Source organism: Castor canadensis, chromosome 9 (assembly GCF_047511655.1).
Source record: "Castor canadensis chromosome 9, mCasCan1.hap1v2, whole genome shotgun sequence".
In the NCBI taxonomy this organism is placed as follows: domain Eukaryota; kingdom Metazoa; phylum Chordata; class Mammalia; order Rodentia; family Castoridae; genus Castor; species Castor canadensis.
This window is the reverse complement of record NC_133394.1, coordinates 145899121-145969234: the sequence shown is the minus strand read 5'-3', so window position 1 is coordinate 145969234 and position 70114 is coordinate 145899121. Positions and strand designations below refer to the sequence as shown.

The following is a 70114-nucleotide window of genomic DNA, read 5'->3' as shown; positions in this document are numbered from 1 at the left end:
AAAAAAGGGATGGAAACAAAGATAAATGACACCAAGGAACCCAAAGATGCCCACAAAAACAACCTCAAAGAAGAAATTCTGCAAGTAATCACTGATAATTTCATGGAGATGTTACTAGACATGGTTAACCAAAATGTATAAGAGGCACTCAAGAAATTTCAAGACACCAAAAATAAAGAATATGAGAAAACACAGAAACAAATAAATGAGCTCATAGGAGCCCTAAATAAACACCAAAGTGAAACAGAGACACTATAAATAGAGAGACAAATGAATTAAAGGTGAAAACAGACAATATTAAAGAGGAAATGATCCATGGTATGGAAAAATCTCAGAAAAAAGAATGAAACAGAAATACAAAACCCAATGGAAGGCCAATCCAGCAGACTAGACAAGCAGAAGAAAGAATCTCAGAACTTGAAGATGAAATGGAAATTAAAGGAGAAACTGAAGAGCTATTAGTCAGACAACTCAAGACCTGCAAAAGGAATATGCAAGAAATCACCAACTCCATCAAAAGACAAAATCTGAGAATCATGGGCATTGAAGAAGGAGAAGAGGTACAAGCAAAAGGGATTCATAATATATTCAAGAAAATAATAACAGAAAATTTCCCAAACCTAGAGAAAACTATGCCCACTCAGGTACAAGAAGCCTCCAGGAAACTAAACAGATTTGACCAAAATAGAACTACGCCATGATATATTATCATTAAAACAACAAGCACAGAGAATAGAGAAAGAATATTGAAGGCTGTAAGAGAGAAAAAACAAATAACATACAAAGGTAAACCCATCAAAGTCACAGCAGACTTCTCAACAGAAACATTAAAAGCAAGAAGAGCATGGAGTGAGGTCTTCCGGGCACTGAAAGAAAATAACTTCAACTCTAGGATACTCTACCCAGCAAAACTCATTCAGAATAGAGGGAGAAATAAAAGTCTTCTATGATAAGCAGAAACTAAAACAATATATGACCACAAAGCCACCACTACAAAAGATTCTTCAAGGGATTCTGCACACAGAAAGTGAAACCCAACATAACCATGAATGGGCAGGCAGTACCAAACTACAGGAGAAGAAAAGGCAAGAAAGTAGAGAGTAACATCGATTTAGCTACACACAATCAAACCTTCAAACAACTAAGACAACAAAATGACAGGAATCACCACATACGTATCAGTACTAACACTTAATGTTAATGGACTTAATTCACCCATCAAAAGATGCCATTTGGCATACTGGATTAAAATGAAAATCCAACAATCTGCTGCCTGCAGGAGACCCATCTCATTGACAGAAATAAGCACTGGCTGAGAATGAAAGGCTGGAAGATTTACCAAGCCAATGGCCCCCGAAAACAGGCAGGATTAGCAATACTTATCTCGGTCAAAGTAGACTTCAAACTTACATTGATCAACTGAGATAAAGGACACTCCATACTAATAAAAGGGGATATACACCAAAAGGAAATAACAATTATCAACTTATATGCACCCAACGTCAATGCACCCAGTTTCATCAAACATACTCTGAAGGACCTAAAAACATATATAGACTCCAACACAGTGATAGTGAGAGACTTTAATACCCCACTATCACCAATAGATAGGTCATCCAAACAAAAAAAAATCAATAAAGAAATTCTAGAACTAAATCATATCATAGATCAAATAGACCTAGCTGATGTCTACAGAATAGTTCATCCAACTTCTGCACAATATACATTCTTCTCAGCAGCTCATGGAACCTTCCCCTAAATTGATCATATCTTAGGGCACAAAGCAAGCCTCAGCAAATATAAGAAAATAGAAATAATCCCATGCATTCTATCTGATCACAATACATTAAAACTAGAAATCAACAAAAAAAAACCAGTAAAAAACATGCAAACAATTGGAAGCTGAACAACACATTGCTCAATGATCAATGGGTCATTGATGAAATAAAAGAGGAAATTAAAAGGTTCCTGGAAGTTAATGAAAATGAAAACATGACCTACTGGAACCTATGGGACACAGCAAAGGCAGTCCTAAGAGGAAAGTTTATAGCCATGAGTGCATATATTAAAAGGTCAGAAAGATCTCAAATCAATGATGTAATGCTACACCTCAAACTCCTAGAAAAACAAGAACAAGCAAAACCCAAAACAAGAGGACAGAAATAATAAAAATAAGGCCCCAAATTAATGAAATAGAAACAAACAAACAAACAAAAACACACAAAGACCCAACGAAACAAAAAGCTGTTTCTTTGAAAAAAAAATAAACAAGATTGACAGACCCCTGGCAAACCTGACTAAAATGAGGAGAGAAAAAACCCAAATCAGTAATATAAGAAATGCAAAAGGGGAGATAACAACAAACACCATGAGAATTCAGGGAATCATCAGAGACTACTTTGAGAACCTATATTCCAATAAATTTGAAAATCTTGAGGAAATGGACAAATTTCTAAATACTTATGATCACCCAAAATTGAACCAAGAGGATATTAATCACTTGAATAGATCTAAAACACAAAATGAAATTGAAGCAGCAGTAAAGAGTCCCCCAAAAAAGAAAAGTCCAGGACCTGATGGATTCTCAGTTGAGTTCTAGCTGACCTTTAATGAAGAACCAATACCAATTCTCCTTAAACTTTTCCATGAAAAAGAAAGGGAAGGAACACTGCCTAACTCATTTTATGAAGCCAGAATTATACTCATCACAAAACCAGACAAAGACACCTCCAAAAAGAAGAACTAGGGCAATCTCTTTAATGAACATTGATGCAAAAATCCTCAATAAAACAATGGCAAACCAAATCCAACAACATATCAGAAAGATCGTCCACCATGACCAAGTTGGCTTCATCCCAGGGATGCAGGGTGGTTCAACATATGCAAATCTATAAATGTAATACCACACATTAATAGAAGCAAAGACAAAAACCACTTGATTATCTCAATAGATGCAGAAAAAGCCTTTGATAAGATCTAACACCACTTCATGATAAAAGCTCTAAGAAAACTAGGAATAGAAGGAATGTACCTCAACATTGTAAAGGCTTTATGTGACAAACATACAGACAACATCATACTTAATGGTGAAAAACTGAAACCATTTCCCCTAAAATCAGGAATCCGACAAGGGTACCCACTCTCCCCACTCTTATTCAACATAGTCCTGGAATTCCTAGCCAGAGCAATTAGGCAAGAAGAAGAAATAAAAGGAATACAAATAGTAAAGAAACTGTCAAAATATCCCTATTTGCAGATAACATGATCCTATATCTTAAAGACCCAAAAATCTCTACCCCAAAACTCCTAGACACCATAAACAGGTATAGCAAGGTGGCAGGATACAAAATCAACTTACTAAAATCATTAGTTTTTCTGTATACCAACAATGAACAAATTGAGAAAGAATATATGGAAAGAATTCCATTTACAATAACCTCAAGAAAAAAAAATCAAATCTCTAGGAGTAAACTTAACAAAGGATGCGAATGACCTCTACAAGAATTACAAACCCCCGAAGAAAGAGATCGAGGAAGATGACAGAAGGTGGAAAGATCTCCCATGCTTATGGATTGGTAGAATCAACATAGCAAAAATGGCTATACTACCAAAAGCAATCTACGTATTTAATACAATTCCCATCAAAATCCAAATGACATTCATCACAGAGATTGAAAAATCTACCTTAAAGTTCATTTGGAAACACAAGCGACCATGAATAGCCAAGGCAATACTCAGCAAAAAGAGAAATGCTGGAGATATCACAATACCCGACTTCAAACTACATTACAAAGCAATAGCAATAGAAACAGCAGGGTATTGGCACAAAAACAGATATAATGACCAGAGGAACAGAATAGAGGACCTGGATATGAACGCACACAGGTATCCCCACTTTATTTTTGACAAAGGGGCCAAAGACATACAATGGAGAAAAGACAGCCTCTTCAACAAATGTTGCTGGGAAAAGTGGTTATCTGCCTGCAAAAAACTGAAACTAGATCCATGTTTATCACCCTGTACTAGTATCAACTCTAAATGGATCAAGGATCTTAATATCAGACCACAAATTCTGAAGTTAGTACAGGAAAGAGCAGGGAACACTCTGGAAATGATAGGTATAGGCAAGAACTTCCTCAATAGAACCCCAGCAGCTCAGCAACTAAGAGAAAGGATGGAAAAATGGGACTTCATAAAATTAAAAAGCTTCTGCACAACAAAAAAAATGGTCTGTAAACTGAAGAGACCACTCACAGAGTGGGAGAAAACATTTGCCAGCTATACATCAGACAAAGGACCGATAACCATAATATACAGGGAGCTCAAAAAACTAAACTTCCCAAAAATCAATGAACCAGTAAAGAAATGGGCAACTGAACTAAACAGAACTCTTTCAAAAGAAGAAATTAACATGGCCAAAAAACATGAAAAAATGCTTACCATCTCTAGCCATAAAGGAAATGCAAATCAAAACTACACTAAGATTCCACCTCACCCGTTAGAATAGTCATCATTAAAAACACCACCACCAACAGGTGTTGGCAAGGATGTGGGGAAAAAGGAACCCTCGTACATTGCTGGTGGGAATGTAAGCTAGTGCAACCAGTCTGGAAAACAATATGGAGGCTCCTTAAAAAACTAAACATAAATCTGCCATATGATCCAGCAATCCCACTCCTTGGGATATACACAAAGGAATGCAACTCAGGTTACTCCAGAGGCACCTGCACACCCATGTTTATTGCAGTGCTATTCACAATAGCCAAGTTACGGAAACAGCCAAGATGTCCCACTACTGAGGAATGGATTAAGAAAATGTGGTATTTATACACAAAGGAATTTTACTCAGTCATGAAGAAGAATGAAATCTCATCATTCACAAGTAAATGGATGAAACTGGAGAACATCATCCTGAGCGAGGTTAGCCAGGCTCAGAAAGCCAAAAATTGTATATTCTTCCTCATAGGCAGACTTTAGATCTAGGGCAAAGGCAGTAATGTTGTTTGACTTGGGTCACACGGTAAGGGGAGAGCACATACAGGAGGCATGGGGATAGGTAGGAAACTCAAAACTTGAAAGTTTTTGATGTGTCCACTGCAGAGGAGCTAATACAGTAACCTTAAAGCGACAGAGGTCAATAGGGGAAGGTGACCAGGAAATAGTGAAGAGGTCAGGTAGAGATGAACCAATTCGGCTTGTAATAATACACTTGTGAATGGAAGCAATACTAGGAATCTCTCTGTATAGCTACCTTTATCTCAACTAGCAAAAACGCTTTGTCTTTTTTATTACTGATTATGTCTTCTCTTCAACAAAATTGGAGAAAAGGGCAGAACAGGTTCTGCCTGGAAGCGAGGGGGGTGGGGGACAGAGGGAAGGGGCGCCGGGCAGGGGGGAGAAATGACCCAAGCAAGGTATGCACATATGAATACGTGAATAAAGGAAAAAAAATCAACTCCAAGTTGATCAAAGACCTTAATGTAAGACCTGAAACTTCGATAAGGGAAAAAGAAAAACTCTGGAAGATCTAGGCCTCAGTAATTGTTTTCTGAATATAACACCAATTAACCAGAAAACAAGGGCAAGAACTGACAAATGGGACTGCATCAAATTGAAAATCTTGTTCACATTCAAGGAAATTGTTACCAGAATCAAGAGACACCCCACAGGATGGGAGAAAATCTTCATCAGCTATTTGCCATATAAAGGATCAATATCCAGAATATACAAAAGCTCAAAAAAAGAAACAGTAAAAAAACCCCAAATAATCTAATTAACAAATGGGCAAATGAACTGGATAGACAATTCTCAGAAGGAACTCATATCACTAATAAACACATGAAGAAATGTTCAATATCCTTATTCATAAAGGAAATGCAAATCAAAACTACACTAAGATTATATCTCATCCTAGTCAGATTGGTAATCATCAAGAAAACAAACAACAAATGCTGGCAGGGATGCAAGGAAAAAGGAACCGTCTTATACTGCTGTTGGGAATGTAAACTTGTGCAATCACTATGAAAATAAATACAGAGGTTCCTCAAAAAACTAAAAATAGATGTGTTTATCACCCCACCATACCACTCTTGAGTATACACCCATAGGAGGATAAATCAATGTACAAGAGAGATTCCTGCATACCCATGTTTATTGCAGTTCTGTTCACAATAGCTACACTGTGGAATCAGTCAACAAGCTAAACAACCAATGAATGGGTAAAGAAAAAAATATTTACACATACATATATGCCATGGAATATTACTCAGCCATAAAGAAAAATGGAATCATGTCACTTGCAGGGGGAAAAGGATGGAACTGCATATCATCATGCTGAGTGAGACAGAAAAATAAAAACAGACAAATGGGATTATGTCAAATCAAGAAGCTTCTGTACAGTGAAAGAATCATCAATAGAGTGAAGAAACAGCTCACAGGAGAAAATATTTGCAAAGTATTCATCTGACAAAGGATTAATATCCAGAATATGTAAGAAACTCAAACAATTCAATAGAAAAACCCTTAAATGATCCAATTAAAAAATGGGCAAATGATCTGAAGACATTTCTCAAAGGAAGATATACAAAAAAACCCCCAAAATATGAAAAAAAGTTCAATATCTCTAATCAGCAGGAAAATATAAACACAATGAGATATCATCTTAACCTAGTTAGAATGATTATTATCAAAAAGACAAAAAAAATAACAAATGGTGGAAAGGATTTACTGTTGGCAGTATAAATTAGTCCACTATGGAAAACAGGAGATTCCTCAAAAAGATCCCAAAATTAGAATTACCATGTTATCCAAAAATTCCACTACTGAATATATGTTCAAAGGAAATGGAATCATTTTATCAGATACCTGTACTTTCATGAACCACTATTTACAACAGCCAAGATATAAAATCAACCAAGATGTACACTGACAGTTGAATGAGTATGTGTGTGTGTGTGTGTGTATTTACAATGGAATATTATTCTAGCACTAAAATGAATCAAATTTTGTCATTTCTGACATAGATGAAGCCAGGAAACATGGTAAGTGAAAAGAGACATAAAAAAACTGTCTCACTTCTGAGCGTTATCTAAATCAGGCTCGCAGAAGCAGAGTCTGTGTAAAGCAGACGCATAAGAGTAGGCATAGAATAGTGTTTTCCAGAGGCTTGAGGGTAGGGGAATGGAGAGACAAAGAGTAATGTGTGGAGAGTAATCTACAGCGCAGGGACTACAGTTAATGATACCATACTGTATGCTTGAAATTTGCTGAGAGGAGATCTAAAGTGTTCTCAACACACACACATGCAACTATGTGGGTGCTGTGTTAATTGCCTGACTGTGGTCACTTCACAAATGTGCACTGTATTAATCAGACTTTTCTAGTAGCTGTGACAAAGTGCCTGACACAAACAACTTAAAGGAGGAAGGATTTATGGTGCTCATGTTTTCAGAGGTTTTGTCCCTTGTGGCTGGGCAACTGGGGTAGAGCAGAACTGTTCGACTCATGGCAGTCAGGAAGCAGAGCAGACAGAGATTCTCTCCAGGAAGTTTCTGGAAGGTTGACTTGGTGGAAAAAATAGCACTCACTGTCTCCAGTCTTCCCTGTTTCTCAGCTTCCAAAATGCTCTTTTCTAGGTTCCAAACTTTGCTTGAAGCTCTATTGTGTACTTATCCCCAACCCATCCAACTCCTTCCGTCTGCTCCCTTTGCTTCTCCTCAAAAAGATGATCTTCTCTCCCTTGCTAACCTGTGAGCAGACATCTATCTGTGCAGCGTATCTGGAATGTTCATTTGGATGTAGTGAGGTGGTGGCAGCTGACAAGCGGCAAGACCAGGGAAATGACAAATTTGGAGACGGTCGGCGAATGTTTCTCAGTGGGTTAGCGGAGCTGGCTATCTTTCTGGATCGTATGTGCAAACGTGCAGTTTGCTTCACGTGGGTGTCACTCCTTGAGATGTGGGTTCATATTTGGGCCTCTAGTGTTGGGCATATGGTGGGAGCTCAGCAAAGGTGTATTTTCCAAGTACAACAGTCTCTAAGGGGGAAAAAGTACTGGCAGTAAAATGACTTTTTTCCTTAGGGAGTGTCTCTGTCAGTGTAGTATCAAAAATACCTGCTGTTGATATAATCATACAAAGATGGTTAAGCAGCCAAACTAAACTCAAAACAAACAGCAAGAAAACAAATTTTCAGCGCACTTCTTCCAGTTAGGACCATCTCCCTCTCAAATCCATTAGGTTCTGTCAGTTACAGACTCTTGGGGGAAAGCTCTGTTCCATCCCCATCTTAAGGGCTGTGACATCTGCGGAGGGAAAAAGTTCAGTGGCTCCCTCCCACAGGCAGTAGAAAGAGCCCTCTGGCCTGGGGGCTGGAGATGAGTTCTGTCTCCCTTTGCCACCACCTCACTGTGAGAAGTCCTTGGGAAGAGGAGTGTTACATGCTGGCCATTTTTACTTGGAGTGGATATGGCAAAATTCAGTAGGGTCTGGTATTAAAGTATAGGTGATGGGGAAAGAGGCCTGAAGTAGGAATGAAGGACTATGGTCATAGATTACCACAGTGAAGAGGAATTAGACATGCTTGGGTCACTTTGCCAGCAGTAATGGGCACAGCTACCCTTAGTGAGTCTCACTTGAGTATCTCAGCTTTGTCAAGGCTTTGTGACAGGGAAAGCAGATGGGCAAGGGTTCAGGTCAGTCACTGAGATGTAGTGAGTTGGTGACAAGTAGCAAGACCAGGGAAATGACAAATTTAGAGACAGTCAGCAAATGTTTCTTAGTGGGTTAGAGGGGCTGGCTCTTTTTCTGGATCGTAGGACTATCCTGTCAGGTAGGATGCTTCACATTCCAACTTCCCTCCCTCTATTAACTGTTAGTAGTATGAAACCATGACAACCAAGAACTGCTACTTTGGGGGTTGTATCTTTTTTCTGCTAGAGTTTCAGAATTATGGAAATTACTAAGTGGTAACTCCCACACCAGAAATTTCTTTATGCAGTTCCACTACTTAGTTCCAGTTTTATAAAGAGGCATTGTTTCCTTATAACCCCATTTTTCTCAGTCTCTCCAAGGTCATGCCCACTGCAGTGCCCTAAACTGACAGTATTGATTTCTCAATGCTGGGAGGGTTTCTAAACTCTTCCATTTTCAGGTGTGCACTGCTGGTTAACCAACCTAAAACTGACCAGTGCAAACACTGTTACTCAAGAAAACAGGAGCTTTGGAACCTAGTCTGGCTTTTACCATTGACTGACTTTAAGACAAACAGATTTTTGAGCTTTGGTTAAAATTCACTCATATAAATAAAAAGGAGAAACTCACACGGTCTTATTCCTAAGATCTCTTCTTGGATCTAGAGTTCAGTACCAAGTGAGAGGCAATTACTGACACATATTTGAATGTGAAAATGGAACAGTATATCTAAGACCAATTACTGGAGAAAAGAAATGGGTCCTAGATAAAAATTTAAAACATGGGGAAAAAAAAATCATACCACTCAAGTTTTAGGGAAACACTTTATAATTTATATATAAAATCTCAGTAAGAAACCATGTAAAATGACAGGAATATCACCTTACATTAAGAGTGAAAACAAAATAAAACAACCCCCCCTCAGAAAAAAAACAACAAAAACCCCACACACTGAATGTCAATTTTAATTATAAAACAAGAGTACAGAACAAAACATTTTAAAATAATCTCAATCATTTGGCAACTCATCACATCATCAGGAGACAAACTTGACCTTAAGAAAAGTTCAATTTTATGAAAAACTTAAGTTAGACAGTTTGTTCACATGGGAGTTAAAACATGTTTAAAAAAGAACCTGGTGATAAAACCAGTTTCTATCTTGAAATAACTGTATAAAACAACATAAAATCCTGAAGCTGAATAGATAGGAGTGACCTAATCTTCAATGCATTTCTCTTCACCAAAAAAGACAACATGGAAATCTTGGTGGAAGCTTCCGAATGGCACAGAGGAGAGGAATGAATGCCAACAGAGGAGCTCCGTTTGCAGGTGAATGGGTGTAACTTTACCTGAACCAGAATTTCTTACATCAGTGGGGCTAGTGGTAAAGTCACAGATGCAAGTATAATCTAAAAGCAGTTACATTCTTAGAAAACTGTCACAACTGTGAACAAAAAAGCAATGGAGACCCTTTCTTTAGCTAAACTACTTTACTTGGATACATGCGAGAGATTCTGTATTTCCTGCCAGATCATATTCAAATAGTTATAGGCAGGCAGAATTCTAAAAAATCTTCTACTTAATGACTGCATAGCATTTAAAATCCTTTTTTTATTAAAAAAAATAATAAAATAAAATAAACAGATATATAGTAAAGTTCACAGATAAGATTTCTCTGTAAAATAAATAAAGTGTTCATTGATTAGCATCATACATAGAGTAAAATACAACCTATTTTTACATGTTTATATACTTTACACAGATCACCAGGAGGCAGCCTGGTGTCTGATGGGCTGGAAGGTTTGCATTAGTGATGTGTCTCATTGGGAAATCCCAATTTTGAATGTTAAAATATACAACTACTTTGCTGAATTCAGATACAAAGTAAACTTATTTTTCTTTATCTGAAATAGATGTACATAATATCTTCTATGAACAAGTTTATAAAGCTGTTTAAAACACAACAAGAAAAAGCTTGCACCTAGGAACTTACAGCACATGCATACCCTTTTCTGGATTTTTTGTTTTGTTCTGTTTTAAAGCCTCTGGCTCCTGAGGCCTATCCCTTTTCTCTTCACCATGTTCCTCAGAAAGCCAGGGGCAGCGGCAGTCAGGATTATCGCTTCACCTTTTTCCCAGGGGCCTCCTCCACTCTCTGCTGACCTCTTGTTCGGGCCCCAGGAGGGCTGACTTCTCTCTTACGCTTGGTAGAAGGGGAGAGCTGTGTCTTTGATCTGCATTAAGCAAAATTGAGGCAATGGTGAGTTAAAAGCAGCTGCTTTAAATAATTTGGGAGTTCTTCTAAAAAAACTGGGAGAGTTTTTAACTTGACTACTATGAGAAAACCCCAGTAATACTTACACAGAAAAGAAGTTTGAGCTAACTGGTTATTTGCTGACACCCTGAACACAAGCACAGGTCCCAAGAGAAGAAGCACTAAACCCTGAGCTCTGATTTCTGCCCTACCACCTCCAGGTGTTTGGACTTTGGTGACATCAGCTTCCTTTTCTGGGCTCTCATTCCATCCACAAAACAAAGACATAATTGGGCACTATGGCTCACACCTGTAATCAGTTACTCAGGAGGCAGAGATCAGGATGATCAGGTTTGAGGCCAGCCTAGGCAAAAAGTTATTGAGATCCCATCTCAATCAATAAATCAGGCATGGTTGCGTTCGCCTGTCATCCCATCCTAGCTATGAGGAGGCAAAGGTAGGAGGATCATGGTCTGAGGCTGGCCCTGGACAAAGACTTGAGATCCTATCTGAAAAATAATTAAAGCAAAAAAAAGGCTGAGGGTATGGCTCAAGTTGGCAGAGCACCTGCCTAGTAAGTACAAGGCCCTGAATTTAAACCCCAGTATCACCATTACCAAAACCCTCCAAACAAAACAAAACCCACAATAACAACAACAAAGAAAATAACTCTATATACACACTGTCTCCAGTTGAAGCAACTAACAAGAACACAGCAGATTATAACCTGACCAAGTGTACGTTTCATAGTACATAATGTTAGAGAAGACAGCTGGCAGTGTTAGGAATTTAGAAGAACATTCTAACCAATGTCCCCATGTCACAATCCTATCTCTATTTTCTAGGCTGTCATCAGAACTACTGGCCAATCAATCATGTTACTGCTCTTAGAGAAATTAAAATCTTGCTGGCTTTCTGCAGGTTCCAGGATTAAGCAATCTAGAGCACAACACACAATGTCATTTGTATTACAAGCTCTACTGTTGCACGCAGCTGGACTATAGTATTGCCAAAGTGTTGCCACTTCCAAACAAATGCTGTCTGACATCTTCACATTTGACATGTGACTGTGTTTTTGTTTTTTTTTTTTTTTTGACTTTAAGAAAAAAACACCACCCAACTGACCAAATTATTTTTTTTGTGGTACTGGGGTTTGAACTCAGGGCCTCATGTTTATTTTTGTCTTTTTGGTGGTACTTGGGTGTGAACAGAGCCTTTGCAACTGCTAGGAAAGCACTCTACCATTTGAACCACACCTCCAGATCTTTTCTACTTTAGTTATTTTTCAGAAAGGATCCCAAGCATTTTTGCTCGGAGCTGGCCTTGGACCAGATGCTACTTATGTATCTTGAGTGGTTGGGTTGTAAGAGTGCACCACTACACCCAGTTTGTTTTTAGAGATGAGGTCTGGCTCACTTTTTGCCTGGGCTGGTCTTGAACTAAGGTCATCCAATCTCTGCCTCCTAAGTATCTGGGATTATAGGCGTGAGCCACAGCACCTGGCTCTTTCAAATTCTTTATTTTAAAACACTAATTCAAAAATCATTGCTCTGAGAAGCCATCTGCATCACAGAGCAAGCTGCTCCTTATGCAAATCCCATCGTACTTTGGACCGTCACCATAGCACTTACCACTGTAACTGATCTTTTGTGATTTCACACTGCAGGTTATAATCAGTATTTTAAAGGAACAATTAGAGCATGGGAATACCACTGTTACCACTCTTATCAAGTAGAGCTCATTAAAATTTTGCCTCAGTTACAGCAGCAGGAATGTGTTATATTGCTAAATATATGCCTATTGAGGGCTGCTGTAGAAAAAGTATGAAAGTCTTATCACATATATCTATCTCTCTCTTCTATTACCCATCTGACAAGATGTTTCCCCAAGGTGGCTGCTAAGACTTTATTTTTCTAACTCCTAGAACAGAGCTCAGTATGTGGTAAATAAGCAGTAAATGTCTTGCCAATGAATTAAAAGACTTGGAAAACTAAAATTGTGAAGAAGGAAAAATGGACCTTTATTGGTGGAAGACATTTTTTGCTTATTTGTTCCTTTGACAGCAAAAGTAAATAAAGTTACACTGAATCTAATATTATTGAAGATGATGTAGGTCTGACATGTTATCTATGAATGTGTTGAGAATGGCTAAGAAGCAGTATTTTTTAATAGCTGTGCCCATGGAAAGCCATTGGCCATGCAGGGAATACCCACTTATTGTAGCACTGCTGTGTGTGTGCTGGGAGCCGGAGCTGTAACGGTCACTTCCTTGCTGTGAAAGCGTGGTAGCTCATCCAGCCACTTCCCTTTTTCCAAACTGGAGAGTCTGTTAGCTATGCAGACGCTAAGGCACCCTCCTCCCCCACCAATAATCACAATCTGCATTTCCTCCAGGTGATTGCTCTGTTCACCAAATGTTGAGAAGAATGCACCCCGATCTTCCTGAGATTCTTCCCTTCACAAATAAATAAAGTAAGGATAAATATTACACTTCACCTAATGGGCATGAGAATAATTTCCATTCCTTTCCTTTCCAACACACAGGGCTGAGAACGTACACATATATTATAAGTATGCTGTGAAAATTAGAATGTGACAAGAGTTACCAGAACAATTATTGTATACATTGAATCATCTTTATTATTGAATGCTATGGTGTACAGAAAGTAAGACAAGTTCCTAATCTCAAGAAAGAAACTTATACTTCAGAGAGGAAAATAAAACTAGGCTACCTAAAACAACACCATAAGCCATTCATAACTGTTCTGTACTGATAGAAAGTGCAACAGGAAGGAGAGATAAGGACAGGGTGAACCAGGTGGAGAAGGCACTCTGAAGAAGAGCTTGAAGGAGGGAAGGACCTGGCTTACTGTGGGCTAGTGGCCAGGACACACCTCACTACCACAAGCAGAGGCAAGGAAGTGGGACTTCACACTATCTATGGAAAGCAGATGTGAATGAGGCTGCAGTGGAAGGTGCAAGCTAGCAGGGGGCTGTGTTTGAAAGGCGTGCTGTGTTTTGTTACCTCGTCACCTCTGCAATACTTGGGCTAAACCAGAAATGATTCTGGATTGTTATATGCATTACCACCTCATGCTGACTTCACCGGTTTAGAACTATGACCACTTGGGAAGAAACACATTTCACTTTCAGCCTTGGTAGACAAGAGCCAGCAGATAAGGCTCACAGGTGTCAAGGACAAGCCTGTGTGGTCAGGCCACATGGTGAAGTCACTGAAGACATCTTTTATAGCCCTTCCTTGTCCTTGTGGAAACCAATGATCCCCAAAGACAGTTATCTGGTGAGACTAAAACCTTAAAAAAGAAATTAGGAAGAAAGCATTACTGCACTAAAAATTGTCTCAGGGAGTTAAACATGACTTGAAGTGTGAGCAGGGACTTACCTTCCTAATGGGGGAGACTTACTAACTTTTTCGCTGGTAGGTAACTTCTCTTTTGCTAACTTTTGACGATTTCTAGGAGAAACTGTTTCTGGGCTGCCAAATTTGGATGTTGCACGTGCAGATGGCTTGCTATGATGCTTTCTGAAACAGATTATAAAACACTGGACAATAGTAGCACTGAATTCTCAGGCTGTGGGACTACTGGAAAAGATGAGGATACTCCGGGTAAGACAGAGCAATGAGTACCCAAAGTGGAGAAACAGATGGCTTTCTTGACCACTGCTAATAAGCAGACCTCGATGTCATCCAGGTCTAACTCTACTTGCATGACTGTCTTTGCTTTTCCTGTGCATATTGTACTGTAACTTAGAAAAAGATGAACCTGTGAAAAACAGAAAACATACTGGCTGACAAACATACCAAAAGGGCTCATCAGAATAGACTAAGGAGCCAAGATTAAGGAAAGCACAATTCACAGGGCTAAATGTTAAGTCCCCAGTAGTCAACCATGCAAGAAAGAAATGAGATAAGGGAAGATAAGACTTATCAATAAAAATGTTCAGATAAAGGACCTGCTAGGCTTTGTATGATCTAATTTGAGGCAACTCTGATTTGGATGCATACTGAACAGTATCTAGAAGACCAGGCAGGGAAATACTCTTCTGTATTTACCAGAATGTAATTAGAACATTTGCTTTGTAAAGAGGATATAAACAGAAGACAGCAAACAGGGATGACAGGGAGGCTCAAAACAATAACAGAAAATTTGGAAAATTATGTAACAGCCCCAGGAGTAGATGCTCTAGGGAAGCTGGCTTCTCCTGAACACAGGTGGTAAATGCCAAGGACGAGGTAGTGTGCCCACCCCTAAGGAATGGCAATAGTAGGAAGACCAGGTCAAAGAACTGCTGGTGCAATAGTTCAGGCAGTGATGGGCTAGTGGCACACAGAGCACATCCAACTCCAAGGACCTATGAAAAAATTACCAAAATGGCAGAACCCTGGAACTAATCAACCAATGCCAAGGAATCTAAGCCAAAGAGAAAAAAAAAATCCATTTATAAATGAAAAGTTCCTAAAGTACATCGAGGAAGGACAGTGATAATCCAGGTGTCTATTAAGTTATGTGAATTAAATATAACTTATTTTAAGGAGTAATTTTTAAAGGCAAGCCTGACAGCTGATTATGGATACTCACTAGAAGATAGCTAGGAGGCCTCTGGGGCTTTCTCTCTGTTGAGTTCACTGTATGGGATGACCTTTCCATGACTGTATGAGGGGAGCAGTGGTGGTGGTGGGGCGGGGGGAAGAGGAATGATGCACCCGAATGCAGCAGTACTGGGTTCTACCATGCTCATCCTCTCCTATAACAGGGAATCTTGACTCCATGACTTCTATTTGTCTCAGTTTACCTTTAGTCATGTGAGCTTCTTGAGTTGTTTGTCTTTAAAACTGGCCTCTTTGAGAAATCAAACTATGGCACTAAAGGCTAGTAACGTATAAGTTCCAAGGAATTAGAAAGAGGTTGATTTTAAATGTTTATTTAATTTTAAGACACTATTACTGTTATATTATGGTGACAGGTTTTAACTGTGATACTTTTGAAACAAACATTCCTGAACTTTTTGAATAATGAAATTATAGAAGATTATGCCAAGATTAAAAGCTTTTGAATCACAGTAAAAATGGAAAATATTCTTGCACTGGAAAAATTACTATTAGGATGAGACTATCTAGCCATACAGCATTTCTTAAAATGTGTAGTGAGGAAAGGAACACTGGTTGGTATTAGCAGGCTGGTGGAGGGCGGGAGGGGTATAAATGGATAAATATTTCCTGTTTAAAAAAAGTAAAGCAAATTTCCCTCCTTTAGGGCCTTGCCAAGCCTTTAATATTTTAATGTATATTGTGACTGGCTTTTCCAAAGTTGTCTGACTATGGTACTCCTTTCCCCCACCCAAAGGCTTCTGACTCTACTAGGGTATCAGAAAACACACTTTGGCAAACATATGGAATTACCATTTACATAAGTAAAAAGTGCTCAAATTTGGACAGCTTTCTAGGATGAATGCATGTGATGACAATGAAGTACCTGATTTCATTGCTCACTAGGAATAAGTATGCTGAGTACAGGACCAGTGTTTTCTGTATCTCTGTGCTCACACAGTGTTTGAGACTTAATAGATGATCAAAAAATATCTGTGAAAGAATTGATAGGTTCCATCAAACAAGAATTTAAAACCTGGCAAAGCCTCTGAAGTGATCCTCAAAATAGTTTAAGATAGAAAATAGCCTCTCCAAGAAGACGCAGATGGCAGAGGGCTGAAGTAATGGGTTTCCAATGGGGCGGAAGCAATTCATTTCAAAGAGAATCCCATGAAACCCAGAGCTGCTCCCATTACCTCTGTGTCTCTGATCTGGTGGTGGATCTTGTGGTAGCTCCCAAGGGCTCATCCTCTTCCTCTTCTTCCTCTTCCTCATCAGACTCCTGATCTTTTTTGTCTTCGGTTGCTTCAGAAACTGACTTCTGGCGTTTTCTTTCTGGCTCTGAGGATTCTGTGCAGATAGAAGGGTAACACCTGGATTTTACAACTGCCAAAGGTGCTTCCAAAGGAGAGTCATGGTAGAACTTAGGATATTAGGGACTTGGAGGCAGTAGAAGTGGTTTTCCACTTCCTTTTAGTTTCAGCACTTGCAATTCACAACTGTTTAACTTAATCTCAAACACATTTGGGATAGTTTACTTATACCGTTCACAGCAAGCATTTGTGAAAAATTCATATGTACTCATAAAAACATCTGGAATGTACCATTTCTGACACGGGATTACAGCTATTTCACACATATTTATGTAATATTAATACTGGCTGTACCACAATGGGTTTTTCTTCATCTAAAGAAAAACTCAGAAAAAAGGGTGATTTTTGAAATAGGAAGACTGTAATTAAGAATGTGCTGGAGACATACCAGTGTCATCTGACAGAGTGAGTGAACGTTTGGGTTTTCTTCCCCTCCGACGCACACTAGCTACTGTTCTTTCTTCACTATCATCCTAGATGTAATAAAATTAAAGTTGAAATGATGGCTAACTGAGCATTTGTTAAATTTTTTTCTAAAGGATGTATCTTCATAAGAAAACCAATACTTACATTGCTTATAGTTCTTTCTTGTAGGTTGGCTGTTTCTTTACTGGACTCATCTTTAAAAAATAAAGCAATTTCTGTATAAATTCTTTATTACTGTATAAAATTTAATTTCAACAGTTAGACTGGCTTGTTATCTGTCAATGTACCAATTCTAATTAATACACTGTAATGCAATTCATTATGTTTTTTATCAGTCAAGTAAAGACTGAAATCAGAATCCAGAGCAGAGAATACTTCAGAATATAAGTCAGGAAACTGAAGTTTTCATTTCAGATGTGCAACAAAGAACTGCATGATCTAGGTGGATCATTTACACTCCCAGATTCTCAGGGTTCCATCTGTAAGATGAGGAGCAGGGTTACACTATTAGACTACCTTTATTATCTCTTTAAGCTCAAATGCTCTGAACCCCGGAAGGGAGGAGGAAAGGTATGAGGAGGGCACAGTGAGATGCACCAGGAACTGCAGGTCAGGATGACACACAGGCTAAGGATTCCTTATTAAAATGCTTGGCACCAGGGTTTCAGATTTTGGAATATTTGCATATATATAATGAGATATCTTGGTGTTGGGACCCACTTTTAACACATAAAATTCATTTACATTTCATATACATCTTATACACATAAACAGAATATAATCTTATGTATTATTTTTAATGCATCTGTGTTCTGACTGTGAACCATTCCATGAGGTCAGGTGTAAAATTTTATACTTGTCATTTTGGCAACAGAAAAGGTTTCAGATTTTTAAGCATTTTGGATTTCAGATTAGGAATGCTTAACCTACAGTTCTTTGAAGTCTCAATGTGGCTCTATAAATATTACAATCCCAGCTTACAATCAGGAAAACCATGCTTGAGTAACTCGATTTTCCTAATTTGTTCAAAGTCACAAAACTGTTTAACAAACAAGAGTGATAGCTGGAATTCTTTTTGCTTCAAATATTTCCATCATGGCAACTAAAAAAGTACATATTATGATCCTGTTCATAAATTGTGTATGCCTATTTTTCTTTTACCCATTTGTTTGCTGTAGATGTTACAATTTTCCAAGAATATAACTTAGTAAGAAGCACTATTTGAAGCTATTTGCCCATAATTTATGGACATCTTTCTTAAGACACTCAAAAAGTCAAAAGCACTTCTAATTAGTGAGGAAGACTGTAGTAGTTTTCCTTTTCTGTGAGTTCAATATACTAATGAAATTAGAAAAGTTAATAAAAAGGTCAACAGAGAAGTCTGCCTTTAACTAGTCATCATTACCCAGATTCAGAAAATTACTGTCAAATTACAATCCCACAGCATGATCACACAGCTAGTTTTTAAAGGGTATTCATTATGAAGATTTCTTATATGATTTAAAATATTATAAAATTATGAGTAAATTGGGTTCAAAAACAAACAAGCAGGATATGCCCTCCTTTTAAAAAAAATACCAAGAGACAGGAAATACACACAGATAAATGTGAAAAATATTATATGCAGTTTTACATATTTGCTTTTCTTGTCAATCAAGATACAGATTTTCCTAAACTGACCATGTTATTTATTTGATACAAAATAGCTGTTATATTCAGCCATCCTTTTTGCTATGTCAATCCTTGAAAGTCCATCAATGGCTATTGTTGCTCTCATGCATTTATTTATTTATTTATTTATTGAGGGACTGGGGTTTGAACTCAGGGCTTCACACTTGCAAAAGCAGGCGCTCTATTGCTTTAGCCATGCCCCATGCCTCCAGTCATTTCTCCCAGGCTATTTTGGGGTCCCAGATATTATTTGCCCAGGCTGGCCTTGAACTGCAACCCTCCTGATTCAGCCTCCCAACTATCTAGGAATATAGGCCAAGTCACTGGTGCCCAGCTTATATAAAAAACGTTTTAAACACAAAATATATACATATTGTTAAAAATGTGGCAAATGCATTCAACAGACTAAATAACAAAGAATGTCCCCATCATTCTCGCATCCCGAGGCAATCATTATCAACATCTTGGAGTATTTATTTTTCTCCTTGGAATGAGGATAAAAATACCTGAAAAATTTCATCTCTTTAGTCCTAGGCTCTGTAAGTTACACAGGCTATTTTAAATATTATTACTCCTCTAAGAACAGTAGGCTCTTGAGCTGAATTTCTGCCTCATGACAACAGTGCCTAATTCTAGGCTGAGTGTTTTCTTCCCTAAACAAATCGAGCAAAATATGATTTGGACAATGCAATGCAGTTGAATGGGTGTAATTATATAAATGCTTTCATTATTTTGCTTTCTATTGCCTCTACCATCTTCTATGAAGGCTTCCCAGACCAGATTTCTTTAACTGAGAAAGGATCAGACCACACAAAAAGACAAATGTATAGTCTGTGATAGTAATAAGGACGATTGTTTTTACCCATGAGCCCACTCATTTCATTGAGAAATACAACAAAAACCTAAAACCTTCCCTAATAGCCAACCTACGTGCTCACTGAGAGAAAAAAAATCACTTTCTTAGAAAATCACTTTGAAAATTTCTTGTGTATGATCTGAAAAAACACCAAATTCCTTAGATTATACACAGAAAAATGCTGAGGAACACACCTGTTTGTAGTATTTTCAGTTTGCTGCTAGGTGGAGATTGTTCTACCTAAGTTTAAGCAAACAAAAAAATTGAAGTCAGCAGTTTATGACACAGAAAGGCAACCAATAATGTAAAGGTTTAAGATCTTTGTTTATCAAGTAGACAGAATGTTTGGAGCCTATTTTCTGTAGGTAGTCAAGTATATCCAGCAAATGTGGATGGTTATGCTTCTGAACAGTCTTTGCCCCAAGCTTCTTTCCCATCCACTCTGCTGTGACACTGGAGGATGAGCGTTGGAGGCATCACAGCATGGCCAAGGTTGTTACTATTTTCCAAGGCCAGCAAACCATCTCCCATGTTGAGAAATACGTTCATATGTGGTTCTCCAATTTTGTTGTCTTATAATATTTCTATGAGAGAAGTAGTATAGGTATAACACTTTTATAATCAAGGAAACTGAGAATCCAGAGGGTTAGATGACTGGCCATGAGTCACAGTTCTGGGAATAAGTGGCAAAGCTGAGGTTTGAATCCCACGTGCTTTTTTTTTGCTTTTGTTAGGTCAGTGTACATATGTCTGTCCTCCTTATAGTGCTGCATTGAACTGCATGAAATGAAATCTTGATAAAAATTGCATTGGGTATACACTTGAGGGTCAAAAATAATGTTCAAAATGATAAAGTATTACTGAAGATTCTCCTGCACTGAAATCAGTGCACATTTTAGTATAAAAACAACTCCACAGAAAGTAGTAAGATAGAAAGACACTCCAAAGGTCAGAGGTCTCCCTAAAAAGTCACTACCTCAAAAATCACACAAAAAGAAGTGTGGCTCCAACAGTAGAGCACCTGCCTCACAAGCATGGAGCCCTAAGTTCAAACCCCAGTACTTCCCAAAAAAAAGGTACAAAATCATCTAAAATAGCAAATCTCTATATTTTAACCATGGATAATCATAAAACTATAAGTCTCTACATGATTTTACATAATCAAACTCCTAAGTAAGGATGGAAGAAACTAAAGAATTAATATAGTTTTGTTTATATAAAGATACTACAAATCAAAATCTTATTTGAATGATTATCCTATGTTTTATTTAAAAAAGTCTTTAAAAGCTTTTCAAGTATTTAAAAAAATAGAATAGTGAAAATACTAGGCATTGCATTATATCATTTGCAGGTCAAGAGCAAGTATGTGAAGGGTTCTTTTCTCATTGTTTTGCAATTACTTACAGTGATAATGCCAGTATCTGTTTTGAAGTCATCTTCTATTAAAAAAACAAAACAGAACTCACTTAGAAAATGAGTTTGAAAATTTCTTGTGGGTGAATTGAAAATATACCAAAATACCTACTCATTTTTAACACTGCTTCTACAGGGTATTTACGAGGTCTTCCTCTTTTCCTTTTAATAATTATCGGTTGATCTTCCTAAGGGGGAAATGAAAAGAAAACCCAGCAATAAAAGAATAATTTCATCCTTTAATATACTGTAATAATAGTTTATTTCCTCAAAATGAGATTTATAGCCCTAAGAGGGCTCAAATCCCAGCTTTGTCACTTAAAAAATAATGTGACATTGGCATAGTGTTTTATTTCTTTTGCTGTATTTTCCTTCTATGGTTAAGTATGGGTAACTATTGTATGACTTCACAGTCCTGAGGATAACGAAACAATGAGGTAATGGAAGTAAGTGTTGCCTCCTACTTCTCTTAAGCACTATGTGTACTCTACTATCTGTAGGACTTAATTCAAGTTAATTGAGACCAAATGTTATCTCTTATAAAAAAAAAAAGGAATCCATGGAATTTCTCATATAGGAGGATGAGGAAACAAAAAGAACCATTAAAAACCTGGCAAACTGAGGAATGGTTACCTAGCTTAGCTAGTGGCAGATTATGTTCCTGGATTTAAGGGGCTCTGTCTCAGGCCACTGCTATCCTCTGTCCCACAGGCTCCCTGGAAAGCTGAAGGGCCTAGAGTGGCAGTTCTAGGATGGTCTGCCGGCATTTGCAGCTCCTAGGGAGCCCATGACCTTTCCACATGAACCTGGGTCTCCTTCCCTGATGCTGCTTCCATTTCCTCTTACTAGAATCTATGGCCCAGGCAGCCTCCTGCTGTTGACAGTGCTAAGCTGTCAGAACAGGGACCTGCCATTGCCATTGGCATAGTGCTGGACTGACCCTGTGCAATCATGACATAAGTAGGTCTCTTACAAATGTTTTGACGAAACAAAGATGAAATGAACAAGATTAATCATAATGACATTGATAAAATGTACTGTACAAAATAGTGTTTCTCTGCACTAAAAACAAAACAAAACAAAACAAAACTAAAAAAACCAAACCAAACCATCTTTCAAAAGTATTTAGTGGTATTTACATACTTGGTAGTCATTCTGAACAAATAAACATGAAAGCCAGTTTTCACCTCCTGTGATTTGATGATATCATCTTCATTTTGCTCCATCTTTTCACCAGTAGCCTCACTGCTGCTAAATTCATCTGCAGAAAAGGCAGAGCTCAGTGCAGTGCTAGTGACCATGTTCAGTCCAGTCTCCACCATTGCCTGGGGGAACTTACTCGGGGGACCCGCACAGTCGCTGCTACATAGGCTTCATTTACATGCCTCCCCATCATAAGTACAAGTTTGGTTAACTGAGAAGTTGCACACTTTGAGAAGAGTAGGATTCAAATTAAAAATAAATCCCAGACCTCACTAATCTTAAGCAGGAGGTACTGTACTACACAGTGAAAGCAAATGCGCAGAGCAGATGTTCCAGCTGGTGAAGCTCAGTCAGGGGTGCTGGCACTCTGAAGGCTCAGCCTCTCAATATACCTGAGAAGTTTCACTCACCTTTTTCTTCCATGGCCCTTGAAGCACTGCTGCTTGTCTTGGGGCTTGTTTTAGACTGTTCCTCTGTATCTCCAGAGTTCTCTTTCTATAGAGAAGTTGAAAAAGACAAGAGGTTTCTTTCTTAAACTTAACACTGCCTCCATTTATCCTCCTCAAAGTTTTCTTCAGAAACAATTTCTTAGCTGTTTGTTCAGAATGGTTTATTTAAATCCCACTCCCCACCCCTGCCCCCTTAAAAAAAACCATTATTGCTGCTATTTAGGACTGGAGATAAAATTTCTGAAGGCAGAAAAGCATGAGATCAGGTTCGGATAGGAAAGCCAAGATTTTTTTTTCCCGCAAAATGGACTTTGTCTTTTTGAAGAAGCTTCGAAGGAAAAAAGTGCAAGGCACTGGCAATAGATTTCTTTGTGGAGTGGTGGAGGGGAAGGATTGGGGGGTAGGGGGAAGGGATAAAGTGAAAGGTGCCAAAGAGAATTTCTGGGGATTTGTATATGCTAATTTAGAGCAGTGACCTTCACAGTTAAATTATTCACCTTTAGTCACAAAAATGTTTTGAACATGAAATGTCAAAATGTTTATAAAGTATAACACTAATACAGTATATAAACAAATTATATAAATTAAAGTAGTATGGGATCAAGAGCAATTCAAAAACTAAAGTTTTAGTTTTACCTCTTTAATGGTCTATTATTCATAAATGCAAATACTCACTTCTTTATTTTTAACTTTACTTAAATTACTTCTTTAGTGGTCCATTATAAGTCCTCATTTCCTTTTTTTTTTTTTCTTTCTGGAGCTGGGGATGAAACCTGGGGCTTCGTTTCATCCCCAGTGTAGGCAAACATTCTACCACTACCACTGAGCAACACTCCCCCAACTCTATTACTTTTAATTCTACTTTTTTTTTTTTAATGGATCCTCCTGCTCAAAACTAAAAAGGGCTCCACTGCCTTCCCTTCATAGAGACACCCAATGTCACTGGGTTTTGCGGTAGCTTTTCAGGAACTTGAAGGGGTGTGACTACAAAAGCAAATACATCCACATGATATCCACATTTCAAGGTCTTTTTAAAGCATCTAAATATTTTGGCTCACCTCATGTCTGATTTGTTTTGCCCAGTAATGAGAATGACAAAGAATTTATGTACCTCCTAGTAATAAAAGTGTCAGCGTAGGTGTTTCTCTTATTGTTTGTTTGCAACTGCATTATAAATGTTCTCTCTGTTTTCTTCGCAAGAATCTTAAGTCAGTCTTATTTTGGAAATGTCAATTCATTTAAAATTAGGTTCGCAGACTCTGAAAATTCATCTAATTGAGCATCCATAAACTCTAATAATCATAAAATGTTGAAATGAACAAATGAATGAGTGGGTTATCCCTGAGTCTCCTGTATTGTGGAATCCCCAGCATTCCTTAAGACACCTTGAAAGTACTGAATGACAAGGACCGAGAGAGCCAATTACAGCGCATGACTGAAACATGGTGTCAGAGGACACCAGAAGCAACCTGTAAACATCAGTAGATATTTTTGAGTCTTTATTCCGATTTCCCACACTTCTCCCTGCTTTTATCCTATTATATTAAATTTCTTCCCTAATAAACTTTGCTATTACTTCCACTACAAAGACAGTATCAGTAGAGATTTTTAAAATAATTTTCAGATAAAAAAATAGTAGTTCCACCATTTCTTCCCATTATTCTACCCCTAGTTTGGGAGGTCACTGGTTTACAGAATGGAAGGTCAGTCCATCTAGGAAAGTCAGAGTCTTTTCCTGAGCAAACAATTTGCTCTAACCTCATCAACACAGACTCATGCATGTAGTGATTTTCTAGAACCTCTTAGAGAGAGAGAGAGAAACTCCTATGAGCCAGAACACCTACACATTGATATACCTCATATAGTGGCTGAAGATGAGCTGCCCAAAAGTTCTCAAACTTTGGATGGACTGATTTCTGTTCTTGAGATTGTTCTTTTAGAGTCAACATTTGGCTGGTTTAAATACTTAATCAGATCCTGATGACATGCATGTAATTAATTTTTATTCCCTACTTTTATTTTTCCAGTGATGGGAGTTTTTCACATATCCAGTTTGTTTTTTTTTTTTTTTGTCTTGCCATACATGTTTTAGAAAACTATGATAAAATTACTCCCAACCTACTGTCCAAAGTTTACCATTAATGTTGAATATTATATTAGATATAAGCTATTGCAGACAGTTCTTCATGTAGGAAAATATTATTTCTTTGTACTGAAAATATTATCTATGTGTGCAACTTATTTTTCTTTGTTTTTGTGGTGCTGCGTATCAAACCCATGGCCTCGTGCATGCCAGGGAAAGGCTCTACCATTGAGCTACATCCCCATCCCCACTGTGCAATTTAAACTACAACAATGAAAAAAATAATTGGTAGATATTACTTAAATTTAGTATTTAAAAAAAACTTACATGAAATTGAGGGGAAACAAAGATAACCTTTCAAACTGCTTCTTTCATAATTATTGCACAATTCTTGTTTTGGATAGTGCAGTGAGAAATGGGTTAAAAATTTCCTTCCTTGGCCACATTCATAGAAATTCAGACAATATGCCACTTTCCTTCTTTGGCTATTTCCTACTTTTTATTTAATTCATCAGTTACTGGGGAAAGAGACTTTGAACTGGTTTCAGTCAGCTGAAAGTCAGCTCATATTTTTATAAACTGACGAATACTTGTGGAACAGGGTGGAAAAAAAATAAGTAGGCAAAGAGAGAAGGAGATGGAGCTAGTCTGTATACACAACGAAAAGTTTTAGAGGACTCAGAAATGGAAGAACTCCAAAGAGTTATCTCATAGGAAATGGGTAAATCTAGACCTAGAATAAAAGAGGACTGTGCGGAAAAAAAAAAAAAAAAATCTGTGAGCTGCTTTCCTGAGCCGAGACAAAAATATGACCATAGGGAAGAAAGCAGCAGGTGAGTTGATCCTGGGACTGCCTGCATTTTAGGGGCAGGAGATAATCTAGAGAGAAGGTAAAGTATTTCTGTGTTTAAGTAATATGTACCACTGTATTTTAATATTTTGGTGCAAAGTCTATCTGTGATAAAAGCTCATTATAATTTGGAAGAAAGCATCTAGAAATGTTAAAACTATAATACCACACAGTAAAAACCTAAGCAAGCACTATATCTAAACTGTGATAATAATTCAATCTTGCAGTTTAAGAACTGTAAATGGTAACATTTTGGTTGAGGGGAGAAACTAAAATATATCTTTTGTAATAAACTGGTTATTGTTAGAAATACATAAAGTAAAAGGTACACTAAAATAAAAAAGTCATAAGTATTCACAGTGATATTATTAGGTTACCCCCAAACTTAAAATTAGTGTGTTGAAAAAATACCTTTGTGTCTTGTGGCTCAGTTTCAGAACACAGCCTCTGTGTTGTTTCTATTCTGGAATCCAGGACATCTGAATTATCATCTGTAAATCAGTTTGGACAGAATCACAAAAGAATAAAAGCTAAATGAACAACGAAATGTGAGGTTCTATTTTCGGGCAGTTTGAGACTTTGTTTTAGGCATGTGACACAGTGAAGCAAAATTATTCTAAAAGCATTTAAATATCATGTGATTTGACACCAAAACTGGTATTTGGTCCTGACAAAGTAAACAAATTGAAATATAACATAAAAAATCCTCAAATACTCACATGATACCAGCATTTTTTATGAAAAGGGGTTAAGACTTAGAGACTTTCCAGAAACATTTGAACTTCAATTTCCTGCATGAATTAGCAAATTAAAGTGCTCAACAGCCACTTCTATCAGATGGCATTGTTTCAGACCAGAAGAAAATCAACAGTATGAAGCACCGAGGGGCAACACGAGCAACTTGGCTAAAGTCCTTTGTAGCTCTGTAGGACATCTGCTCATGCCATAAAGCATAGGGCTCAGTGGCACCTGCGGCAGGTCCTCATTACAGAGGCTATATGAGGTTCAGTGGTTGGGTCTTTGGCAGGGAACAATCTAGTTTCTAGATTAAGGTCTAGAAAGGACCCTGGTGGAGTCAAGCTACCTCAAATTAGCCTCAAGAGTTGTGAAGTAAAGAGTTACTACCCTCAAGAATTCTGTTATTTGTCTATTCTTCTGAATATGAAAATAATATGATTTTCAAAGATATCTAAAAAAGGAACATATATATTCTAAATACCCAGTTCATCTTCTGAGGAGGGGTAATGCTTCTTTCTTTTTCTCTTAGGCATATGCCTTTCTTCCTCTTCAACCTGGAATTAAGAGTAGGTACTTAGAGGCAACAGAATCTGGACCTAATCAACAGAAGTAGCGCACATAATGCTAGCTTCTACCCTTTAGAGTAAGTTGATACATAAATTAAAAAAAAAATTTAGGACATTATTGACATCTAGATTTAAATTAGACTAATTTTCTAAGTTTGACTCTATCCTAGTCTGTTTCTGGTTGCATATTGTATTTCAATAACTCTGTAACACATGTTTTTAAAAAAGTCTCATTTTATAGCTGAAGTCAAGCAATATCTTACAATGATGGCATAGCATAATTAGTAGTGTTTTTCAACATTGTTAGTGGCCCACTAAAAATGGGTTTCTATGGTTGAGGAAAGGTAGTACATGAAAATACCTCTTGACCACATAACAGGGACACTTCCCTTAATCCTGGAACCTGCCAAATTACTTAAACATTACTATTGCATAAGCAAGTACAAGTGATAGCATAACTCTTAGCACATACATTTAATTTATACAAATAAGTAAAGCCTTTCGAACACTATTCTTTTTGCATAGTCGAAAATATGACATATAACACATGAAATGTTTATTATGAAAACGCACCTCTTTAGGATTTGCTTCAACACTGCGACCTCTTATGACTTCTGTGTTGTTTTTTCTACCACTGGATATCTCTAAGGAGTAAATACAACAAAGAAAAAAGTCTTAAGTACTCTCAAATCCAATACTTATTTTAGATGTGTATGTTGATAGAGGGGAGAAAACTGACTTAATAAAGTCATTGAATTTATGTACCAAGCATTGCAGCAGAGAGGTCAAAAATGATTTTTGGTTGGGATCCATCCAACAATGCTGTCAGGTAAGTTCCATTTATTGTCATCATTAGATGTGAGTAAATAGGGCTCAAGGAAGGAAGGAATATGTACAGGGTTACAACACTAGATTTTATATAACAGATTTCAAGGCCTTTTCCTTTCAGTTTGTGTAGCACTACGGTATTAAGTGTCCGGGGAAAACAATGAAATACTGCCTCACAGTCATCAGATTAGCAAACTTCACTAGCCTATCAAGATTAAATACTGGAAAATATATAGACTGACAATTGGTACACCACTTTAAGATAATATGGCACATTCATTAACATTAGAGAGGTACCTCTAATGAGCAATTGCATATTAGAAACACAGGTACACTGCATATGCTCTAGGAAACAGGTTCTTTATAATAGGATATGTTGCAAAAAACCTTCATGTTCACCAACAGAAGCAAAAAATTACCTGGGTGTATTCACATAATGGAATACTAATTATTAATTAAAATAAAGTAACTAGTGATAGTAACTAACAGAACAAAATCTAAGAACATATTATTAAGCGAGCAATAGGTAGAAGTGGTTTATATAATGTGATTACCACTTACTGAAACCAGGTAACATATGCTATGTTGTTCATGAAATTAGAAACTACACCTATCCAAAATAGTCATTCCCTTTAGAGTGGGATAAAATGTCAAAAAATTGTGACTACGAGATATAATGGTATTTGTAACATTTTAAAAATATTTTGTGAAGCAAATATGCTAAATTTCAAGGTATGACGGTATGACTAAACTAGGTAATGGGTACATGAGTATTTAAAATTATCACTGCTTTACTTATGCTTGGGATCTGATGTAGTATGCTATAAAATAAGTGTATATGGCTTGCCTGTCATGCACAGACCGTAGTTCAATCCCACAAAAAGAAAAAAAAAAAAAAAAAAGCGTATGAGGAATAGACCCTATTCCCCCATGGAACAGAGAATCCACAAAACTAGTAGGAACCAACCGAATTCTATGCTCTGGTTGAGAACAGAATTGTCTGTCTGTAACTGGTGGCCCGCACAGGTGTGTGTAGTGAGACCTAACCCACATAAACATGACACTCCCTCTGCTACTTTATTGAGACTACCTGTCAGAGTCAACCAATGCTCACTAGCATCTGTAGCACAGTTTCTAGGACACACATCATAAAGGACTGTGCATTTTGTACTCATACTGGACTGGGTTCATTGTCAGGTTACTGGCAAAGTTCTAGGAGCTATGTAAAGCAAGGTAACACTTCTAAGCTGTATGGCCTTGAACAAATCACCTGACCTCTCTGGGTTTCATTTTCCTTAACTATAGATATCATGCTTCATTTACTTCACTAAATTTTATGAATTAAATGACAAGTAATTAAGTAATTAGCACAGAGTCTGGCACACAGAAGGTCCTCAATGAATAGTAATTGCAATTATTAAAATTACTACAAGACATTCATTAACTTACCTCTTGTGTTAGAAGATCTGTTATGGATTTCTTCATTTGCTGTTGAGTTTGAATTTTCAACCTAAATATACAATCAATGCATAACTTATGAGCACTCTCACAACAGCTTGAAGGCGACAAAAAGGAAATTCACACAATCTGGCTGTGCAAATGCCGAAAGGAACTAGGGCACATGTTCTTTTGTTCTTTTTAATTTACCAGAAGTTCAACAGGTAGAGCATCATCCTTGTGAAAGTTTCAACTTAGTAAGCTATCATCCTCAGTGTTTATTTTCCTTGTCTTTAAAATGGTTTTGGCAAAAAAAAAAAAAAAGAAAGGAAAATTTTCTGAATTCTAAGGAACCTCTTCCCATCTCTCATAATTTTTTTTTCTTTAAAAACCTTGAAGGATTTTGTCATACGATTAGCTGTTTGGCAAATTTTATCAATTTTTCTTTATTTAATTACTTTAAACTGAGAAAAATCTCAAAATAGTCTAAGGCCCAGCTATAGACCTTCACGCTATTTGGAAGATGTACTCATGCTCAACTAGAGACAAGGTAGCTGCAAGGATTCATTTGTGACATGGCAGCAAGCACATACTGCCTAGTTCTGTAGGCTTCAGGTCACCTAAAATTTCTATAAATCTTGAAGGTAAACCTGAACCACACAAATGGGTATGGTATGACTGTCTAGCTACAGAACAGGGTGGCTCAATGAAATGAGATAAACGGTTTGATCTCATAGTAAGCAAAGCTCTCCCAGTTCCTCTCTTTAGGGCAACTGGAGAGAATGTACTGTCTGCTAATTTGCAACCATTTATGGTATGTTCACCCCTGCTACAACATTAGGTTCTTTATAAATACATTAAAGCAAAACAAAAACAAAAACAGTACAACACTCTTTTAAGAATTAAAGGGATTATGAGATTCACTTCTCAGAAAAAATCTGTATACATGGCAATGACATTTCAGAATCTTCAGACAAGCTTTCTAAAAGCATAAATAAACTCTAATTCTCAAACTAAAAAATTATTTTGTCTATACAGTGCCAAGAAAATTTGGGATATTGTTATCCAATTTTCAATTCTACAATAATAAAAAACAGAAAACCCAGAGTTCATCAGTGGATATAAGCAAATATGGGAAAGACTCAGTAACAGCTACATTCAGCATGTTGAACTTGAATGGAGAGTATACTACCCCATGGCCTCCTGACTCCTAAAGAAATCATTAGTTATCTCCTCTTTAGTCACTCTCAAACAAAACAAAACAATCAACACCATAAAATCAAAACCATTACAGTTACTTACATTTAGTGAGTCGTTCACCAAGGAAGGCTCCCCCCATAGTTCAACTGTTTCAAAACAAAAATTAGACATAGGAAGCAAGATTGTTTTTCAAATGCAGAGAAACACATTTAAAGATTTTCCAGGATAGTTAAATAAGACCTTGTCAATAAGTATCCTATGTGACTTGTAAAACTCTGATCAAGTATTTTCTATAATCTGTGTTCTGCTATCAGAAAGACAATGGAAACTAACGTTGCCTGCATTTTTATAATAATGGCTATGGGTCATTAAGTCACTACAGTGATTTAATTATTCTGGTGATCTGAAGCTTAGAAAAAGGTGGAAGACCTGAATGTCAACTATTAAGTTGCAGTATAACACTGGCTCATTTAAAAAAATGCCATCAAATGAAAAGTTAGATCCTATTCCCTCAAACAGCAATGGTCTATTTATATTCTTTGGAAACTTGAAGTATAAGGTCTACTGTTTCTACTCAACAATGACAGAACACACATTCTTTCTTTTAAACAACTTCCTTTTACGTAAATAGATCTCTTATTGAATTGTAACTAAACACAGTAAAGCAGTCTGAAATATAACTGTGGGAACAAAAGATTTCAGAATCGAATGAGAGTACCTTTGTGACAATTAACATGAGTTGCTAATTATTTGTACTATACAACTTCTATTTTAATTAATATATCTGTCCAAGTTTTACATAGATTAGTCATCCTCAGCATTAACAGCTTACCAAATGTTGGTGTTGTCTTCCAGGACCTGCTTATATTTCTTTCTTTCTTTCTTTTATTTTTTTTGGTGGTGCTGGAGTTTGAACTCAAGGCCTACACCTACCTAGTACTTTTTTGTGATGAGTGTTTTCAAGACAGGGTCTCGAGAACTATTTGCCCAGGCTGGCTTTGAGCTGTGATCCTCCTGATCTCTGTCTCCTGAGTAGCTAGAATTATAGGATGAGCCACCCGTGGCCAGTAAAAAAATTTTTTTTGGCAGTACTGGGGTTTGAACTCAGGGATTTACACTTCCTAGGCAGGCACTCTACCACTTGAGCCACTCCACCAGTCCTCTGCTTATATTTCTGCTAACAAGGCTCTTACAACTATTTCAGATGATTTTGTCCAAGAGGATCCCCAATCATCACCCTTCCAACCTCTCCAGACAGCAGTCATAGATGGAGATTTAGACACACAATTCTTTGACTTTGAATGATGTCATTTCTACCATGCCTTATTCTTCTGCATATGCATCTCAGTGAACGACTTATTTCTATCAGTCATTTCCATCTTGATTTCCCTGATTCTCACAAGTACCTGGCTTAATGATGTTTTGTAAGGAAAATTATTTAAAGAGCCTAGTTGTCTACAGTAGACATTATAGCTGCTTTCCTAGCATCCTCCCCAAGAGCCCAGACTGTGGTATGGGATACTGTATGGTTCTAGGAACATAACACTTGACTTAAAAATCAAACATCAAGCTACATTCCTCTGGCAACAGTACTAATTAGGGCAGACATATGAACTTAAGCTGAATCAAATTCTCAGGATTTTGCCCTGTAATTACAGGACAAAGCTATTTTCCAGGAGGCCAGGACTGAGAAAGCGGTGACCTCTGTGGAATAAAGAGATAAGAAATTGAGTTTCTATTGTATGTTTCATGCTCTTGGATCATGCTTTTGCTTGAATTTGCTAAGAAATTCTCCTTAAACAACTATTTATAGGGTTTTCTGTTATTTTTCTTTTCTTTACCACCAAAATCACCCTGACTGTTCTTACATGGATGTTCCAACATTGTTCAAAAAAAAAAAAGGAGAACTGGCTTAAATTTGGTTACAAATTTAAAAGTTCAAAAGTTCTGAGTAGTTTTTTTCTTGCTTTTTGTCTTTGGTACTGAGGATTGAAATCAGGGCCACAATCTACCACTGAGCTATACCCTTGACAGTATTTTTCTTCTTAATGTCTAACTTAGTAGAAGAAAATAATTCTACACTGTCACAATTCTTATTTCCATTTCCTTAACCCAATGGGTCACAAAGTATGGAGTAGGACCTTTCCCTCCCCTTGGGAGCTCCCAAGGCTTCTACCAAGGAATCCACAAGGGCCAAACTAATGTCACACTAATACTAAGATGTTCGCTTTATGAACTCAGTAGTGAACAACAGTTTTCCAGAAGCCACACGATATATTCACAATTAACTGAAAAGTTTATTAACTCTAACCACAGTGGCTGGGGAGTTAGCTCAGTGGTAGAATATTTGATTAGTATGTGTGAGACCATGGTTTCAATCCCCACCACATGTATACACAAAATCTACATATAAATCTATGGTGAATTTTGGCCTAATACTGCAACCAAAACAATAGACAGCAACAGAATAAATGTGGAAACAGATATAAGAAACAACCTGTTTTCTATTACAGATTTAAAGAGATTTGGAAAAATAAACAATGCAAACAACCACCAAAGGGAGCTTACCTATTTCACTCAGTTTTCCCACATGGGGACTTTCTGGTGCTACTTGTATTTCATGATTTTTCTCTTCCTCTGAAGGTACAGATGTCTTAAAAATGCAAAGCACAATAAAAACAAGTTAAATGAGGTTTGTACAACAAGGAGGCAAGACTGCTTTCCAGAGAATGATTGAAACCCCCCTTGTATCATGAAACAACATAAAAACTTACTTTTGTATAAAACTGAAAACTGAGTATGTATTTAAAAAATACAAAAAATAAAACAACAAAAATGAAAACCAAACCAATTTCATATTTCATTCATCAATGGTTTTCCTATTGCAAAAAGTAAAACTCCAACTCAGCACAACATACTTGGCCCTTCCTGATAGGTCCTACTCCCTTGCCAGGCTTAAGTCTCACCACAGCTCACAGATGTGAGTCTAGCAAACCACAGGCTCTCCCCTCTGTGAATTTAGAATATAAGCTCTCTTTGATTGGAAGGCTCTCTCTTTCCCATGTCTCCTGGTAAACTTCTACTCTACTTTTAGAATTCTTAGAATTTCCAAGCCCTCCTGCCTGCCTGCCCCTGTTTCTTTGGGTAAGTTGTGCTCCCTGTACACTGTTTGCAACCCCCCATGTTCACTGCTACAGTCTCATATAGCTGGAGGATGCCATGGGATCAGGTTACAAAGGGGGCATACAGAGTAAATTGTGTACAACACAGGCCATAATAAAAACATGAAAGATTTTATTCTAAATGTGATGGGAAGCCAGGGGGAATTCTAAGCAGAGTGATAACAGGACCTAATTTCTCTTTTTAAAGACAACCTGCGTGGCTGATCATAGACAAGAGGAGGAGCTGGAGTAAAAGTCTAATTAGGAGGCTACTGAAGTAGTAGCTTAGATGAGAGTAGTAGCTACAGGAACAGAAATAGATGGATTCATGCTCTATTTTGGAAATGGAATCTATAAGAATTGGCAATGGATTAAATGTAGGATGACCAGGAAAAACTGAAGGGAGACTCCTAGTTTCCATCTTGAGATGGATTTGGAACTATTTACTAAGATTACTGAGGTTCTTGGTATTTCCCCCCTACAAAGATAAGGCAATAAAAATACAAAGTGCTAGAAGTACACTGACTACAGGAGCTATATAGCTGAGGGACACACACACACACACACACACACAATCACGAAATGGAACATAAGCACTAACAGTTCAGCATAAAACAATTATCAGCCATACCTCAGTTTTCAAGTTGGCTGTCAGTTCTGATTCTCTCAAAACACTGGGTGGAGACTCTTCATTGCCTAATGAAATTCAAACCATTAACATTTCTTAAGAATTTGATTTCAAAATACACCCAACATCAAAAAGAAATGAAATGTTATCTGGCACAGCAAGCCACCTTTTCTTTGGTGGTTTATTTTACTCTAAGTAGAAAACTTAATTTTCTGGAAAAGGAGCTGGAAGAGAGGTAGGGGTCATTTATGTATTCTGGGGGTGTGAAATTGCTTCTTGTTTGCACAGTAAGATGACTGCCCAGAAAGAACAGCACAATATATTTGTGGAGACATCTTATTTCCCAGGGTCTTTCTACAGTCATCTCTATTAATAAAGTTTGTACCTAAAAATATATTGAATCACTGAGGCTTTTATATGCAATAAACTTGGTTTACAAATAGGCTCACTTTATTTGCTTCATGTTGACACAGCAGAAGTGAGCATAAACTTAAAATAACTGAGGTAGACCAAAGAAGGCAAAGGAATTTTCTCAGGTGGACACTCAATTTTACTCTGGTCTTGCCTCTTTCTCTTATCCCTCTGTAGCTGTGGCTTCTTCAGTTTCTCTCACCTGCTTCACACATAAACTGCCAAAAAAAAAAAAAAAAAAAAGCCTTCTTTCTTCCAACAGCCTGCAAGTTTTTTTTTTCTTGCAAAAGCCCTTCTAGGACTGGGGGCACGGTTCAAGTGATAGAGCACTTGCCTAGCAAGCATGAAGCTCTGAGTTCAATATTCGGCACTGCAAAAATAATGAATAAATAAATAAGTGAATGAATGAATGAATGAATGAATAAATAAAGGACCTTCTATTTTTGTCCCTACAGAGGAAAAGGGGGGAGGAGGAATAATAGATTTTTGTATTGATTGAGTCATAAAAAAATTCCTGGGCATTCAATATACTCCAGGCTAAAATCAATAAAAAAATTTAAAGTTACTTATTTTAACACTAATACCATTTCTTTTCTTTCTTTTTTATTTGTGGTCCTGGGGTTTGAAGTAAGGGCCTCATGCTTGCTAGTCAGGTGCTGTAGCATTTGAGCTAGTCCTTTTTGGTGTTGGGTATTTTAGAGATAAGAGTCTGGCTTCCAACAGTGATCCTCCTGATTTCTGCCTCCTGAGTAGCTATGGTTACAGGTGTGAGCCACCAGTGCCCCGCCCTTATAACATTTTTGAAGGTCTCCCATCTAAGTCCCTATAATGAACAGGACTTAAATCTATGGCATCATAGACTAGGTTAGACAACAGCTGTGATCAGCTCTAGTTTACATGTCCAGGAAGCCTTAATTTATAGTCAGAGTGGAAATGAAGCCAGCATCCCCGGATTCTTTCAAGTCCAGTCCATGTGCTTCCTCTGAGCTCTTACATCACACTACGCTTTTCTTTATCCTAAGTGCCTGCCACACCAGTACTGCTGCCAACGTGGTACAGTACATGGTTGAATTCACAGCTGCCTTCCCATCTTTGAGTATCTATCTTTGCATCCTCAGAGCTTAGTACAGTAAGTACCTTGTATGTAGTATCTGAATTTGGATGGTTTGATGAATGACAGAGACTATACCCTTGAAAGTCACCAATTAAAAAGACCAGAATTCTCCAAAATCTGTCAAGAGGGAATATGGTGCCATTGTCTTACAAACATATCTGAAACCAGACACTCATTTTACTTGAACAGTAAAGTCAGTTAACAAAAATAATAGAGGCTGAGAGTGTTGTTCAGTGGTAGAATGTTTGCCTGATAGGCTTGAGGCCCTGGGTTTGATCCCTAGGACCATGGCAGGGGTGGGGGAGGAGAGGGCGGGGAAGAGACAAAAATTGAAAAACAAAGAGACTTAGAAACTTGTAACAGTCATTAGTCATGAAGACAACACATAGTTAGCTGAATTCCCATGTTCCAGAGTCCTACCTCTTCTCTCCTTACACATGAGAAATGGGTATACGGTTCTATTTATTTATTTTGGCAGAACTACTGAGGGCCTTATACTTGTTAGGCAGGTGCTCTACAACTTGAGCCATGTCTCCAGCCCTTTTGTTTTAGTTATTTTTCAAACAGCATTTTGCTTTTATGCCCAGGCCAGCCTGGACTATGATCCTCCTATTTATGTTTCTCACTCAGCTGGGATGACAGGCACACCTCGCCCAGTTTTTACTAGTTGAGATGAAGTCTCACAAACTTTTTGCCCAGGCTGGGCTTGAATGGTGATTCTCACAATCTCCACCTCCTGCGTAGCTAGGATTACAGTTGTGGGCTACTGCACCTGTCCTAGTAAGTAATTTTTAGAGCAGTCTAACCTTCAAGTTTGATGAGTTATTTTGTAACACAGCAAGAAAAAAATTATATTATCATTTTAGAATCATCTTTTGAAAGACTGTCTTAAATGAAATATTTAATTAGTGTGTAAATTGCAGACATATGCAATTAGAAAAGATTCTCACCTCTGTCACACAAATTTTCTTTAGCAGAAACAGTGACCTTGAGGTTTCCTTCCTTGTGAAGTAATGTCCTTGTGTCAGTAACATGTTCTGTTTTCTCAGCAGATGCCTTGGCAGTACATTTGCCATTGTGATCACTCTTTGGTGGCAAGTCCTTTACACATTGTGGAGCTGATGGAGCTAAGTGGTAGGCAGCTGGAAGGATCAATGTGTGGGAAGAAGCAATTTTTGACTCCTGGCCTGTAATACATTTGGTGGTAGTGGCTTTCAAGTTGTCCTCAGGCCCCTGCTGGAGAGGAGGAATAGAATACTCTGCTGCAGGGTCTTTGATAGGTGGGATGTGGTCAGATTTTTTAGCACCGGTATTTACTGTGGCCAAATGGCAAATACTGATAGAGAGCTCCTCATCAGATGTCTGTTCTGGTCCACTCAGATGGACAGATGAGTTGGCATTCCTCTCCAAGCTCCTTAATGCCAAATAACTGGTTGTGCTGCTGTCCCCTACAGTTTCTGCCTCTGGGCTTTTGTCTTTCTTCTGAATGGAGCTTGGCAATACATTCTTCTCTTCTGCATTTTTGAGGTGAAAAGTACTCTCCTTCTGTCCTCTTCCTGCAAATGGACCTTGGCCAGAGCAGTCCTTGTCATGTCTCTCTTCCTCTTCTGCACATACAACACTTGGTTGGCCTCGCCCTGCAGAACAATTGTAGACTGACGACCTGCCCTGCCCTTCCTCAGGGCTCGCTGCCAGTACGAGGTGCTCTTCTTTGCCTCTTGTAAATGGCACAGGACACTGACAATTACTCTCAGCCATGAGGCTGGGCATGGGAACCTCACACTTGCTCACTTTTGTAGCCGACAGGTCATCATTTCCTTCTAGGTTGTGGGCAGCTGCTTGATTCTCTTCGTGTTTGTCCAGACTAGTACCCATCAGCACATACTCAGCTGTGCTGGTAGAGATGATGGCAGCATCACTCAAGTCTTCCACTCTCGCAATGGTGACCTGGTCTTCATCCACAGGGATGGGACCAACCATGACTGCTTCGCAGCCTTCGGAAGTGCTTGTGGAAATCATGGCAGTGTCACTTGTCTCTTCTGCTGGTGTGACTACTGGATGGACCTCCTCTTGAGGTACAGCGCTAGACACGGGGCCCTCACAATCTTCCACTGAGCTTGTGGAGATAACAGCACTCCCATCTGTAACAGATGGCGCATTTTCACTTACACCAGAAATAGAGGCCTCACATTCTTCTGCTATGCTGGTGGAAATGAGGGCACACTCATCCTTTTCTTCCTTGCGGGTTGAGGAAAAAGGGCTTTCAGCTTCTGTGGGAGCACTAGGCATAGGTACCTCGAAGTCCTCAGTGCTTATAAAGATTGGACCTTTGGCTCTTTCCTCAACTGCTGCAACTGGCTGATGACTTTCAGTGCATTTGATGGCTACTGCACTGGAAATAGGCACTTCAAACTCTTCCCCTATGCTTGTGGAAATCATGGCACACTCATCCTTCTCTTCACTTCGGCTAGCAGTGAGTTGGCTCTCATCACCTGAAACTGCACTGGGCATGGGGGCCTCAAATTCTTCCATGTTCACTCTGTTGCCTTCCAAGTGTTCTTCAGTTCTCAGAGTACTTGAATGCCTTTCACTTATAACTGTGCTTACCTGAGGGGTGTAATCATTTGTTGTACTGGTGGAAATCATCAAGCCTTTGCCTTGACTCTTACTCCCAGGCAAGCTACCTTGGTTGGAATTATCATCACTGGCTGTAGTAGCCATGAGGCCATCACACTCATCATTTTCGACAGAGGTGATGATGCCCTCATCTTCTTTTTCACTTTGTGATGTGTGGTCAACTTCACATTCTGGGACTGCACCAGATACAAGAACATCATAACTACCCCCTACCAGGCCAGTGGAAATAGAGGCATCTTCAACTGTTTCTTTCCTGGTGAGCTGACCATCACTTTGATCAGAAGCTGCACTAGTCATGGGGCCTTCACAACCTTCTGGAACTGGGACAGCATCAGTCTTTCCTGCAACCACACTGGTCACACTGCTTTCCACAATCCCTTTGGCACTGGAATAGATCTCTGTGCCTTTCATTTTCTTTTCTGTACTACTCATGCTGTCAACATTACTCTCATTTGCATTCATGATGGCCACACCAGCCTCAGCATCCACATGCTCTACTATAGGACCAATCTGACTGACTCCTTCTATGCTCTCGCAAACCAACACTCCTTCACTTTCTTCTATTCCTGTGCAAGTTGAAGCATGTCCAATTTCATTTCCTCTTCCTGTACTAGTCACAATGCCCTCCCCCTCGTCATCCTCTTCTTTTGCACCTGTGCTGGTCACAATGCCTTCATCATCACAGGGACCAGCAGCCACTAAGGGTGCATTAGTGACATCTTTGGCTACCGTGCTGTCCATTGCACTCTCTCCATTTTCTTGCGTTTCAGAACTTATAGCGCAGCCTTCACTACTGTCTTCCATGCCAGTGCAACTTGCTGGCCCTTCCCCATCTTCTTCTGTTATGCCTGTGCTGGTGACTGCACTCTCACCTTCTGCACCATCATTCCCAGAACCATCTCCTGGGTTGGTGCTTGTCCCGGGAGGTGCATCATTATCTACTTGGACCACATCTGCACCAGTCACCACATGCTCCTCCCGGGGCCCTGCCCCAGTTACTGAACAGATAACAAAGTTATCACTTCTGCGCTCTGCTCCTGTACATGTCACAGTACCCTCCGTTTCTTTTTTGGGACCCATTCGTGTCCTATTTCCCTGGGACCCATCAACCTCTTCACTGCTTATGGATCCTGCTCTTATTTCTGTCCCAGCACTTGTAACTGCTCCATCGCTTTCACCTTCGCTAATGAAAGTAACAGTCCCTTCAACAATTTCTGAGTCTCTACTTGAAGAACCATCACACTTTTCTTCAGACCCTGCACTGGTTACAGCATCATCTTTTTCTTCTGTCACAACACCGCTCAAGTTGGCTTCTGTTTTAACAGTATCAGCAGCCACAGGGCCTGCTGCTCTGTCTTCTGATTCGGCCACAGTACACTCTCTACTTTCTCCTTCCTTGGTGCTTGTAAGGAAAGTTTCACTTTCAGCAAATCCTTCTGTGACAACACCCCCACTCTCTTCAGCTGCAGCAAAAACAGTACATTCGTTTGCTTCCACCCCGACCCGGAGGGGATTGTTTCTAGGGCACACACCTATTATGAAGCCTTCATCTGCCTCATTGCTGGTGCAAGGCAAAGCCATCACTCTCTCTCCTGTTTCTGTAGAAGTGGTGGTGGCATCCCCAGCCTTTACTGGAGTTAAGGTGATGCCTTTGTCCTTCCCTTCAGTACTTGTGGCAACTGAAGTCTTTTCTGCTCTACCGGATCTAGCAGCCACCTTTTCAGTTTTTCCATTCCTTTGTTGAGACACATAGGAGGCAGCATTACCTCCAGCACTTGTGTCTACCTCACTGTTTTCAGCCCTTTTTTCAACATCAATTGGTACTAATTTAATTTCACCTGGGTCACTCTTAAGTTCAACTGTTTCAGCAACCTTTTCTGTACTCATGCCTACCACATGATCAACAGCAATGTCATCTTCCTTGCCATTTTCCATTGCAGCTCTAGCTGTCTGCTTTAAACTGGGCTCTGCATTTAAGTCACTTTCTTTCTTGGCCATGTCCATCAAATCAGCTTCTTTGTCAACATTCTCATTTTCCACAATTATGTCTGTTGACTTGCTAGCAAGAGGTATATTTACTTTTCCTTGCTTACTGTCTAATAAAGTAGCCTGGTGTTCTCCTGGAATGTTCTTCTTGACAGCCACACTTCCTTTTGCTGCCACAGAACTGTCACCACCTGCTTTGCTGTCACCTGCCCTAGGGACTTCTAATTTTCTGATAGTCAAACTTTGGTTAGGGATATCTGAGGGATCCATAAGGGAGGCGCTGACTGTACTACCTTCTGAAACAGTTCTTCCATGAACTGGAGGAATTACATGTGAATCAGGAGATTCTTTCTGAGGCACAACAGTCTTGGAATCTAAGGATGGTGAGGGGCCTAATTCTGTGGAATGTTCAAGAGCAGTGTCTCCTGGAGTGGCATGTTCTTCAGTGGATCCATCTATGCTTTTCAAACTCTTTTGTATCCTATCATTTTCTGATGGGGCATTAGAAAACATTCTGTGACTTGTCTCAGAGTCCACATTCACTTTATGAGCTCCTCGTTGAATGAGCTCTTTCTCCCCAGGATTTGGTTTGGACACAGCACTTTGGATGTGCACTTTCTTTGTTAAGGTGTTGTTATGTTCAGCATACTTTTCAGAATTGCTAGTAATTCCCATTCCACGCCCCGATTTACAGGCTGCAGTTGCTGCTTTTGAATCTACTATGGAAATTCTTAACTCATCCTTGAGAACTGTGGCAGTAGTTTTTTGCTTTATGACAATGTCAGAGTCAATATCATGTTGAGAACTATTATTGCTGCAGTCTTGGATTTTAGATACTTCAAATACATTTTCGACAGCTGCCTCAGAGTCAATTTCCATTGGCTCTTCAGAGATTGATGAGGTTTCGCCAGTTTTTTTCGGTCTCTGAAGAGAGGAACTACTGGGAGTGCCTAAAGTGTTTGCTGCTAATTTATCTTCTCCTTTGGTCATTTCTTGTGATAAGCTTCCCCTTCGATTTTCACACAACCTTCTACTTACTTTCTTTTCTATGACTGAACCATTCCCTCTGGTCTTTTCATGATTACTGTCAACTTCTTTACCATCCTTGTCATCAGATTTATTTTCTTCCTTCTTTTTCATGTCTTTACTACTGTGCTTTAAGCTTCTGTTTTTGTGCCCATCTGATAACTTTCTCTCAAGTCTGGAAGAGGTTGAATCTTTGTCACCCTTATATTTCTCCTTTGCCAATGATAACTTCGCTCTGTGACTAGAGTCTTTCTGTGTACTATGTGCTGAAGAAGTGACACTCTCTAGCACGTGTTCAACACCAGTTTCTTCTAAAGCCTTGTCTTCAACTTTAGACTTGCGTTGTTTTTCGGAGTCATTTTCTTCTGTATTCTTCTCCTTATCTGGTTTTGGAGTGGATGTCTGTTTTGTGACACTTTCTTGTAATTCTGTTTCAGTAACTTTTAATTGTTTGCCTTGACCTCTTGGTTTAGACTTCAACATAAGTTTTTCTTCCAACAAGCTCTTCGTTCTTCGCCTCTCCTTGTGAACAACTTCTTCTGGTTTTAAATTACTATCTAAATTAGTTGAGTCTGTATCACACTTATCTTCTGAATAACTTTCACTTCTTCTCTGAACTGTGGTACTGTGTTGCTTGGAACTGGAAGAATCTTTCTGAATTTTAGAATCACTTGACCGTCTGGATTTGTGCTCTGCCTTAGCTTTTTCAGACAACATGTGCTTCTCTTTCTTGTTGTTTTCTTTTCGTACATTCTCATCTGTTTTTATAATGTATTCAGAAACTGGCTTTCCATCTTTCCCTAAGACTGATAATTTCCTTTCATTCCTATGTTTACTTTTTCGTTCAGCTTTATCATCTGAAGAAAGCTTGGTTTGCTGGCTCTGTTTCTGAATATTTTCCTCTACTTTTAAGCCTTTCTCAGAGTGAAGTTCTGTCTCATCACCTACTTTATGTGCATTCTCACCTTTATGTTTGTGTTTTATAGACAATTTTTCTTCTGACAGAGTTTTCTCTTTTTCAGGCTTTTCCTTGGAGGATTTTACCTCTTTCTTAGGTAGATTTTTCAAATGTGGTGTTTCAGAATCATCTTTCTTTAGATGTTTTTCATTTTTAAGAGTACTTTTCTGTTTCTGGGTTTCCTCCATTCCACTTTCTGAGCGGTCTACTTGCCTTTTTCCTTCCCTTGTGTCAGCTTCTTCCTGTGACCCTTCCACTGCAACAGGGGTAGACGTTCTTCTTTTATGTTCTCTTTCTACTTTGGGTTCATTTTTGTTTTCTTCAGCTGAATGAAAAGATTCTGAAAGTCTCCGGGCAGGTTTACTTGGCTCGCCTTTTGCATGAGCATGCTTCAGTTCCTTTGAAGAAGATGCCTTTTCCTTTTCACAATGCTGTAAGAAAACAAATGTTAAAATATGAGAAATACCAAAATCAATCTTTAGATTCAAATTAATATTTGGGGGCATTTAATATGTTGAGTGCTGGTACGTATGAAAAACTTCACTTGATCCTTGGATGCCTGTGGTAGGCATTACTAACCTCTTTTTATATATGGGGAATCTGAAGCTCAGTGAGTGGGACTCCATCACTTGAAGGTTAGGCATCAAGGAGCTATGCTGGAAATGAGTTTAGATGATCTCCTTCTGAGTCTAGCACTCTTCCCACTACATTGCAGGCAACTCCACAGGCTCACATTCTCCTGAGATTTCTCCGAAGGTTCACCCATGAATTTAGGAGGCTTTCTTCAACTCTAAACTGCTACAGCCCACTAATGCCCATGATGTTGACAATTAATGTAATAAATGTAAGTGGAATGAATGACAGTCTGATGCTCCTTTTAGTCTAAAAACACTATACATGCTGATGTAGATAATTTAAAAATTTTACACTAAAATACAGGTTTTCAATACAGAAACTCTAATATTTTATGGAAATCACATAAATTTAGACCAATTGTATGATAGTCTTATAAGATTTCAAATGTACACAGCACCCCACAGTAACAATAACATATGTAATACAGCTATGTATTTGTAAATATGTTTATGCATTCAGGGGAAGATATTAAGAGCAGAGCATGTGAACTTTCCTCTTCATCCCCCGAGTTTGGCAATGAGTAATTATTACTATTAATAAGAAGATGTTGATTACACTCACTTCAATAAAGACTCACTGACTACTAACTATAATTATTCTTATTCAAATAACATGTCAAAATCCTGTCCTTAGAAAGACCTTTGTGCCTCTAGGTCAGCTTAACAATGTATTCCTTAAATTTCAACATAGATTTATATACGTAGATACATATACATACATTATATTCATATATATAAAGATTTATATACATAGCAAGATCTTAGCAAGTACTTCAAAATTAAATTTCTCAAAGAAAAGTTATCAAACTAGTTTTTCAAAAAACAATTTTAAGCAATTAATGTGAGTAAAATTTTATGAGATAATTTTTTACAAAAAAATTACCACAAAGTTAAATATTCAAAACTATGCAGTAAAACTTCAGGATGTACATCTAACTATGCTTGTAATTTTCAATAAAGAAACTAAAAATATTTATTGGCTTTGAACAAATAATCAGTAAATTATTAGTGGAATGGTTAAGATAAAAATGTGAAGATATTCCAGATACGGAATTTTAAATATGGCTGTGTAAACAAGAATTTAACCCTAGTGAACGCCAAAGTTTGTCCCAAGAAAATAATCCAAAAAGGGAAAAATATTCATTGCAGATGTTTTTACTACAACCAAATTTTTAATACACTCTGAAGTGCTCAAATATAAAAACAATCATATAAAAAAAAATCCATTTAATATAACGTTAGTCAACCATTAAGTGACCAGGTAATAAGACAAGTAAAGTGTGAAAAATATTTTCACATTACTTCCACTAAAAAAACTATGTGCCCTTGTGGACAAAGAATCAAAGAGACAAAATGGATGATCCTTTATGGGGAAGGGATTTTAGTTTTTATCCCCCTCTTTCTTCTTTCTTCTTATTATAAATGGCAATTTGGTTACTGCCAATATAAGAAACAAGGTGAGGAGAGAGGAAGGACGAGAAGAAAAGTAGCTACTACACAGACAAAATATCACATAAATTAACTCACTTAATGAGGAATTCAGATCATAGGATAGGGATTCAAGAAGGCTGAATGGGAACATCTTTTTATTTCATGTAAAAAAGATCAAATGACATTCTAAGTTTTACTATAAAGGCCTAAATGATCTATCTCTAACAAAAGAACAATGGAGATGGGTTTTATTAAGACACACCTCACTTGTTTTGAGGGTCTCTTTGGAATCTTCTTCAGACTGCTGTTTCTTTTTGTAATTCTCTTCAACATTCCTAAGAGGGGGAAAAAGTCAAAAATATGAACTTCAACTTAATATAAGAATTTTTCAGAGTTTGGAAAAAAAAAACAAACCTCTCCTTTACTATAAATACTTAATCTATAAGTGGAGACTTGTTACAGTTGATTTAAATCCTATTCTTAGTCATAATGAACATAATCCAAATGTAGCAGGAACTGCCTTTGGTGCTAAAGGAAGATAAAATGGAATGACTTTTTCTAACTCATTGCCTGAAGATGAATACTTATGGACTATATTTACATTTTGAAAATTACCATCTTTTGAGTAAACAGGGAAACTTTCTATGTTCAGATTAATAGGAATGACGTATAATAATAAATTTCACTGAGTTCTTACAAATCACTTATCTTGATTAATTTACATAATTACAGCTTAATGGAACTGCAAAATTGTAACCCATGGCTCACATGACTTCATATTCATAAGCACCTCTGACTTTCTAATTCTTACAGAAATTAATAATGATAATGCAGTGTTAAAAAAAGAACCTGGCTTAGTCTTTGGGTTAGGGGGAGAAGCATGGGATACTAGTAAAAATAAGTGTGTGGAAAGACTAAGATGACAGATGTAATTATTGTAAGTGGCGATCAAATGCCAGAACAGGGCTGCTTCTAGAGGATCCATTAACTCTCTGAAATTATATGGATTACAGTTTGTTTATGTATGTATACTTTTCTGGGAGAAGGTCTTAAGCTTCCACCAGATTTTCACAAAAATAATTAAGATTAAGATATTTTACTTTGAAATTGTATAGATTTTAACACAATGAATGAACACAATAAAAATGAAACTCTAGGTCCTTTAAAAATATGAGGCAAAATATGATTCAAGGTATGAATTTCTATTGCCATTTTCAATGCCTCTCTTCTGAAAGTATGCCAAGAGTGGTACAATTGGAATATGGCCTGCTAAAATATGTACCTTGAGTCTTTTTTTCTTCTTTTGCTTAAGGCTACTTTTTTCTCCAAAACTTTCCGTTCCTTAAGGACTTCTTTAATTCTGGGGGCTTTCGGTTCCAAATTCTTTGTTGATGTTTCTTCTAAGTCCATGCTACTTTTACCTAGGAAAAAAACAATCAATAACCTGTATTTCACAAGAGTTTATGAATAGCGTTATGTTTATTTTTCATTAAGGTTTTCTAATCAGTATAAAAATGCAAATGGCTTTTAATGGCTCATAAGTTGTGTTGAAATAAACACAGCAGAATTCAATTGTGTTTCACACAATATGCTACACAGATAAATGTTGACAAATGGGGCTGAGGGTATAGCTCAGTGGTAGATCACGTTCTTACCATGCTTGAGGCACTAGAGATTTAGTCCTCAGCCCACAATAAACAAACAAACCCTCCAAAACTAACACAAAATATAGGTTAACTCTATTAATATCACCAGTAAGGCTTGATTACTTTTGTTAACAATCCATTTTCCAGTGATAGTTCATTCTATCATTACTGGAAAATAAATTACTAACACATCAGGGGGATAAACCAGTACCTGATTGAACGCTGAATGAAAATATAGCAATATAATCTAAAGAAAATGACCAAACATATCAGATTAAAAAGTAAGGGAATCTTCCACGCTTGAGAACACACTATTTTGTATGCATATGTCATAAGTAATATAAGAGTAACTAGAAAATAATGGAGTATATAAATCTAATATAACAAAAGATAATAGCTGCTATACCTTGATTCTTGGCTTTGGAAGACTTTGTCTTTTCTGCTTTCTGTTTTCGTTTTTCTTCAAGTTTCTCTCTATTAATTTGTCTTCTTAAAAGTCTCTCTTCTTTTTCTTTAGCCTAAAACCACAAAATACCCTGACTGGTTATCAGGCAAAACCAAAAACACTGTGAAAGAAATATATAAGAAAAAGTTTTAGGACTAGTGTTACAGTTCAGTGGTAAACCTCTAGCATGTGTGAGGCCCTGGGTTCAATCCCTAACACCACAAAAAAGTTTTAGTCTACCCTTCAGATGTTCTTAAAAATCAAGGGATGCCATAAAAGTGCACGCAAGCACATGCATATACACACACTTGTATGTGCATGTATGTGTATGTACAGGTGTGTGTGTGCTTCAATTTGGAAGCTAACAAAAGAACCAAAAGAGACAAATGTGAAAATATCCCCATTATTTTCTTCAGAATGCCATTGCTTTAAAGAATGGGGAAGGTATTACTCTGGAAAATGGTGATTCAATACACAGGTTGTTTCAATTAAAGAGTTAGCTATGAAAATATGAGCATCACTGTATATAGGTAGAGCTGCACAACTTTTCAGTTATTCTTTTGAATCTTTTGATGGGACTGGGATTTGAACTCTGGGCTTTGTACTAGCAAAGCAGGCACTCTACTGCTTGAGCCACGACTCCACTCCTTTTGAGTTATTTTAAAAGAAAAGATTAAAGTGACAGGTTAGTTTGACAATGATTTTGATTTGGTGGTTATACTCATGGGACTCAGGATTTGGACTTGAGACTCTCCTCTGTCCTATTTTAAACCAGAGGGAATTCACAATCATTGTGTTATTCCCATCACTCCAGAGCACAAAATCAAAGTGAAACTCCTGACCAAGTAATCTTTTCAAAAGATAAGCCTGGAAGGAAGTCTAACCACTATTCGCGTTTTGGGGTACTTTCTTCAAGTCGTATTTCTATAATACTTCCTTTTCATATTTTAATATTTCTTAAACTGTAAGTCATCTTAAAAGTGATGTATACATGAATGAGGTAGTAATTTTCTTTAAAATCATGTTCTTAATAATTCCATTAAAATCATGTTCTCAATAGAACATTTCATAATTGGAAGCATTTCCAAATCCAGGAAATACATGGACATTTCCCTATAAATAATGGCTAATGTGGTATCTTTCTATGATCCCATACATATTAATTCAAATATTTACATACCATGCACCATTTGGATTGTTACCAGTCAGTCTTTCACTTTTATTAGTAACAATGCTACAAATACTTGAGTCACATGTGTCTATTCTATCTAGTTAAATGACAAGGATCCTGAAGGTACAGCCAGTATGTCTGCTTCACATGCACACCAGTATCTTGAGCACAGACTACTAAGTTTGACAGCCTAATATCGTAGGTTAAAGTTATAAGAGATCAAACTGGACTTACAATAGACTGCCGCCGCTGCTCTACAGTAAGTTCGTCATCAGAATCACTATAGTATTTTGAATAAAGGTATGGTTTGTGAACATAAGCATGCCGCACACTTTTTGCTTTTCCTTCATTAGAATCACTAGTTTGAGTTTTTGTTTTATTCTGTTTGTTCTTCTCTTCATCTGGAAAAAAGTCAGTAAGAAAAGACATGCTTCTGTGAATTAGCAGTAACAAGATTAGTTTGTACAAGCAGCAAAAGCAGTATCGATAAAACTCAACTGTATTTGTAGGTACAAAATGGGAAACATGTATATGTGATAATTCAAAAATTAACATTTTAAAAAGCTAAAATTCATATCTTAATTTAACAATCACCTTAAAGGCAGGCAAATACAAATTAGACATACTTATTCATGTCGTTAAAAGAAAAGCTTTAGAAAGGTTAAGTCAGTAAAGTTTATTTAGAAAAAGAAGAATTCATGAATTGGGTGCACTCCGAACCAGAGGTTCAGAGAATTCTGCTTTAGCAGCTTGAACAGCACGTTTTTCTAGGCTGACCACAGAAGCAAGATAAATAAATTACTGGACAGGCTACAACAAGGCCTTTGAATTATTTGGCTATGATGTAATGGGAAGTCCCTATTAGAAGTTAATTGGTGGATTCTGATGCTAAGCTGAAGTTTCATTTTTTTGGTTACACCATTTTTGGTTTGCTTAAACAGGAACCCAGGAGCCCAAGGTGCTGGAGCAATCTCAGACTAATGCTTCTTCACTCCTTTCCCCAGTTTTTTAAAAACAATGTTCTTTTCACAAACAGTTAATTCCTATTTGTTAGCGGACTTGATATGAATGCTTCATCTCTGTTAAGCTGAACAAATGCACATGAGGTTGTACTTCAAGTACATACTAAAACCCTGTACGTTAGGTAGGCAATTTGTTTTCATTTGACACAGATGGAAGTAAAGAAGGAAAAAAGTAAACAAGTTTTCATTTCCTACCACTTACTACTCTTAAAATAGTCACTTTACTCTTTAGGTCCCACACCAAATGTCTGACCCTGTCCAAGAAAAATTTCAAAAGACCCCTCCCCCACCGCAAAGCATCAATTTTAGTTAAGAGCCAAGCAAGTGAGAGTTCACAGGTCAAGGAGCATCCTGCCTATATGGGCACTACAGAACTGACCTCATGAGGGCAGATATGACAACTAGGGAGTGCTGCTGCTGCTCTTCAGGACAGGTAATTTAGTTTTTCCCGGACACAAACAAAAGAACGGAAGATGGGAGAGACTGAGAAGAACATCTCCTCTAATTTTCTCCCTAGGTATCATATCCAATGCCAGCAGCAAATTTATAAGATGTTCACCTATAGGCAACAGCAGACAAATTTCAGCCTTTTTTCCTTTTTGTAAAGTCATATAATTTAACCATCCAGTAAAGAGCAGCACAAGGTACTGGTTGGAAGCATAGACTCAGGTCTGAGTTCTGCAACAGCCTTACTAGCTACGGAACTTTGTACTAGACATACTTTCTGAAACTTTCTTTCCTCATCTACACCTGGTTTCCTAGGGATGTAGTGAAAACTATTATTGCAGAGAAGGCTCTTAGTCCAGTTTTTGGAACACAGTAAGTGATTAGTCAGGATCAAGTAGAAAACAAACTGTATAATAAAGAATTTGTCCTTGTCCAAAGAGGTCTAGCCTTTGCCCTTGGTTTTTGGGAGGTCCTCTCTAAACCTTGGGAATGCTGTGCCTGACTGGAGGGGTTTTGTTTGCATGGCAGTACTGCGTGAGACCAAAAAGTCTACCATGTGTTATAGGGTGAAGGCTATGGGTCCTAAGTATCAAACTTAAATCTCCAGAGGGGTACAGATAGAGCTCAGATAAAGGGGCAGTCTGCTATGACAACATGCTGGCTCTCAATAAGAACTCTGGACCAGAATACATAATGGTACTCTGGGAGTATTATCAGATAGATATGGATGCCAAGGAAGTAAAGCTAATTACAACTCCACAAGAGAGGACAAATGGAAGCTCCCTGTTTGGAACTTTCTTGGACACTGCCCTATGCACCTTTTCACGTTTGATTTTAATCTGTGCCCCTGAGCTGTGAGTACACCAGTGAGTTCTAGTGAACTATCAAATCTAAGGCTGATCCTGGGAACCCCTGAATTTCCAACTGGTGCCAGAATTGAGGGGATCTTGTGGATGGTCCTTCCTCCAAATGTCACATACACATAAACAAAAAGCATCTTCATATATATCCTCATCTAATTCTTATAATCATCCCAGGCGATGGAGTCAAGAGATAGAGAACCAAAGCTTGTTGAGGGTTATTAATTTACCAAGCTTGCTTGGACAACCCTGGAGCTGGGACTCAGAAACAAATCTTACAACTAGAGTCTCATGTTCTTGCCACCATAGCACACTGTCCCTCAGGATGCAACCATCAGAATACATAAACAATGTTCGACAGAGGCTTCACAGCAGCATTGCTAAGTAAAATGCTTTACCGTCTGAATTAATCTCTCCTTCTTCCATGCTATCAGACATTACAACTTCCTCCTCAGTATCTTCTTCAAAAGATGAAAGGTCACTGGTATGGACGGAGCTAACTGTAATGTCTGTAAGTCCATCCACATCAGAATCTATCAAACAGCAATCTTCAAGAAGAAAATACAGTAGAAAAATAAATCACCTTGTTCCAAGAACATATTCAAAACCCAGCTCCTAAATTAGACTGAAAACTTTCTGCTTTAAACATACCTCAAAGAAATTAAATTATCAAATAAGGTAGAGTTGTTTCCATGAAATAATACAAAGGCAAACTAGTATCCTGTTAAATAACTAACCTGTTAACTTACAATACAAATAATATATACAAAAGAAAGTAACAAAGATTATTTCCTACCTAATATTTTAAGGATCAGAATATACAACTTAAGTTGCTTGAATAGTATGTGTGAATAAGTTACAAGACAAATTACAAAGTTTATGGTTTCTCTGTTAACATTCTCTGTGAAAAGATATATCCCTATAGAAAAGAAATATACAAATTTTTATTGCTTTTGGGGGGTAGTTTTGAGTTTTTAAACTCAGGGCCTTACACTTCCTATGTACTCTACCATTTGAGCTATACCAAAGCCACTTTGGTAAAAGCCACTTTTATTTATTTTTCAGATAGTCTCAGGCTTTTGTCCAGGCCAGCTTTGGACTGCAATATTCTGTGCTTCTTATGCTCACTTGTTCTTTGAGATAGGGTCTTCTAACTTTTTTTTTTGCCCAGACTGGCCTCGACCTGCAACCCTCCTACCTCTGCTTCCCAAGTACCTTACAGGTATTAGACACTGTGCTCAGCCTGGTTTTTCTTTTATTAAAACAGTGCTTTGATAGGTAGCCCAGGCTGGCCTCAAATTTGAATCTGAGGTCCTCATGCCTCAGCTTCTCAAGTGCTGGGGTTACAGGTTTACACCACCATACCATGCCCAGATTATTTTTATTTAGGAAAAATATAAGTTTTTAGAGTGTTGAAATAAAAGTATTAAAAGTAATTAAAATTTGAAGCTAAATTTGATACTTTCCCTCTTCCCTAAATAGGTACTCTTTATTCTTTAAACTGCTGTAGATTTTTGCAAGTTTTTAATGTACCTTCTTTTGTCCCTTCAATGGTTTTAGCCTTACTGTTCTTTTCTGAAGGAAGTTTTGAACTCTCTACTTCTTTGTCCTTTGCTTGTTTGTCATCTTTTACTTTTTGTGTATCTTCACTCCTTTTGGGGTGATCACACTTCTTCTCAGTCTTTTCCTTCTTTTCTTTCTTTCTTTCTCCTTTTTCACTGTTGTCTGGCTTCTTTTCAACTTTGTCTGTTGATTTGTTTTTTTGGTCACTGCTCTCCTGTTGGATGTCCTTATTTAGCAGAACTAAACTATTATTCTCTTTTGTGTGATTTTTAATTTCTTCAACTGCGCAAGGGAGATCACTAAGTTCTTCAGATTTCAGGGCAGTTTCCACTGCTTCCCCACCGGAGTCAGGTGTAGCTTTTTCTTTATCAGCCATGTCTTCCAAAGTTCTCTCTTTGTCAGTGCTAATCTCAGCGTTTGACTGAGATGAGAGTTTTTTTGCTACTCTCTCACTGGTCTTGGCACTTGAAACTTCTGTTGAAGCCCTGGCAGCATTAGCTTCCTGGTTAAGAGATGTTATGGTTTCCAAGATTGACATGGCATCACTGGCTACATTAGCACTAGGCCCAGGAGCAGGGACACCTTAGAGAAAAAGATACATTTTAGAATAAATTTATGCAGAAGGTAAATACCTCTGCTGAGTCAATGCCACATGCCACATGCCATTGTCTGTGCAGAACATTTGTGTTCCTATAGGCTTTCAGGTACCAGTGCTGGTATATGTATCCAGAATTCTCTACTTCCTGAGCACTCAGGAAGGGCACCAGCAAATCTGAGAACAGACTACATCTCAAAAGAATGTCTTTTCTAATTATTTTAGTTTTCCCTCTATCATGGCACACACATATCAGACATTTCTAAAATACTATATTAATCTAAAAAAAAAAGAAGTGTTATGTTAGTTGAGGAATTTGGGTGATATTTAAAGTAAATATAATTTCACTAGAGTAGCAAAATAGAGAAATGCCTTAATGAACCAAGTACACCTAACTTGACACTTGGTTCAAGAAGAAAAGCAATGGAACTGGCCAAGAGTCAAAAGCACAGCACCTTGGGGAATGATGGAAGAGTCTGGCTTCTCATCATCAGGAGCTGTGCTGCCACTTGCTTCCTCTTTGTGATTTAGTGTGGCCAAAAACTCATGCACAGCTTTCTCCACCTGAGGTCTGAATGTGTGGTTGATCTTTGGATCCACAACCTGAGAAATAATTCGGTCGATACCAGACTCCAGCATTCCTGATCTGAAACACAGGATAGTTTACACAAAGGTAACAAAACAATTTTATATTACTTGCATTAATTATTTTAAAATGAAAACATATCTATTATATGTATATTCTGTCTTAAATGGCCCCAACCCATTTATCTGGATTTATAGAAAGGGTAGGCAATGGAAAATAAGATCCATGCTATAGTGTATTTAGGTTAACTATATTACAAAAAGAGTTTGCAAACTTCCCACCATGGAAAAACTAAAACAGACAAAACACCATTAGAACTGAGCTGGGGATGTAGCTCAATAGTAGAGTGCTTGCCTAGCATGTACAAGGCCCTTGGTTCAATCCTAGCACTGCAAGAAAACAAACAAAAAACAAGTAGCCATAGTACTAGAAGGCAGGAATCTGGGTGATACATTTCTCACTTCCCACCCTGCCAATGACATACAGGAATCAACAAGTGCTAGAGCTGAGTTTTCAGTCTAAAATAAATCTATGGACCCTCCACTTTACTCTCTTAAAAAAAAAAAAAAGCCCAACCAGAAACACATAAGCCTTTAGTAAGTAATAGACTTCAGGAAAAGTGAAGAACACATACAAAGTATGATTTTATCAAATTGAAAAAAAGGAAAAAAGAAAACTTTAGGCAGACAAAAATAAAACTCAAGACTTCTGGCTTTCTTTTTATTATTTTTATGCTATAAAAACTGGGTGATTTATTCACTTGACAATTGTGAGTATCTTCCACCTAACAGTAGCCATGCTGAGCACCACACAGCTATAAAGCAGACCTGGTCCCTGTTGTGGTTAGGAAGACAGATGCAGATAACTAAATACATGATGCTAGGTACAAGCACACACCATGTGCTTAGGAAAGAGAGGAGTAAGGAATTATCAAGTATGTCCAACATCACTTGAGAATGTTCTGTAAAGAAGACATTTGAGCTGAGTCTTGATTTCCATAGAAGAGAAGGGAGGAATGGTTCTCCAGGTTAAAGAAGTATCATAGACAGCAGAAGGAGGAGTGATAGGGGACAACATCTAAAATGTGTTTCTTGCTACGCCAAGATTCCACCTCACCCCTGTCAGAATAGCCATCATCAGCAACACCACCAACAACAGGTGTTGGCGAGGATGCGGGGAAAAAGGAACCCTCTTACACTGTTGGTGGGAATGTAGACTAGTACAACCACTCTGGAAAAAAATTTGGAGGCTACTTAAAAAGCTGGACATTGATCTACCATTTGATCCAGCAATACCACTCTTGCAGATATACCCAAAAGACTGTTACTCCAGAGGCACCTGCACATCCATGTTTATTACGGCACTATTCAAAATAGCCAAGTTATGGAAACAGCCAAGATGCCCCACCACTGACGAATGGATCAAGAAAATGTGTATCGGTACACAATGGAATTCTATGCAGCCATGAAGAAGAACAAAATGTTATCATTCACTGGTAAATGGATGGAATTGGAGAACATCATTCTGAGTGAGGTTAGCCTGGCTCAAAAGACCAAAAATCGTATGTTCTCCCTCATATGTGGACATTAGATCAAGGGCAAACACAACAAGGGGATTGGACTATGAGCACATGATAAAAGCGAGAGCACACAAGGGAGGGGTGAGGATAGGTAAGACATCAAAAAAATTAGCTAGCATTTGTTGCCCTTAACGCAGAGAAACTAAAGCAGATACTTTAAAGCAACTGAGGCCAATTGGAGAAGGGGACCAGGAACTAGAGAAAAGGTTAGATCAAAAAGAATTAACCTAGAAGGTAACACCCACGCACAGGAAATCAATGTGAGTCAATGCCCTGTATAGCTATCCTTATCTCAACCAGCAAAAACCCTTGTTCCTTCCTATTATTGCTTATACTCTCTCTACAACAAAATTAGAAATAAGGGCAAAATAGTTTCTGCTGGGTATTGAGGGGGGGGAGAGGGAGGGGGCGGAGTGGGTGGTAAGGGAGGGGGTGGGGGCAGGGGGGAGAAATGAACCAAGCCTTGTATGCACATATGAATAAAAAAAAAAAACTTAAAAAAAAAATAAAATAAAATGTGTTTCTTGGGCTGGAGGCATGGCTCAAGTGGCAGAGCATTTGCTTAGCAAGCACAAGGTCTGAGCTCAAAATTCTGGTACTGACAAAAAAAGTGCTTTCATTCAATGGCATTTGAGCAAAATAAGAGAACATGAATTTATTTTAAGAAACACACTTTTTTTACTAAAAAAGAAATATAGGCTGATAGTGCTGGGAGATGGAAGAGCCAGTCATTTCCACCTTTTAGGTCTCAGTCTCTCTGTACAGAATGAGTACGGAGATGTTGTTCCTACACTCTACAGATGCTATTTCTGAGTGTGGTTCTGTCTGGAGTGAAGGGTGGATTGGTCTTTCATTTCCTGAGGCACCCTGCCACGCTGTGATACATTTCTACTTATGTGGGCCACAGAGATAAATGAGCCACCATGGCACAAAGTAGGTTCCTTGCCTTTTAAAGGTCTAAGATTTTGAAAAAAAAGTGCAAATCCTGCAAACAGTGTCTTTAAAATCTGGAAGGTAGAAAAAAAATAAAGAAAAATTTTGAATTAAGACATTAAGTACAAAGGCATAAAATAAAAAATATGACCCACCCACCCTAAAAATATTGCTTCTTCTCTGTTCGTCTATGTCCTGGACTCTAATCCTGCAAACAAACAGAATACTTCTACTCTAGTCTTCTCTCACATGGAGGTCAACTCTGATCATACATAAAAATGGAGTCCAGTGCTAGTGATCATACTGCTCTTCGTGGGCTCCGTCCGTGCCTTAGGACATGGCCATATCTGCCTCACCACAGTAGGGAGAAATCTCATCCCTAGGTTTAAGGACAAAGCCAAAATGCTGGCAACAGGAATTTTCCTCTTTCCCCCTTGTCTTCCTTATAAATTCTGTCCAGTTAACATCATTACTCAAATCTATCTAGGATGTTCAGATTCTGTAGTACAAATGTATGCCAGAATAGAATAAAATTTTCCCTACTGCTGAGATAAGATAATAAGTTGAAACTTCTGAAACTGTGGACACTAGACAGCGATTTCAGATGACTCAACCTGAGCCCACAAAATATTTCTCAAAGAATATATAAGAAAAACTGTTTGAAATTATATTTATTCATAGAGGGCTGGTCCACCCTACACTATCAGTCTACCCACAACTATATAATCTCTTTTCAAGCTTTTCTTTTTTCTTTGGTATTTTTGAGACATTATGTAGCTCAGGCTGGCCTTAAACTCATGATCTTTCTGCCTCTGTATTTGAAATGCTGAGATTACAGGCTTATACCACCATATCTGGAACTGTACGGAAACCTTAACTGTTCTTATCAGTTACATGAACATTTACAAATTGAAATGAAAATATTTAAAAATAATAACATAGCTAGAAGAAAATTTATAGATGCCTCACAAACAGTGATGTCTTCAGTACTTCCTTACCCCTCACCAAACATATTTTTTGATAACAATGTCTTTTTTGGTACAACGAATATTTTAAGTGCTTAAGTTTTACATGTGCAAGACTGAGTTTAGTTCTCCTAAACAAAAATAAATGAATGCTTCCTTATGTTATAGATTTTGCATGACCGCTATGGCTAGGTTTGTTGGCACACTCCTACAATCTCAGCTACTTGGGAAGCAGAGACTGAGATGATCATTAATTCCAGGACAGCTGGACAAAAAGTTAGTGATCTCATCTCAACCAACAAGGGGCATGGTGGTACACATCTGTAATCCCAGCTACTTGGGAGGAAGGCATGGTAGGAGGATTGCTTCTTTGGCCAGGCAAAAGAACAAGACCCCATCTGAAAAATAACTAAAGAAAAAAGAGCTAGCGGCATGGTTCAAGTGACAGAGTACATTCACAGAAAGTGCAAAGACCTAAGTTCACTCCCCAGGGCTGCAAAAAAAAAAGCAAAAAAACCCCCACAAAACATTCTGGATGGGGGGCGGGTTTGAAGTTCAATGGCAGGATACAATAGCATGTGCAAGGCTCTGGATTCAAATCCTGGCACTGAAGAAAAGGGAGGGAAGGAAAGGAGGAAAAGGAAGAAGGAAGGAAGAAGGGGAGGGAGAAAGGCCCTTCAAAACATGCTTTTAGGGCTGGTGGAGTGGCCCAAGTGGTACAGTGCCTGCCTAGCAAGAGTGAGAACCTGAGTTCAAACCCCAGTACTGCCCATATCCTTCCGCCATGCAAAAAGACCCCATGCTTAAAAAGCAATGCAATCACTTGTGAAAAGGAGGCAGCTAGGGAAAGTGCTGAATGAAAGCACTATAACAGTTACTAGAGTTTCCATGTAAATGTCCGTGTCTGTGGGAAGGAAGTAATGCCAGTAACCCTGTCCTCTCTTCTCCCTTTCTGGTGCTATCTTGATTATAATTCTCCTGAATTTGTGCAAATGAGTAGCACTCTAGGCCTGTCAACCAAAAGACCTCTTCCGGTCTCTTCTTCCAGAAATGGCTTTCACTTTTTCCCAACAGGTGGTATTATGCAGCCTTCTAATGGCATCTTTTGATCTTACCTGGACTCTTTTACAGGGTCCTCAAACATCCTTTAAAATGTAGAAGACAAAGCTATTATTGTAAATTTCCCTTTCATTTACAAGGAGACACAGTCCAAGCCCCCATGTTCCTGGTTTCTAGTATTACCTGGGGCTAAATGGATCTTTTAAGGTGTGAATTTTTATTTCTGAGGCTTCCTGTGGCTGGAAACTATTACACCAGATAGGCTTATGGTTCCCATCTGACAACAGGAAATTATGAGGTGGCAGCTATAAAACAGATTGTTTAGTTGTTTGAAAGTCACATTTCATTTTCAAAAATGTGCTTGAATATAAATATTTGTCAAGGCAGGAAGACTAGGTGTTCTTTAAATAATTTATCCTTTTTGGGAGTATGGCTGGGATAGAAGGCCTTTTTGTCTTGCAAATATTTATAATCGAAAATAAGTCAAAGATTGTAAATAAAAATTTCTTGGGAGTAAATATGATTTTTTCAGGACATTTTAAAACATTCTAATTCTCATTCTTTTTTTTTCTTACGTTCACTCAAAATGACTCTGACAGCTCTAAACATAGTGTTTTTGGCTTATATCATCACTAAATAGTAGAGTTAAAAGTCAGTAAAATGCAAAAAACAAAAGGAGGGACATAGTAGATGATATGGCCTCAAATGAAGGGAGAAATTTTAATTTCAGTGATCTTTGTGTTTTCACTTGTAAAAACAAGAATAGTAAGGCCAGATCTCTTATGGTCAAGAAAATAGCTATGACTATATAGATTATGGCTTTTTAATCATTTTATTTCCATCCTTCAAACATTACTATTATTCTTTAGAAGGAAAAAAAGACTGTTAAGATCTGTGGGAGAAACCCGAAGTTATTAGGCCACACTCCAAAATTATACTGCCGTCACATCAAACCTGCTAGAAATGCCAACACCATTAGGCAATTCACTGCAATGTTTTTACTTTCAGACATTTTAAAGCTTACCTAGGAATTGATTCTGAGACTTACTTGAGTACTTGTTGTCGAATATTGTTTCTTAGCTGGTTCTTATTGAGATGGGGACTCCATGTATGAGTTGCCAAGTGGTTTGCAACAAAGTTGTCAACACGTTGTCTCAGATTCTGATATGCAGGCTAGAAAGAAAAACAAATGTAAGTGCTAAAAATCTCTAGCATAACATAATAACAGTATCAGTTACAGGAATCTGAGTATCTTTAACAGTCTTAAGTTTTCTTAAAGTAACAACAAAGTTTTACAGCACAGAAGATTCTGCTTATAATGAGTGCGTCTCATTTAAGGGCTGCTCATTTTATCTACAACAAGGTGTCTAGAAACACAGGAAGACACAGAAGAATGAAAAATGTTTTATTTGTACAAAGAATTAGAAAATAAGAAAGAAGTAAATGTTAATATTAGATGATTTGAAACAAAGAAAGGCTGAAAAGCAGAAGTAAGGCTTCATTAGACAATGTTGCATTTGAGCTGGAAAAAAGAGTTTCAAAATTGCACAATGTAGCTGGCATTGACAATGGCTCTCTCAGCTGGATGAGAAAATGTAGGGTCAGAAGTATTTGGGGGAAATTCACAAACTGGTAGTCTAACTGGTTGGAGAAAACAATACAAAAAGCAGATAAATAGGTTGGACACATAGATTGGGGGCCAGGTGCTGAAAAGCTTTGGGTACTTATACAAAATGTCTAAAATTGAGTCCAGAATGGGAAACCACTTCACATAGTGATATGATAGCTGAACGTAAAGACACAAAACATACTTGGAAATGCATGCAAAAACTAAACACGATGTACTGGGTGGTAAAAATGGACTGAAACATGAATTCGAGAGAAATTACTGTGGGATGAAGCACTTGAACTATGCATAAAATCTGATGTAAGGCAGTGGTTCTCAAGCAGGTGTGATTTCAACCTCCCTTCCCCTAGGGAGGCATTAGGCAATGTTTGAAATATTTTTGGTTGTTGCAAAGGACGGAGGTGCTATTGGCACCTAGGAGTAGAGAGCACAGACACTTGAACAGTCTACAGTGCACACCACAACCTTCCCACAGCAAGAACTATCCAACCTAAAACACAGACAGCTAAGGCTATGAACCTCTGATATGGAGGAACAGAGAGAGAAAACATGTATTAAGTCAATTCTACTTAAAAGGACTTGCCTAGAAGGAATATGTGAACACTCACTTAGAACTGCACACAGTAGCTAGAGGTCCACACCACCAACCACATCATGTTGTTTATTTTTCCTTTATGTGGCTTTGAATGTAGATGAATCTGAGTGTCCCGGAATGGTTTTAAGCAAAACAGTACATTTTTCTCTCTTTACCTTTCAAGGTTTATACTCCAGCAGAAATTCTAATACACCTACCATTCCCTTTACTTGTCCACCTGGCAAGCTTCTATCCTTTAGAGCTTATCACAGGTTCGATGAACAATTCTTGCAATTGCATTATATTTTGGTGAAGGGGAGAGATTCTTCTCCCCACCGAAGTATAAGTCTGCTCCCCTCCCCATAATGTTTGTTTCCAAACAGGTTAACATTCTACTTGGCAGATAAGAAATTAAAAGTGTTCTTAGATAACTAAGTATCTCCAACACAGAAGTATAAAGATTTTATTCCTACGAGATGCTCTTTTATCATTTCCAATTTTCAGACTTTGACTGATGTCAATTTTCTACTCAACAAAAAAATGCACAATCATTTCTCATGTTGCTCTTCATTTATCCAAAATCAATGTGAATTAAACTAAAACTAATTCTTTCTCCCCAATGATACTAAAGCAAAATTCTTCATTTTAACAAATATTTATTAGACTTAAATATCACAATGTATCTAGCACTCTAGTCTCCCCATAACATGTTCAAATTTGAGCTACCTAATAGGTAATTTTTCTTATTTCCAAGTTCTCATCCACTTGCCCATTCCATCACCAGCACCAGGATACATTCAGAACCTGACTACCTCCCACTACCTTTTCTGTTATCACTTTTGTCCAAGGCATTTGCATCTCTTATCTGAATTATAGCCTACAATTGCCTACCTCAAGTCTGTGGTCCAACAGAGTACAGACTCTGTTTAGTACTCTAAAATTAGGGTACTATACAATTTGTTGTCCAAGGTAGTCCAAAGTAGATCATGAATGAGCACAAACGAGAACACTATTAATAATTATCTATGGTCACCCCATCTAAAATACAAGTCAGATCATGTCCTTTCACCGAAAACCTGCTAATGCTTCTCAGCTCAAGATTGTGTCCAAGGCTTGCTAGATCTGTGAAGGGAGGGAAGGGCACTTCCCACTCTCTCAGCATGTTCTGCTGTGTTCACTCTCAGGTGTTCACTCTCCATGATCTGTACTTGGAATACAGCCACATCTTTAGTTCCTTCAGGGATAGTTCAAATATTGCCTTACTGAAACCTTCCCTCTATTGACTCAAGACAAAAGAGTAAGCCTTCTCACACTTGCTTTATTTTTTCCATAGATCCATCACACATTATTGACTGTTTTTCTCTGTTAGATATAAGCTCTGTAACAGGGGAACTTTTGGTTCACCACTGTACCACTGATACCTAAGTACATAGGGGCTTAGTACATAGGGGCTGCTCAATGGATGAATAAATTGACCAGGAATCATTTATAACTGAGATAGTGTCCAAAAATCAGTCTTCATCTTTTGAAGAGAGTGGGGTCATATTTGCATGGTCAGTGAGCTCCCAGTCTAGTGCAGAATGATCGGTCTCTTGATCTTCCCTATCCACACTGTTCAGTTGGTAATCCATGTAAAGTCACAATGGCTTTGAAAAGACGAGGCTTGCCTCTGAGATCTGGTAAGTGGTAGTCTACAATGGAAAAACCTTAGCAGTAGCTGCATCTGTGGCACAAGTTTATGTGGGGACATTCAGCTCGGTCTGCTATAAATCACAGTCTTAGTGACCACAGGGCTATGTGGGGGTATGTTTTATGACCTGGGGTAGCAGCTCCCTTTGGTACTCTTTATCTTGGTTTAGACATATTCAGCTGGGCTGTTTTGCTCTCAGAGAGCACCTGGAAAGTATCAAATGTCTTGATTCTTAAATATGTATGTGACTGATATAATCCAGTTATTGCCTCAACCCTGTATACTACAGGTAAGACTTTCTGACAGAAAATAGGTCAGTTTTTCAGGTTCAGTTTTCAAAAGCACCATGCCTAAGTGGCAGATGAGACCCAAAGATTCTATAAAATGGTATAATTTGCAAGAATAGGAAATCTTATTTCTCTGCCGGTATACTTATCACATTGTTATGAATGTTAAGTTCTTATGAAGAAAACTTTAGCTTTTGCACTTTTTCTGAAATTTTCTTACTTTTTCTTTCTTTCAAATTACAAAAAGGAATATAAAACACTACTTAATAAGACTATTTTAAATTAACACTAACACAACTATTAGCTAAGGGAGAAGAAAAGAAGGGTAGGAAAGAAAGGAGGAAACAAGCCAAGGTGGAGAGAAGGAAGACAAAGGCTGATTACGGAAACTTTGAGCAACTATACCCAGGCATGGCATTATTTCAGTTCTGTTCTTTCTGGCCTCAAACATTAAAACAGGGAAGCTTATTCTGTGGTCTATGAAAACACCAGATGAAATTGCCTATAGTTGATCATGTTGTTCTATTAAAACAGCATTCTAATGGGTTCATGTGCATTTTTCTTGGGAGAAGGGCCTAGATTTTAATACATTGTCAAAACTTCTCTTCTCCCCAGGGGAGGTTTTAATAATGTATAGTTAAAGGGCCTCGATATTACAGAGCAACAACTTTTAATTGGGATGACATGAATAAAAAGTTGAGTCTTAGATATTGCAGCCCATTTTCAATCAGTATATTAAAAGTTCAAGGTGAATACAGAATGGTAAGGTTCACAGGTTTCTAAGAACAGCAAATGCACCTCCACTTGTTGGATACAACTAGCCAGCTCTATGTGGGCAGCATTTACCTGGTCACTCAATTTTTACTCATAAAAATAATTGTAAAAGTCAGTAGTTATTACTTTGGCTGCACATAATCTCTAAAATAAAGTAAGAAAACTGTGTTTCGTAGATAGAGTTTGCCCCCAAGTAAACAATCCTCTGTGGTACTAAAACTTCAATGCCCTGGAAAAGCATGGTCCACAGAGGGCAGAAGTTATCTTCAGATTTTCAGGAGGGTTTTCCTAAAGGACACCTCAAATCCCAGGAAGACTCTGCAGCTGCTGTAAACGCCCCCCTCCTCCCGCTTTTTCTTTTTTAAAGACACAAAGGTCCTAGGACCAGTCAAGCAGTCTATGAACCCTCACTCCATCAAAACTCCAAACCAACAGATACCTAGATAGAAGCCAAAAGCAAAAGAGAAACAAAACAAAACAAATAAACCCCAACAATTTTTCAACACAATTAACACTTTACCAGCTTTCAGAACTCCAGACTCTGGGTTTTTCATCTATCTCACTGATGACTCCTTCCCAGTGTCCTTTGTTCATTCTTTGCCAAAACAGCTAGGTTTACCTGTTCCTGCTAATGCCCTGTCACTATGACATTTGGTACAAAGCCCCCTCCCCTTTCTAGCCTCTCTTTTGGGGGCAGGAAACCTTTTTCCTGACCTTTTTGTTCTCTCCCTTATTTTCTTAAACTCAACTCTTCCTTCAGTTCAGTATTTGCTGAACACCTTTTGTTCTCTCTTCCCACCCCTTCACCCTTTATCTTTTTACCCCTTAGAAAAATGATTTAGCCTAGGTACCTAAATCAAGCAGTTTGCTCATCTCCCCAGTCACCTCTTTGCTGCCCAGATTTGTCTTCTTATCGTTCGTTGTACCTCCTCCATCCCTCAGTATCCAGCAAAACAAATTGCAAATAACTCGATTCAATTATCACAGAATGATTCTTCCAAAAGACAAAAACATGGTCCCAAAAAATTCAGGAAACTTCAAGAAAGCAAAAACAAAACAGAATTTGGATACAAAGTAAACCAAAGGACAAATCATCAGAGAGAGAAGAATGAAAAGAGTGAACCCAAAACTGAGCACTTGTTAGCCTTAGTGCCTCCAAACCGATCTCCCGTTAAGAGCAATGGGAGCCGCTCAACCAGCCGGTGTAATTCAAAGCCCAAGCAGTGCCAGGCACTTAACCAACACTGGTCGGTTAAACGAACGCAAGCACGAGAGAATGAATGAACACGGCATGCCTTGCACAGTGCGTGGCACACAACTGCACATCAAGAAGGGGAAGCTGTTGCAAAAGGAACTCGGCGGGAGGCGCCCTCAAGAGAGCTTGGGAGCGGGTACGCGCCGCTGCCCCACGGACGGATGCGGGACACGGCGACCGAGAAGATGGCCTTCGGGGTCTTCCCGGTCCCCGACCCCCAGCCCCGCGCGCCCCGAACCTTGGTGTCCACGTCGGCTAGGCAGTCCCTGCGGAACTGGTCGAAGAGCCCCTGGCTCTTGAGGTGGTTCACGATCATGGCCACGAGCTGCGGGTCCCCAGCGCCTGTCCCCGCGCCGCCCGCCCCGCCCGCGCCGGGACCAGATCCCGGGCCGGGCGGCGGCGGTGGTGGCTGTGGCTGCGGAGGAGGAGGCGGCGGCGCCGGAGGTGGCGGCTGCGGCTGCGGGTTGGTGGCCATGGTGGCCTGGGTCGGGGAGCGCGCGGACCCGGGCGGGCGGGCGCTCCTGGGAGGCGGCGGCTACACAGGTCCCGCCGCCTGAGGTAAGCCAACGGGATGTTGTCACGGAACCAGCGAACCCAGAGCAACCCCGGAAGTGAAAGGGAACTGAGGGAAGGAAGAAAAAGGGAGTGACAATAGCAACGAAGGTCTGGTTACGGAGGCCGCGAGGGGCCAGTTCCGGTCGGGTACTCTGGCGAAGATTGGCTGCGCCGGAAGCGGCGGCGCCCAGGCTGAGTGCGCCGCGGGCAGTGCTGCGGGGACTCCGGGGCTCCACGGCCATGAACGCTTCTCACAGCAGGCACCAGCCGAAAGTGAGGCGTTGGCCGGGTTCTATCCGCCATGGCGTTCAGTCCCGAAGCCCTTGCTCCTGTTTGACAGAGCAGGAGAGACCCGGAGATATTGACCATGCAGGTCCGTGCGTGAACCTGCGGTCCCAACTCCTCAAGCCTCTGCGTTCTTAGTGTGTCCTCCTGCCCTCTTTCCTGCTCAGCAGGTGGCTCGGGTGTCCCCTGCTCCCACACATCCCATTTTCCCTTTGGCACTGCTTGTTGCTCTCCGAGTGTGCCTGCGACTAAATCTCCATGCCTTCGGTCCCCTTTGCCGGTCTGTGAAGACAAGCCGGCTTTTGGTTATAAGGGCTTGGCTATTGATTACCATAGCAACAGGTAAAGTTTGTGGAACAAGCATGTTTTTACGTGCGTCAATGCTTTCTGGAAAAACACTAAGAGGTCCTACTACCATCGCTAATTTGCAAATCAGTGAACGGGCTCAGAGAGGTTTAAGCACATTGTGCAAGTGTACACAGCCAGCAAATCGACTGATTTTGGACTTGGTTATCTTTAAAATTACTAGTAGTACCCGATCAAAGCAATATAAATGTTACAAATATTTGTAGTTATTAAATAGGATGTAAATTTTATTGGAAAAAGCATCTTGGTAATATATTTTTTCATATATATATATGTGTATATTTTCGTTTATATATAGATTTTCTTTTTTGGTGGTATTGGGGTTTGAACTTAGCTGCTTGCTTACAAAGCAGGCACTCTACCGCTTGAGTCACACCTCCAGTCTCTTTTGGTCTGGATATTTTGTGGTAGCACTGGGGTTTGAACTTAGGGCTTGCTAGGCAGGCACTCAACCACTTGAGCCACTTCATCAGCCCTTAAACTCTGGTTATTTTGGAGATGAGATTTATAGAATTCTTTGCCCACGGCTGACCTCAACTGCTGTCCTCCTGATCTCAGCTTCTCAAGTAGCTAGGATTACAGATGTGAGCCATCTGGCTGGATATTGTTCCTTTTTAAAAAAATCATGCATTGAGGGATGATTATGTCTTATTGCTAGAAGAGTGAGCATCTGTTCATGTTTCTAATTGTTATAACTGTACTGCTGTACTTGGGAATGAATTTTGTCATAGGTCATCTAATTCTCAACCTCAAAAAATTAGATTTGATCATTTATAAACTGTTCAATTAGGCCCTCCCTCAATTTTATTAACAGCAAAGAATTGAAAATCACTTGACTTACTATTTGTTTACCTAGTCCTTATTCTTTCACTTTTTCAGTTTCTGGAAATATACCATATAGCCTTTATCAAGATATCAAATGGTATGATATCTTGCTTACTTAATTTACCAGCAATACAATACAGTATGTTGTTAAATTTATATTATCAAGTGTATAGTTTAAAAAAAGACATGATATTTCTTTGGTGTATATCAAAACTTATTTAACTTTTTGGAAATAACTAAAAAAGAATAAAAAGTTCTGAAGAACTTTGTGAATTAAATTATGCATTAAAAAACCAAACCTTAAAATAAATTACTAAAACAGTAAGCTATTTTCTGATTAAAAATAAGCAATTTCTGATAAAGAGTTTGTTCAGTAGCTAATAAATAATTTTATTTTTGCAAATAACAGAAAATCCTAAGTATCTTCTAAAATGTATTAAGGTGAGAGTTAATTATAGTTTAAGTAGATAATTCACAACTGATTTTCTAAAATTTGTGCTAGCTGACTTACTGAGTATCACACATTAAATCTAAAAGAAATGGCCTATTATTTGGACTCATGATTTCTAGTTAACACTGGAAGACACATTGTACTGGATACATTGTAACATGAACAATTTTGTAAAGTTGGAAAACATTCTGGATACATAGAAAAGAATCTGTAGTGCTTTGGTTGTTCAAAGGTGCTTTTCTTTACATTTGAAGACAGACCCTAGATATGAATATTGGAAATACCTGAAAGAGAAAAAAATAGGCCACATGTTTAAATCTTTAGAAAGCTGGTTTAGTCAACATTTCTTGCCAGTGATCTCTTTGCTTTGTTCTCTCCTCCTGATTCTTTCTTTAGAAAAAGTATTAACATTTTTAACAGTAGTGACCCATCCTTACCCCTCTGTAGTATGTCAGAATTTGAAACATCCCAAAGAGGTCAAATACTTTCTTCCTGAACCTGATTTACTCCCATTTTGCTCCCCAAGCCTCACACTAAGGTTATTGTTATACAGGGATTTTTTTTTTTTGACAATACTGGAGTTTGAACTAAGGGCTTCACACTTGCTAGGCATGCACTCTACCACTTGAGTCACTCTGCCAGCCCTGTTTTATGTTGGGTATTTTCAAGATAGGGTCTCCAGAACTATTGGCCCAGCTGGCTTCAAACCATGATCCTCCAGATCTCTGCCTCCTGAGTAGCAGGATTGCAGGTGTAAACCACCAGCACCCTGGTATTGTTAGACAAATTTTACAAACACTTTGGGAATAAAGGAGAGCAATGCAGGGCTTCTTAAGGTAGCCATTATTGATAGCCATTGGTATTTGTGGTGCACGGTATTCCAGCCGGTCATTTGGCCTTGGGAATTTCCTCTCTTTCCTACTGTCTAGCCTGCCCCTGCACCCAGTCCTTCCAGCCCTGTTTCTATGGGCTCACCCAGTAAGTTAAGCATTGGTGCTATCCTAGCCTTGCGGAGCCCACCCAATTACCAGAGAGTTGCTTGTTTCTTTTTCCTTGTATCCCCATGGTATCACCAGTTTGTGGCATCTATACTCCTGATGAGACATTTCATAATAAAAAAGCAGATGAATATCATTTCTTAAACAACTCTCCCTCAACTTAACTCTCCCTCAACTTAAATATGCCTATCATATTTTCCATGATAGGCAGAGCTCACAGCACTTCATGAACAGCTTTCTAGGAAAACTGTATTATTTCAAACTGCAAATAATGGTTGCAGCTATTTTTTTCTTTAATTTCTGTTGCAGTATGAAACAGCCCCTGAAGAAGGAAATTGTGGTTAGATGAACCAATATAAAATGTTGATGTGAGAAAAGGAGTTAGTATTCCCTTGAAAGAATTGTCACTTTTTCTGGGTCAGAATGTGGAAATGGGTGTGATGGAAGGGAATGGTAAAGTGGAGAGGTAGAAGATGATTCTGGGATTTGGCAGAGATTAGAAACCTCCTCACTTCCTGCCAATCTGGAAGAAATGGAGAGTAGGGTGTTTCAGAAATGGTGGCTTTGTGTGCATGTGTTACCTTGAACAGTTGCAGGATTTAAGAGGGAGATTGAGTCACAACTATTGAGAATAAAGAAAATGTGAGTGAGACAGCAAGATACAGTCATGGCCAACAGAGACTAGGATTGGTTATATAAACTCCTGGGATTGGGGAGCAGGATCTTCAGAGGAGAGAAATGAAGGAGAAGAAAATATTTTTGTGTGTGTTTGTGTGACAGTATTGATGCTGAGTGCTGGTGGACCATGCCTGTAATCCTAGCTACTCAGGAAGCAGAGATCAGGAGGATCATGGAAAATAGTTTTCCAGACCCTATCTCAATAAAACCCTTCACAAAAAAAGGGCTGATGGAGTGGCTCAAGGTGTAGGCCCTGAGTTCAAACCCCAACACCTCAATAAATAAATAAATAAATAGAAATTTGTGTATTGCTTTGGGGACTAGTTTGTGTGATCTGTGATCAGCTGGTCTACCTCAGGTAGTATCTAATTGTATTGGCAATATTTTACATTCAAATTGTAGTGGTTACACTGGTAATATAAGTTCTTTGCATAAACTAGAAAAAGATGTAAGTTTATTCATATCAGCAAATAAACCAATGAGAACTCTTCCATGGATTTTTATTTTTTTGGTGGAACTGGGGTTCAGGGTTTCACCCTTGCAAAGCAGACACTTTACTGCTTGAGCCACATCTCCAGTCCCTTCCAAGAGATTTTTGAAGGTAGCTGGTGTCTCTTTCTGATGGCTAGGCTATAAGTAGAAGTCTGTAGCAGTCAAAGACCAGATTCTATGCCTTGGGATAGAGCCAGTCTTCTAAAGAAAAAATGTGCCAACAAGAATGAAGATCAGGTGAGGAGTGGGCAGCAAATGCCCTGCCTGCACTCCACATATTCCTAAAGTTCAGTTATACATGTCCCTAAATATCATTTGATTGTGTAGAACAAAAATTTTTAAATATCCTAATTAATAAGAGCCCTGTTGTTTAATATAGAAAGTATATTGTTATGGCAACAGGAGGATACTAAAATGGTAAGGGATTGTGAGAAATGGCACAGCACACACAGAAGACTAATGACTACCAACATTCAGCAATATTTATCCTTGAAACTTGTTAACAGATTGAACCTTGGTTTGACAGTTCCTACTAATTGATGCTGAAATGCATCAAAAATGTCAATATAAATCTAATATTCCTCAATCCAGGTGGGTTTCTCCTTTCTTATTAGTGCTTCACTTACTCCATGGAGGCCATGGAGTATGTAGCCACTATTCTATAAAAGCAAGAACTTTCTTGCTAGAAAAATTGAAGAATGATTTCCATGGGGTTTAACAGTATGTCTCAAGAGGGAGCAGAATTAGTTGGAAAAATAAAAAAAAAATGGCCACTTCTTAAAATAAAATAGGATAAGAATATTCACCAGTAACTTTCATAAAAGAATAGTAAATGACAATCATACTTTTTATATTTAAGTAAGGAGATTGTATTTAAGTATCATTTACCATTCTGTGACAAGAGTAAGAGACAATCACAAGGTAAGATTCAGATAACTATTAAAATGTGCATAAAAGCCAAAATTCTTTTTGTTTGAGTGTAAGTTTGAGCTTCTATTTTAAGTTATTAGAAATGCATGTATTTATTCCAGTAGAGACTTAATCCAATAAGTCTTTAAATGGAAAGACCCTGGGGGTAACTCAGAATGCATAGAATATAGCTTTATGAAAAGATCTTCTTGGGGTGAACACAGAGCAGGCAGTCCCCAGTGATCCAAAACTTATTCCCAAGGACAGTGAAGAAGAAAGCACTGAAGCTTGAGACAACAAAAGAAGACTCCCCAAGACCTAAAGAAAGTGCTTCTTGCCACTTTCCTATATCTGATTCTTAACCTTTTCAGTGTGGCTGTCTGGCACACATCAACACTGTTTATTCCCTGCTTGGCAGAGACCAGAGAGCAATCTCAAAGGTCACAAAGTTAACCTTTCAGACATAAGACAGAAGGGGAACCTTGCTGGGCATAAGTGGCTCACACCTGTAACCCTAGCTACTCAGGAGACAGAGATCAGGAGGATCAAAATGCAAAGCCAGTCTGGGAAAATAGTTAGCAAGACCCTATCTTGAAAAATACCCAACAAAAAGAGCTGGTAGCATGCCTCAATTAGTAGAGTGCCTATCTAGCTAAGCATGAGACTTTGAGTTCAAACCCCAGTACTGCCAAAAAAATGGGGGAGCAAACCTCATCTGACTCCAGCAACAGGATTGTGAGAATCTTTTGCATGCTGCTCTTATCCTTTGGTTCTTTTTGTGGAAAACTATACAAAAACACATAACAGATGACAAATAGCACATCTAGGAGGGAAAAGGATCAAC

General features: G+C 38.4%; 1 protein-coding gene across 4 annotated transcripts; it reads right to left on the bottom strand.

Annotated features, from left to right (window-relative positions):
* Positions 1 to 9500: 9500 nt before the first annotated feature.
* On the bottom strand, positions 9501 to 64314 carry Bod1l1 (biorientation of chromosomes in cell division 1 like 1). 4 transcript variants are annotated; one of them, XM_074042599.1, is made up of 27 exons: positions 63950 to 64314; positions 58553 to 58677; positions 52838 to 53028; positions 51758 to 52369; positions 50623 to 50772; positions 48130 to 48296; positions 46686 to 46797; positions 45916 to 46054; positions 44896 to 44968; positions 36911 to 42998; positions 34439 to 34503; positions 33215 to 33299; positions 30749 to 30792; positions 29459 to 29519; positions 27755 to 27825; positions 27097 to 27169; positions 26289 to 26368; positions 22906 to 22990; positions 22480 to 22553; positions 21405 to 21480; positions 21284 to 21318; positions 20074 to 20119; positions 17497 to 17546; positions 17315 to 17399; positions 16750 to 16903; positions 14348 to 14488; positions 9501 to 10924 (listed from the first exon to the last, which is right to left on the bottom strand). In XM_074042599.1, exons 1-27 carry the CDS (start codon positions 64184 to 64186, stop codon positions 10807 to 10809), a joined length of 9237 nt encoding a protein of 3078 aa, XP_073898700.1. In that variant the 5' UTR covers positions 64187 to 64314; the 3' UTR covers positions 9501 to 10806. The 4 variants fall into 4 exon arrangements, with proteins under 4 accessions (XP_073898700.1, XP_073898701.1, XP_020008511.2 ...); XM_074042600.1 differs by having other exon boundaries at positions 51791 to 52369; XM_020152922.2 differs by lacking the exon at positions 14348 to 14488 and having other exon boundaries at positions 63950 to 64313.
* Positions 64315 to 70114: the final 5800 nt, after the last annotated feature.

Coding starts and splice junctions, on each gene's coding strand:
- Bod1l1 (XM_074042599.1), bottom strand. CDS start 64,186: ATGGCCACCAACCCGCAGCCGCAGCCGCCACCTCCGGCGCCGCCGCCT. Junction 46,798..48,129: donor AGCAGCGGCGGCAGTCTATT/GTAAGTCCAGTT, acceptor TTGTGGTTTTAG/GCTAAAGAAAAAGAAGAGAG. Junction 27,826..29,458: donor CAGATCTTCTAACACAAGAG/GTAAGTTAATGA, acceptor TTTACTCCTTAG/AGATATCCAGTGGTAGAAAA.